Consider the following 71696-nt stretch of genomic DNA (forward strand, 5'->3'; position numbering starts at 1 on the left):
CCTTATTAGCTTAACATTATTATTTTTATTTTGTTGAAATAGCAAATGTTATTCTCGTCGGAAAATGTTAGGTGCATTAACCGCGGAAAGGAACGAAGAAAACACAACAACAGCCCCGCATATAGACGGAAAGCCACACCCAAACACCCAAAAGCTGCACCCCAAATGATGAAGCAAAACTATACATGCCAAACAGTCACACGCATAGCTCTGCTTCACCACCAGAACACCAAAACAGAAAAAAACCAAGCGCTGCAGCAGCATACAAAGCACTCAGCAGCTGAAAAAACTCCTCCCACAGCATGGCAGAACTCAGAACCACAGGTCCACAAACGGCAACAGTTAGCCGCCACCTCTACTGTTCCCAGTGGCGTATCCAGGACCCTGGCTCAGGGGGTGCAAAAAAATTTGTGAATAAAACTTTGCAAATTCAATTAGTTTTGCATTGTCAAAGCTACTTTTCTTTTATTTTACTTACTATCTATTTTGTTTAAAAATAAATAAATTTGAATTATAATTAAATGTTTTTTTTGAAAATATGGTATCTGACCTAAAGACGGACTAATCCGAAGAATCAATCCCACCATCCACTAAAAAAAAAAATACATCAGTATATAATATACTATAACACACAATGAGTATACATAAAAAAAACCTGGCCAATGCATATATGGATGGCCTATGCTCTATAGTGCTAGTCCATCAAATAATAACTATCTTACAACTTTTTAATTTAATTATCCAAAAGAATGTTTATAAGTTATATACCGTTAGAAAAAAGAGAGTTATATATTAGTAAAAAAAAATAAACATCTCTTAGCCCAAAGCAACATAAACAAGCAAGAAGCTGGTTGGCCCAAACCCATAATAAAATACAACCCTAATTATTTAAAGAAAATAACCGCCACCCTTCATCTTCTCTGTTTCTTTCATGTCTTCTATTCCGCCCCTTCCACTTCTTCTTCCAACGTGTGAACTGCCAGTGCCAATCAAACTTTACTTTCTTTTCTTCATATTTTTATTTCTTTATGAGAGAAGTAGCGAATGGGTGCAAAATGAAAATTTCAGGATGTGCAAAGTGCAATAACTAGAAGGTTATCCGGGTAAATCTTGAAAGTTCAGGGTGTGCAGGTGCACACCCTCACTTGCATGTAGATCCGCCCCTGACTGTTCCACACCAAAACAGAAGACTGCCACTGGCGCACCAAACACAACCTGCAACAGCAGCCTGCTGCCTAAACACCAGCCACTTAATTACTGACCAAATCCCTTCCGAGACAAAAAAATTGGGTCCCAACACCACCCGTAATAAAGACACACCGGAATAGTCATCTTGTCCAACACCCAATGCCAAGCTAGAACCTTAACCTCCTCCACAACCTCCTCGACCTCTTTAGAGGTCCCTTTAAAGATTTTATCGTTCCTAGCTTTCCACAAAACCCATATCGTCGTAAACCAAATCAACCTCAAGCCTCTCAACATATTTTTATTACCGCCCCTCCCCCTCCAACACTCCCAATGAACAAAAAGATTGGCAATCCAACCAAGTCGTCAACAGGGACCACACAGAGCTCGCAAAATGGCAATGCAAGAAAAGATGGTTAGTAGTTTCTGCCACTTCATTACACAACACACAATTAATCGACTCCTCCGGATGAAGAACATTCCGCAAAGCAAGGTTAACCTTTGTTGGGACTCGGTTAAGCAACATCTTCCAAGCAAACGCCACAACTTTCGACGGAGCCGGGCACTTCCATAAATTATGAAACACCCTTTTCTCATCCACTCCCCACAACTCCTCCGTATCAATTAAGCTCAATAACCTCTCATAAGCCGACTTAACAGAGAAAACTCCAGTCTCTTCTAGCTTGCACTTCCACACATCATCAATAAGCGACCAAGTCATACCTTCCAAATCCTCCCTAAGACTCAAAATCAATTATTCCTCCCAAACAAAAGGCCGCCGCCTCCAATTAAACACCCATTCCCTCCCTTCCTCACCAACCACTCCCACCTCCCCCACCATAGCCTCTCTTTGATTTGAAATCAAATAAAGTATAAGATATTTAAGCCTAAAACACCTTTCTCCCTTCCACTTTACATTCCAAAAACTTGTTGTCATACCATTACCAACTCTACGCAACACCGCCTCATTAAAACAACCTACCACTCCAAAATCCCCTATCTTCACCAGATCCTTCCACCATAAAGATGCAAATCTTGGCCAAGAAGAATGCTCCCCTTCTAACAATCTCCCCACACTCGCCCCATACTTCTCCTCCACTACCTCCTTCCAACGAGGGACTATCAATTTCTGTTATTTTCTCATGTTCATTATCACTCCAAAAGTAAAATGAATTTAATCTATTTTTATATCCTAGTCTCTTATAACTTATGTTTCGAGTGTAATAAGTGAGAGTCCTTCTTGGTAGTTCAATATCCATATATCTATCTATCTATATTTACTTGTCCTATCACAACATATATAAGAATGGAACCATTGAAAAATATGTAAAAATCTCTTTTTTTGAATGAATATGTGGAGACTTCACGGAAAATATTGACAAACCTACATCCTTGAGCCCAACATTTATAGGCAACGTCGTGATGTCGTCAACCAAATCAAGGTAAGAGTATCTATCATCATCAATATTCAAAATTGGTATACTCACTTCTCCATCAAAGTGTACCAACAAATGTGCACATCTTGGGTTTGGTTTATCACATTCATTATTCAACATTTTTTATCAGAATGAAACATTGTGTAAAAAGAAAAAAAAATAGTAAATAAGAGGCATCAACTAGTCATGACAAGAGAAGTGACAACAAAAGAACACACTATATGAGTATTGCATTGATTTATGAATAAATGCATCATATGATAGAGTTGGTCAAATAATCGAATTAAAGACTCAGAATTACTCACGGCAACTTTATAATTAAGGAGGAAGAGTCAAGAGAGTATTTAACAAAACTTGCATGAGAAGTTAGGGGAATGGGTAATGCCATTGCCATTGCCATTGCCAATGCCGATGATATCCTTCTCCAATTTGCTATTTCGCAATCCCAATCTCAATCCTTACCTTACCACATTCACACGTCAAAAACACTCTCTTCCCATTCCCTTCACCACCTTCCTCCATCACCTCAAATCTCCACCCAATCTTCTCCAAACCAAAAAACTCCACGCTCTTCTCCTCATCCATGGTTTCTTCCACCCATCTTCTCCACACACTCCTCTTTCCTCACACCTCGTCAATGCTTACGTCAACTTCGGTTCCCACCATTACGCTTTTCTCTCCTTCAATCAACTCCCCCACAAATCCAACCTTGCTTGGAACGCAATTCTCAGAGCTCTTATTGCTTCTAACCACTTTACTCTTTCCATTCAGTTTTATCACTCCATGCTTAGACATGGTTTTACCCCAGATAACTACACATACCCACTTGTGCTAAAAGCTTGTTCTTCTTTGCATTCTCTTGAAATTGGAAGATGGGTTTATCATAATATTCTGATTAATGAGGAAAAGGCTAATCTTTTTGTTCAGTGTGCTTTGATTGATATGTTTGTGAAATGTGGGAATTTGGAAGATGCGCGTAAGGTGTTTGATGAAATGAATGTTAGAGATTTGGCGACTTGGACTGCGTTGATTTGTGGGAATATGTGGAATGGTGAGTGGGATGAAGCGGTTTCGTTGTTTAGGAAGATGAGATTGGAAGGTTTGAAGGCTGATTCGGTTATTGTGGCGTCTGTGTTGCCAGTTTGTGGGAGATTAATGGAGGGTTTGAAATTGGGAATGGCAATGCAAGGTTGTGCGTTGAGGAGTGGTTTTGACGGGGATTTGTATGTTTCAAATGCTATCATTGATATGTATTGTAAATGTGGTTATCTAGATGAGGCTCGTCGTGTATTTAGTTATATGATTTGTAGGGATATTGTTTCTTGGAGTACTTTGATTGCTGGCTACTCACAAAATGGCATGTATAAAGAGAGTTTTGAACTGTATGTTAGAATGGTGAATATGGGTTTAACAACTAATGAGATTGTTGTTACTAGTGTTCTTCCTGCTTTGGGAAAACTCAAGTTATTGAAACGAGGGAAGGAGATGCATAACTTCATTCTCAAACAAGGACTTTTATCAGATGTAGTTGTAGGAAGCGCATTGATCGATATGTATGCTAATTGTGGATCAATCAGGGAAGCGGAGTCAATGTTTAGGAACATGTTAGATAAGGATATCATGGTATGGAATTCACTAATTGTTGGGTATAATCTAGTTGGTGATTTTCAGTCAGCATTTTTTGCCTTTAGAGAAATTTGGATAGCAGAAAATAGGCCGAATCATATAACTTTAGTGAGTGTTCTTCCTATATGCACTCAAATAGGAGCTCTTAGACAAGGAAAGGAAATCCATTGTTATGCAACCAGAAGTGGTCTGGGATTAAATGTTTCTGTTGGCAATTCTCTAATAGATATGTACAGCAAATGTGGATTTCTAGAACTCGGAGTGAAGGTCTTTAATCAGATGATGGTAAAGAATACCATAACATATAATACTATGATATCTGCTTGTGGTGCTCATGGCCTAGGAGAAAAGGGTGTCGAATTTTACGAGCAAATGAAGGAAGCAGGAATAAAACCAAATAAAGTCACTTTTATTTCGCTGTTATCCGCGTGTAGTCATGCAGGTCTTGTCGACAGAGGTTGGCTGTTGTATAATTCAATGATTAATGAATATGGTATTAAGCCAGATATGGAGCACTACTCGTGTATGGTGGATCTCATTGGAAGAACAGGAGATCTTGATGGTGCATACAAGTTCATCACAAGCATGCCCGTGACACCAGATGCCAATGTTTTGGGAAGTTTACTTGGTGCATGCCGACTTCACAACAAAGTGGAACTAGCTGATCAGCTCATTGCAGAGCATATTTTCCAATTAAATACTAAGGATTCAGGCCACTATGTTCTTCTATCAAATTTATATGCCTCTGGGAAACGATGGGAAGACATGTCAAAAGTGAGAAGTTTGATAAAGGATAAAGGGTTGGAGAAAAAACCAGGAAGTAGCTGGATTCAGGTGGGCCACAGCATTTTTGTCTTCCATGCTACGAGTACCTTTCATTCAGAACTTGCTAGGATTGAAGAAACTCTGGATAGCTTATTCTTGGTGATGAAAAATGAAGATTATATGCAGGCTAATCTGGGATTTTGTTCCCATGTTAATGACCCAATTTTAACTTAAAATGAAATCCTTGAATATTACCATTGATATATAATATAAACTTCAGTGATTCAAGTTAAAGCTGCCAAAAGGGCAATACATTGTTGAAGTGCTCCCTTCAGGGTTCAGTGATTCATAAAAATGTTGAAGAAAATAAAATAGAAGCTGATCATATTCGACAAAAATTCTGCATTAGATCATTATGATGTAAGCATATACATCCACTTATTTACCTGACCAAAGCCGGTCAAAAGTTAAAATTGAACTGTGATAAGAAGCTGCTATGAATGTTTACTAAAGTTTCTGCTCAACATATCACTACAATGTCGTAACCCCACACATCTATATCACTACCGTACCTTTTCCCTACTGATCTTTGGGAACAAACCAATATTCATTAAGACTGGAAAAATGGCAGTTCAGAATGTTTGAGTAATGAGTAAGCATGGCTACCGATGTGTGATCCTATTTAGAATCATGTCCCAATGTTCATTCTCCAATGTCTGCCTAATCAATCCGTCCACCAAACTCAATGTTGGGAAGTTTTTTAGTTTGTTCCCTGCAAAACATAATCATTTGAATAAGGCACGTAAAGCACAAGGGATATAGCATTATCATTATCCATGAAAGAATATGTTAACTGTCTGGCCCATATGAATTTCACACTTAACCAATAATCGAACTAATTATTAAACTCTAACTAATTTTGTATTTCACACTTAACCAATAATCGAACTAATTATTAAACTACCAACTATCATTATTCTTAATAGCTTCCTCAAACTCAAGGTATGATTGTGCAACGATAATGTTAATATGAATAATATTTTTTATGAGTATATGAATATGAAAAATAATATCTCTCGCAGTGTACAAAAGAATATGAGCATGCTCTTACAAGAATTACAATGAATTTAATTACAAAGAGTTGAGTACAATAATTGAGGCAATGAAGAAATAGCTATAGCACAACATAAATGATCAAAGACCAGATGTAAATGGCACAGTAGTGCTAGCCAACCATGTTGGTCCAGCAAGGAGTCCAGCAACCGTAAACTTTGATGCTTCATTTGGGTTTGTTGTCACATGATAACCAGGCCATTTTACTCTATTTGCTGTTGATGAACCAGGTCCATAATTCTCATACTCTCCATAATACAATGTGTCTTGAGCAAAATCAGTGTCACCCCATGGAGACCAACCTAGGGGGCTCACTAAAGTGTCCATAAAAGTTTTCATCACCATGACTCTTGAGTATTGTTGCCATGGCCTGCCCAAGAAGGTTTTGTACTTATCAACAATAGGCTTTAGATCTGATGCAGCCCTAATTTGACAATTGTGGAATGAAATTCCAGTGTTTTGGAATGGGTCACCACGACCTTGGGCAGTGATCATGTTAGCTTGGCCATCCAAAGGCTTTCTTGCAAAAATGTTACAATTTTGGAATACCACTGCAGCGTTGCCAAAGATGAAGTCTACGGTGCCATAGATGAAGCATTGTCGGTAGAATTGACGTTGTGCATGAGCCATCAGAGTGTCTTGATAGCCCGATATAGCACACCGGTAGAAGACAGAGAGATCTGAGGCTGATCGGAGCGCCACAGCTTGACCTTTGTGAGGACCAGCAGTATTTTGGAAGGTTATGTCACGTGCAATGAAATGAAGTCCATCAATGCCTGGATTTAAAAGATTCAAGAGAAATATGTAACTATTAGAAACTATAAATCACAATCGTTGTTGGACAATGACACATGTTGGATACACAAATACACCTTCAATCTAAAGCGTCCTTACTATATAAGTTGCAAGAAAGCCATTAGACGACTATGAATATCATATATACCTCTGATATATAAGAGCACCATTTCCGTGGCAAATAATTTTAAACACTGATTTAATTAGGGCTTTAAAATTAAGTTTCAAAAGCTCATTTAATGATTGTAGATTTTCACTCAATTTTTTTCCGCGCATCTTTCATGTTCAATAGTAGGTGCATGAAATTTACTTGTACACAAAGACACCTAGAAAAAACTAAATCAGTGAAGAAAATTTGGAGATTGAAAAAACATTAAATTCATCACTATTCCATCTCCGCCTACTAGAGTCGCCAACTTTCGTTATTAGTTCAACTTTTTCTAGTAGTGACTCTTATAACAAGAACATAAAACAGGAAATGAAATATAACTCACCTGCTGTTGCAGAGCTATAAGTGGTATAACCACCTTGAACACTTCTAGAACTTGTTATTATGGTATTTTGCATTCCGTCACCAATCAGCATAATGTTGTCATTGTGAACAGCAACCTCAATGTTCTCTTTATAAACACCTTTCTTAACATGTATCACAAACCTTGTCTTATATTTTCTCTTAGCAGCAGCGTTTAAAGCAGCTTGCACAGTCTTGTACTGTCCAGAACCATCTTTTGCCACCACAAGATTGAACTTTACTGAAGACTTAGATTGCAAAAGCTTCCTTTCATGCATTGAAAACCAATTTGGAAATGACCCTTCTTCTGTTTCTGCAAGTGACAGAACCAGAAGCTTATATTAGCATGACCATATAAGTTATAACTATACATATTTATATGGTATGATGACATCAATATTATCATTAACTAATAATTTGGAGAATACAAAATTTTATCATTATATACCTAAAAAATTGAAGATATATACTTCAACATCTACAAAGTATATATAATTGCTCCCGTGTCTTCCTATTTTACAACTTTTTTTTCCTCTTCATGTTCAACCCTATTAACATTCGATAATTTATTTTTATGTATGTGACCAAATAAACATTCGATAATTTATCTTTCACACCCGCATTTCATTCCTTATAAATAAAGTTATTCAATAATTTTTAGCGGAGACAATACTTAATATTTTAAAGAGAAAAATATAAAAGAATTGTTATTACCTTTGTTATGTTTCAAGAAATGCATATTGATGGCTAAGATGTTCCTTATCATCTCAATAACATTGGTTTGCATAATGAAATTGAAATCTTGAGCATTGAGTTCTAAAGCTCCACTTTTACATGTTTCGATATTTGTGAGAGAAGTTGTGAGCCATGTTTGTACATCATTTGGTGAACAATTTTTGCTTGCATTATTTAAGCCTTCAAGTGTACGGTTGAGATGAAAAATTGTGATTTCAAATAGCTTCAAACAATCACCATGAACCGTTTTATGCACGGATGAGTTTTGTTGTTGTTGAGAATTTTCTTGTGCTTCTTTTTGCATGGTAAGAGCTTCTTTTAAGGCTAATTGAACAAGCATTTCCCTGAATTCAACTCTATGTTTGATTTTGAAATGATTGTTCATTTGTGTTGTGTATTGTTTGCATGGCTTAGGATGTGGTGTTAAATTGCACCACCAATCTATGTTGCTTGAGGAAGGTCCTTTTCTTGATGAGGCTATTGAGAAAATTGAAGATAAGAAAAAGAGCATGAACAATGTTTTTCCAATGATTGCCATATTTCAATTGTAGAATAATTGAAGAGTTTGTGTTACATATAACAAATGTGTGTATAGATGATGCTTTTGTTGACTTGTTTTTGATTTTGACTTATGAGAATTAAGCTGTATGTGCATATATATACATAATTTTTTGTAGGTAGAATGTAATGGTAGAAACGTGTGGAATGAATTGAAAGTGATGATGAAGAATGACACAGATACAAACTATGGATTCAATTACAAGTGATAATTAATTAAATAGGAATAAAATCTTATCTAGTAGGAAAAAATGGTTTTACTTAATAATTCAGAAAGTTGGAGCCTAATTACTTGTTATTGCAAGAAAAACAAGTGTCCTAATGTAGCTTCACATAGAAACATTCTTAAGCTTACTTTTTAATGCATTAAGTGGGGCTATGACTATATATAAATAAATTAATGTTTTGATGAGAATGCCGAGTTTGCTTTAGTTTTGTGCTTGATTCACATGCATGCATAATGTGGCTTGGTTATGTCATACTTTGTACACAGTACACATTGTGTGGCTGTTTATAAGTTATTAAACAAATGTTGAAAATTAAGGGTACTTGGTAATTCTTATTTTTAATACATGGTTACAGAATTGACTTTTTCCTAAATTTTAATATAGTATTTCAATTTTTGTATTTTAATTCCTGTTCTTAGTCTCCTGTGTGATGTTGAAACTTTATTTTCTGCCGAATTTGTTACTTTTTCCTTTCTGCCTACAATGAAAATTACAGTTAGTAATCAACTATAGTTCAAGTGGTAAAGAATTGGGACTCCTTAAGCACATGGTTAGAGGTTTGATCCATGGCTCCTGCCTATGAAAAAAATATATAGTTGGAAGAAAAGAACTCACCTTGTGTTCTTCAGAGATTCCCCAATAGAGATTAACAAAACCGTTAAACACGAAGGTGGAAACTTCGTACCAATAACATGGTAATTTAAAAAAAGAAAATTACACTTAGGAACTTCGTGTGTTTATCACTAAGTGCATTCTCCATGCAAACTATGCATATTGAATTGGAAATTCTCTCTGTCTATGGTAAGGTTATTTCCAAATCTGTTAGTTTGTGTAGATGGGAGAATTCAAAATTCAAGGGAATTTGAAATTCCACGAATTCTCTAATTTTAAAAAGGTTTAATAGCAGTTTTGGCCCTCTAAGTATCACGAACTTGCGATTTCGATCCTCTAAAAAAAACAATAACAACCCAGCCTCCTAAATCTTGCCCATTTTGCAGTTTTGGCCCCCAAACCAATTTTACACGGGTCAATGCATACATGGCACCTACTGGACGACAAATGGAAAGGAAAAAACTGTTATTGACCCAATTTTTCTCTACTGTATATTCTTTTTTTTTTTTTTAGGAATTCTCTACTGTATATTCAGATAGTCATTGTGATATATTCGATTGAGAAATGATATTTGTACAACTATTTTATAACAATTTTTATAACAACTTTCTCTCTCGTACTCACATTATATTTTTACTTTCTTTTTCTCTCGCTTTGGTTTTCGTGCCAATGCATACATTTCTTTGTAAAAATATGATTGTCCATTAGATTGTCAAATAAATAGATGTTCAAATAACACAACTCTATTTGATCAGTGGACTTAGAGTTTGGATTACTCAACTGGGCAGAAGCTTGTATAGAAGGATGTCCAAACTATAGGAATGAAAGGTGCATGAAAAATAGAATTTTGCTCTCCACCAAGCACATTTTGCTCGCGTCATTACTTCCAAATATACCCTTGCGTTAGTTAAGTCACGCAGCGTGACTTAACTAACGCACGTTGTAAGCAATGCGTGACTTAAGTCACGCACCACTGGCCTATGCGCGAGTTAACTCACGCACGTTGGTCGGTGGTCTGTCCTCAAGAACACACGTTTTTTGGACGGTGGTCAGGTTTTCAACCTTCAATCCACACGTTTTTAACAAACTTTACACGTTTTTTTTACCACATTTATGGTAGTTACAACCTAGGCTCCCATTTCTACCTATAAATACCCCTCCATACTTCCCTAATTCCTCACACCATATTACTTTCTCCCCCTCCTCACTCTCTCCCTCTGTTTCTCTTCTTTCTTTTTTTTCTTTTCAATATTCTCTTTGGGGTAAAAAGTGATCAATTTTCGTCGGGGTAAAATAGTGAGTAGCGGACTTGGGGAAGTGATTGACCCGTGGGATAATTTTAAACCTGCTTTTTTAACCGCAGAAACTTTTTACCGTGGGTAAAAAGAACTTCTTGTGGTAAAAAAAAACCAGATTTAAATTTAGCCCAATGGTTGATGATGTATTTTCCCCAAGAAGGCTGCTCACTATTTTACCCCATGGAGATTGATTACTTTTTACCCCAAGGAGAAAATAAGTAGATATAGTGAATAAGTTCAAACTTATTGTATGAATTATTGTAATGTATGAATTATTAATAAAATGAGATATTATTTATGCCTCAATTTTGTTCCTTTATTTTATATTTGCTTTTAGTTTCTAATGTTGTATTTACCTTTATTTATATTTGTATTTATTTAAAGAATAATATCGAATCAATAATTTAGAATAAAGTTAAGAAAATAATTTAGATTAATGTAAACAAAATAATTTCAAAATAAAGTTAATAAAATAATTTAGAATAAAGTTAAGAAAATAATTTAGATTAATATAAACAAAATAATTTTGAATAAAGTTAATAACATAATTTGAAAATAGTAAATAAATTTAAAAAAAAAGTAGCCTTGCGCCACTTAACTTGCGCCACGTAACTTAACATGCGCATTAATTTACACTTGCGCAAGTTAACTAGCGCAGGGGCATTTTGGGTATGGCTGCAGGGTACGAGCAAAATGTGCTGGGTGGAGAGCAAAATTCTGAAAAATAGGCATGTGACTGAGACTTTGTTAGGGAAATCAAACATATCATTGATGCCATGCAAAGGAGAAGCAAAATAACTGATTGATAAATCAAAAATAGATTGGGAAGCAAAAAACAGATGTCTCCCATAGTTTAAAGCAATTGACATCCAAGTATTAATTAAACATTAATGACCATTTTACATCAAGAAATTCGAACTCTTGAAATTATAATGCTAAACTATTACCATGAAACTAGCACGTGAAGTGTAATTGACATGCAAGTATGAGAGAGGATAGAAATTAGAAGTAGAAGAGGCCACTTTTACTTGAGCCTAAATATGATGTGATGAGGGAAGAGGTGATCACTAAAAGCTGAGTTTTTTGGGAAATTAATAATATCCCATGTGACTCTCCTCACTGCTCAGATACATGGTAATAAGTCCTCGTGACCTTAACTCAGTTGGTATGGACAATGCATAAAATATGCAAGGTCTGGGGTTCGAATCCCGGCCACCACAAAAAAAAAAAAGATACATGGTAATAATGGTATGTTAAAACTTGGGTATTGTCGCAGTGCCCACAAAATTCTTGTGACCCTAGTTGTCACTTATATATGATGGAATTGGAAGTTAGATACCAACTTATGAGGTTGTCAAATGAAAGAGAACATTCATTCCACAAATATTTCCTGACTTGGTTGCTCTCCTGAAAAACTTTCTGTTTTTTTTTTTTTTTCGTTTTTTACTTCATTTGGGAAAACAGAGTTATTAATTATTACGTCAAGAATATGGAGTTTGTGAGGAAAAAAACCTACCAGAAGATTGGTTCTGATGGGTGAGGGAGGCCTCGTTGAGCCACGCCCCTACTTCTTGTATTGATTTTAGGCTTTTAAGCCACTCCCTTTTTGTATTTTTATTTAAACCATTTTTCACTTTTAATTTCGGTAGTTTAGCATAAACGCAATGTTCTTGAATTCAACCGCATGCAATCCTAATTTGTATAGTTGCATGAGCTGTTTGTGAATACCTTGTTCAGCACACAAACTTAATTATTTTTCTAAAAAGAATCTGCTGCAAAAAATAAATGAATTTAGCTAAAATTTGAATTTAAATTAATATTTTCATTAACACCGTTCGTGTTTAGATAGATTTATAGTTTAAAGACCACTACCTTATTTATCAAAAATAAAAACTAAATGAGTACTACAAGTCTACAATATTTTAAACCCCAAGCTCACATTCAACTGCTCTGCCTAAAGAGAAAAAACTCACACATACTGCCATTGCTTCACTACTAATCACCTTACTGTCAATTAATTCCAACAAAAAATAATCAAATTTAGTTTAAAACATTACCTAAAGAAAAGATTAAAGTGGGATTGAGTTTGACAAACGCCAAAGCAAGACATACTAACAGTGGGTCTGTGCATCTCTAACATAATAACAGTAAACAATTCCATAGGACGTTCTTAACATGACACCAGTTTAAAAAAAATTGGCAATTTCCCTTCGAACAAATGAGATGTTTCTAATCTTTCCCCTGCAAATAACGAATAATAAATCCAGGATTGGAGACTGGAACTCGGCCAAATCAATACAAAAGTGCCTTTGTAAGTAGCTTCACTTAAAAAGGGGTTGGGGGATAATATTAAGTACGTGGAAAACTCTAATGGTACCAGTGCCAAGAATATGGAGAAAATCAATGGGCGCTTACTTATAAGCAAAGTTTGTAACTTGTAAGGAATCATCAGAAATCACGTCCATTTAGATACCCTCTTTCAAACACATCGTTATAACTTGCTTCAGTTGTAGTAGTTTTCCTCTTGCCATCTGCAGTCAATGAGGATAAAATCAGTTCTACGCGATACACAATGCTATGTGTCTTCATTTACAATGATAGTTAACAATATATAAAAAAAAAAAAAAAAAGGGGAACTGAAATGGGAAACACATACTCCCTCCGTCCCGGAATAACTGACACATTTTCTAAAAAAAAGTGTCCCAAAATAACTGACCCATTTCAATTTTCAATACAACTTTCATCATTCCCAATACAATATAACACTAAATAATACTACTTTTATCATTCCCAATACAATATATTCCACTTTCCCCTTTATTTATACATTTTTCTTAATATGTGTGAAAAACAAAATTGTGTCAATTAAATTGGGACGGAGGTAGTAAGGAACAACTGGCTGGACCAGTAATATCAAATTCAAAGTTCAGTAAATGATGCAAAGGAAACACATGAAGAGGCAGCTAACAGAAAAGTTAGATTTGACTTTTCTAAAAGGGTGTCTTACTTTGAAAGGAATAGTAAAGAATCTCAGGTGTTGATGGGGATAAAGTCAACCCTATAAGTACATAATAAATAGCAACATTTTCTTCTTAAAATGAATTGTTTACTCAATAAATGTCAAATCTAGAAAGCATGACACAAATTTTATGATGTCTTTGTTAAGCTTAACAAGTTCAGTCTAAATAACTGGATTAGCATTTTTTTTTCTGGCTTCTGTCACTGAAGTCGGCCTTCAGTGGTCTTGCAGTCAATGAATCAAGTATAATTTAACACAATAGTGTGGTATAATACTACAATACATCAGCACACTAGTAATCCTAGAATTGAGCCATTGGTTGATGACTAACCATTAATTTATTCAGATAAACACATAAAAAAAAAAAAAAAAAAAAAAAGACATTGAAAACCCAGTGCTGGTGTACATAGTTACTACATCTAACAAATACTTGCCTGCTGTGTGGATGTAATTTTCTTTTGAGCATCATTGAGTTGGACATCCACTGATTCTTCAACTTGTGATATAAGCTTTTTATGTGCTACTCCTACAATACATAGGATATATTCAAAACTAGATCACAACCTAGATAATACTTGCCAATAATGCAAATGGTAATTTTGCTGCCCTTAACCAGAGATTAGATGCAAGAAATCTACCAAATACCAATCCCTTATTGAGTTAAAGCTGAAGTGGTTGCTGATCAAAATATTACAACGAAAACTGATAATTAACAGAAGTGATACAGAAGATGACATAAATGAATGTCAACTGTGTCAGGGACTCTAGAGATTAGAATATAAATCTTTATTTACACATAAAAACGGGAAGGGAAAAAAATCGCACTGCTCCCACTCTTGCTCCCTCCAGCCCACTCCGGCTGGCCCTCAAAGTCTCACCTTATATCTTACATACAGTAATATGATACCATCTCTGATAGTCATAAACATATATAACCTAATACAGCTTAACGGGGACTCGGGGAGCAGACAGTGATTTAGCCCCTCAAAAACTCAGTTGATTCTTAGTTCATGCAAATAACAATGTTTCATAGCAGACTAATGACTGACTGATTCTGTCCCACAACCTGTAGCACGAGATGAGACGGCAATGACTATAAACAGAAGCTACCAATGGACTGTGGGTATCCACCTAAAGTGAGCTTACATCCTTAAACCACTTGAGCCACAATACAATACAGAGCTAACAAACAAAAATTTCTGCGGGTCATTCAAGTTTCGTCTTAACTACTAATTTATAACAGGATTCAGAAAGATTTAAAGCAAGTATTCTAACAGTTTTAGTATACGCTTTCGCTCGAACATCTGAGTTGATATTTTGAAGATATATGCAAAAGACTTTTTTTTTTTTTGAAAATAAAACTTCTTTTAGTAAGATTTTAATTATAAGTTAATTTTAAATACAAAATAGAGTAACACAGATGCACCGAGTTTTCATACTTTGCTTTTCAAGGGCTCCTTTTATCTCTATCTGATCTGCCTCGAGATCTTCTACAGTGCTTCTGCAGTCCTGTAGGTGTAGATTAACCTCTTCCTTGAATCTATCGTAGATTAATCTCAGCTGTTTCTGCTGGTCTACATTTTTGTTAAGAGGAATAGAAGGTGAGAAAAGTAAGAAAGAGAAGATGAAGAAAACATCTATGAAAGTCATGCACAAACATATTCTTATGACAAATGCTATTAAGAAAGGAAAACATGACGAAAATATTGGATATGGAATTCTGAAGCAATATACATATATATAGATAGATAGATAGACAATGCAGTAAGTTGTAGAAATGCAAAGTGAGAAATCAAATGCGGAGATATTTTCAGTACTACAATTCTTAGATGTGAGAGATTCTTCCCTATGCTTTCGGACCTGATATTGTTAAACATTTATGATAAAATATCATATTAACATGAAACTTGGTATTTCTGCAAATACAGATGTGAAATATTTGAATTTGTCTTGGACCTACAACTTACAAGCACTTGTATTTTCATTAACTTCTCAATTGTGATCAGCAAATTAGCCCGAACTATACAGTTTAAATATAAACAAGATAAATTTTGAATCAATTAATTTTTTATTCTAATATCTTATAATAAAACCAAAACAAATTAAGTGAACCAAAACAGGTGCCAAAAGAACAATAATGCTGAATTCTTCAAAATAGTCAGCCACCCTTCATCCTAATATATTCTAAGAATTTAACTTTGAAGTATTAAATGAAATTGTTAAAGCATATAATATCTTGAGAACTTTAAAAGCATTTACTTTTCTCCTTTATAAGGAGAACTATTCAGAGTCATTATGAGGTTTCAGAACTTTCCAAAGAATATTAAGTGCAAAATCATTCATAAAGATATCCTCTTAGACAGAAGGTTTTGGAAATAGAATTTAAAAGGGAGATATGAAAAGGAGAAAGTTGTACAAAATTACCATATTAGTTAAATAAAAACACAAATATATTTAAGCAAAGAGTGAAGTAGAAAATTTGCTACCTTCAAATCTTGTTTCTATCCGTTTTCTCTTTGATTTATTGAGATTTGTAAGCTTTCCTCTGAAACATTTTTTTTCAGAAACACATGAATGTTTGAGTCTGTTCAAAAACACATGTAAGTTTAAGAATTCATTATTCTAATATACGTACAAGTCTGTTTCAATCTGGGAATGAACATCCTGCAGCTGGAAATGTATGTCTTCAGCAACAGACTTCAAAATTTCTGAGGATTTCTGACTAGTCATCAAATTCAGTTTGTTCTTAAGTTTGGCCAATTCCAAAGCGAACAGTTCAACAGCCCTAACAATCGGCAAAAATCATACAATTAAAAAAAGATTGTTGAAACATCAGTATAGTATTTTGTACTTTTTCTTACACATAACTAAGTTCATCGTAGAAAAAGATAAAACACCTGACAAATCCATCTTGAGTCTGTTCAGAAGCTTCGTCCATCGAATCGCTTTCTTCTATCTCTGATCATTTGTACAATTAAATTGAAGTTTGAAGATTAAATACATCAGGATAGCATATTTACATATTAAATATCAAGTACAAAGAGTAAATTTTACCTTTTGAAGACACTGAAGCTGCGCTTGTATCATTAAATTTTATGCCTTTATGTTTGCACAGCCTTTTGACAGGTTTAAGTGTAAAACTTTTCCTCTCAGCAGTATGCTTTTCTCCAGAACCTACACATGAACAGAAGATGGTTCTGTCATGAAAAGTCAAATAGTATATATAAAGGAGGAAAAAAGACAACATCTGATAGCCCTGATATTGCAACTAAAGTTAAACCAGAAAATGCATTAAAAGCTAACAGAGGAATTTTAGAAGAGCATGTGTCAATCAGATAACAATTATATATGATGAATTTTAGTTGTCTGCCAACAAGTATCAGTGTCTTTTCATTCATCACGGCTTACAACCGCATCTACTGGAGGGAGCTACACAACTAACACTCCATACGAATGGATTTTTTTCCCTGGGTTTCAATTTGCAAGATGATCCTTTGAAAATAATAACTGAACAGGTGCAAGAACCTAGAAACTGTGAACCTGGCAGGTAACTTTAACACCTTATAAGCACCAGTAAATAGTGATGACAGAGCACACCTTAATCTCAAATCACAGGTTATGAAGGATGAGATGCATGCTAAATCTGATAAAGACCTATGTGGCATGTAACAAAATAATATAATTAGCCAAGTAATTATTTCCAATCATGCATTGCACAAAGAACCAACCATCCCTATCCGCATCATCAGAATGATTTGAGAATGAGCGAGACATGTTAGAAAGCCTATTTTTTGGAACTTTTACTAAGAAAACATATTTACTAGGAAATGAATATTTCAGAATTTTGAAGAACATACAAGATTGGCTTGGCATGGAAACAGAAGAAAACAAGAGACGAAACATCGGCATATATGTTCATACTTCCTGAGGCTAATGTGTTTGGTTTAGTTTTAAGAAGAAATCAGTTATATTAAAACCGCCTGATAAAAAATAAGTACAAGAAGTTCTGTGAGATGCATCAACTGCAAATTTTATTAAGAGTCTACAAGATAATTCATATTATTTGATGCAAGCCAAACCTTGACGACGTCCTTGGATGTTCCTCTCCTCATATGATGAATCTGATGATCCATCCTGCTCTTCTGTCTCTTTCTCCAGAGATTTTTCTTTTCTATGAATAGAATACTTTTGTTCCTTCATATGCTGAAGTATATTAAGTAAAGCAAAATACAAAAACACGGCATCTTTAGTTCAAAGACAAAAGACACAAAAGTATCAACTTGAAACACTAGAATAATAAGGATACATGAGACTTGTCTTGTTCCCTTGTTGTGAAGTTTGGCTCCGAAGCCATAAAAGTGCTTAAATTAGGCATGGTCCTCATAGAAAATCTTGGTCTTTCGGTTGATGCTGGACTATTGACATCATTTGCCTTTTGGTGTGTCTTTGGTGTTGGGCTAGGAGAGCTCAAAGTAGGTGTCTTAAATTGAAATGTAGGACTTTGAAATTCATCTTGCGACTTGGCATCATTTTGTGTAGCAGAAATAGTTCTACACTCTTGGTTTCTGTTTTCTGATACCTCATGTTCTACACGCTGATCTGTATTGTTTGCTGTTTGTGTTGGGTATAATTCTTTTTTGTGGTCTTTTTTCTGTGTCTTGGGGCTTTTTGTATGATAATCAGCTAAGAAACCACTAAATCCTCCCATTTTATTCCCAAGTGAAAATGAGGCCCCTGCATACAGTGGTGGATCAGTCTTTGAGGTGTCTTGATGAAGTTTATTTGTGGTATCACTTTCGGTGAAGCAGAGCTTATGTCCCCCTATTTTGGAACTCTTTTCCTGACTCTTTTTCTTTAAAGACACTGAAGAACCATCATTTGGAAAAGCATCTCGGCCGCCAATCCCTTTTTCTTCAAAAGACAATATACTTTTTTCTTGATGCTTCTCTGCCTCTCTGGAAATTATGGTACTTTTATCCTTTCCCTGTTGCTTCTGGGAAGACGCTTTCTTTCTGGTCCTAGAACGAGTGACTGGCCTTTTACGAGTATGGTCAGGACTTTCTGAATCAGTTTCTATAGTATCTGAATTCTGTTTGCTCTTAACAAAATCATTTCCCTTCTGGTTCAAGTGTGGCTTGAGCGGTGAACTTTCCTTGTCCTTCTTACAATTGTGAGAGCCTGAATCCTGAGTCTTAGGGGAAGAAGTGGTCCCCAATATTTGGCATAGCTTCATCCTCAAATTTTCTGTACTGTTTTCTGTTCTAGGTGTCTTGTCTTCTGCCTTTGTTTTATCAGTCTCAAAGACTTTTGGTGTAGTGGTAAATGTAAATTCCTCTACCCTTTCTTCAGCACTCCCATCCTTCTTTCCCTTCTTTCTAGAGCTTCTGCTAGTATCGCCATCAAACTTCTTGTAATTATTAGAAGGCAGTTTCGAAGTTTGATATGAAAAAAACTGAACCCCAGCTCCACACCCTTTTCCATGAGGCTCATCCTTCTTCCCCCCAGAAGAGACCAGTAAACTAGCGGTTTTGTTGGCTTGATGATTTGCCTCTGTAGTAGGCGATTTAGACATCCAAGAACCCTCCACCGCTTTTGGACCTCCAATTTGCTTCTCTTTAGCGGAAATTGTTGTCCCTCCTACAGCCTTGCTTTCTCCTGTGTTGATATTTCCCATCTTAGAGGTTACCCTTTCTGTATTTGGCACGACAGGTCCGTCCCCTTTCTTAGGTCCGCTTCTTGAGCTGGCTTTCGATTCTGCCATAACTCCTATGGAAATTTTCCTTGACTGGCTAGACGGATGAATGCTTCCCATACTCCGACAGTCATTCATATGCTCCTGAAAATATAGTTCAAATCCATGAATATCTTAATATAATTTTTCACTTAAAAATAGAAACACTGCAACTAAAATCCTAATTAATCCTAGCCTTTAATGTTCAAAAAAATGACACTAAAAAACTATACACAGCCTTTGTTTCTAACACTTACATACAACTATTATGAATGCTCAGGGTGCATTTGCAACAGAATAAACCAGAAATCATCAAAACAATGTTTAAATGAGAAATTAACAGCAATGAATAAACCTAATCAAACAAAGTACTAGTACCAATTTCCAGACTATCATAAGTAAAATATGCAAAAGCCACAGCGACCAAACTAAACCACAGTTCATAAAAGTCGCAAAATCGAGGTTTCTACTTACTTCGTGCAGAATTTTCCGCGCTTCAGTATCCATTGTTGGTTTACAGCCAGCGATTTCAGTTAAGCAAGAGCACCATTAACTGACCTGATAATGTAACAACCAAATTTTAGTAAGTAATTTCAGTGTAAAACACAATAAACCCACAGATCAAGCTTAAATCAAAATTGTGGGAGAAACTCATCGCTCATGAATCAAAGGAACAAATCCACCGTTTGAAAGCAAGATGTGAATAACAACCTCGGAACTTAAGGTAATAAAAATCATGCAAAATCATTTGAAGGGAATAACAAAAAACGAAGAAAAAAATTAAGCTGAATCACACTCGAAACAAACTACGAAATTGAAGTAAATAATTGAACACATGAAAAAGAAACCCTAGAAAAAAGAGGAAATGAAGAATTCAGAAACTGAAGAGAATAATCGGAACTAAAATTAAACCTAATCTCAGCTCAACAAATTGAAGTTTGATCTGAACTCAAAAATGAAAAAAATGAAAATCGTGTTGAGAGAAGAGTTACGAAGTTAGATCGATGTTACCTTGCTCTGATATTCGTGAAGTGAAGTGTGAGAGAGATTTGAAATTTTCGGTGGAATGAGAAATTGAATGGAGTGGTGAATTTGATTTTATGTATGAAAAAGCGTGTGTGTATTTCGTGAGCTATGTATGATTCGAAGCTGTGAAAATAAAGAGGCGGGAACAGAGCAAAACAGACTTCGAGTTATATTGTTAGCGTGATGCGTATTGCGCCTCGCTTTTCGTGTGCGTGGACGATTATGTCCCTGTACTTACTTACATTCAAGTTTATATGTTATTTATTTTTTTGGGATAAATTGAAGTTTTGTGTTCACAAAACAAAATTCACAAGATAGTTAGCTTGTCTTTTAGAATGAAAGATTACAAGTCATCGAAAGGAAGGTTATAGTAAAACGAGTAAGCGGAATGGACACCATCCTTAACCGTAAAGTCAGCACATGTATGTATTATGCTCCCTTAGAATGTTAACTAAAGTGTCAACTTCGTGGTGCAAGGCACCTGAGATTTATAGGAGTATAGAGCCATGCACATGCAAACTTGACATCCTCAAAAGGTAGTTTTCAACGTGCCACAATTCGGGTCATAGATGTATTAGAGCCTACAAGTTGGTAAAAAATAATTAACCTATCATGCAATATTTGAGTCTATCTCACCACAACATGAATTTGCCAAGGTTGTTCTTTGAAAATACTATTATTTCTTCAGCATCAAGCATGCCATAAACATGCAAGAAATAAGAGCGATGGAGTACAACATGTCGTCTGCTTGACCCAACATGTCGCATCTGTTAGGGAGAAACAATTCCTTTGTCCTCCCATTTCCCAAGTCAAGTCAAACTTTAATAAGGGGTGAGTAATGGGTGCAACCTGGTGTAGCTGTCATGTTGCAACAGTGCCGAAGGGAATCTGTTGGAAGAGTGGTGTGTGAACAAAGCCAGATAAAATGTTGTATCTCTGCCGAAACTCTGAGCCATCAAATCCATCTCATATCACGATTAGGATTCCAAAATATTTGATATTAGAGAAGCAAAATGTAAATTTTATTTTAAAACAACTAATTTTGATTTCAAGTTGGAAAATTCTTGTTTGTTGCTTATTACAATGTAAACGATTTTGGTATTCGATAATTTAGAAATTATTTTTTTAGAGATTTTTATTAAAAAAAAAAGTCATAAGTTATTTTGTGTTTGTCAGTCAAGTGTATATTTAAGAAAATAACATACAACGTAAATTATCAAACTAACTCAATTTAATTTAGAACAGATGCATCTAAGTGTAGTTTAAGTTTAACATTTGTATTGGGTTAGTCATTACGCTTTTTAGTTTTAAATTGGTCATTTGAGTCGTACAATGTTTGCATTGTTGCCATTTTCGGTATAACTTCATTAAAATGATGCTTATGTGGTTATTAATAGTGACGTGACATGTGCACATCATCATTTTCATTTCATATTCATCCTTCAACTCAAATTTTCATCTTATTCGTCACATATTTGAAGAATAAAAAAAACACGTTTTTCTCAAATCCAAACCCTTTTCTCTCAAAAACCCTTTTCAACCCACAAATTAAATTCAACAAGTCAATCTTTAACCAAAATTTTCATTTAATTCACTTCAACAATGCTTCCATAGAAGGACTGTGTGTGGTTCGTTAATTCATTTGATTAAATCCATGAACATTCTCAACGATTCAAGCTTTAAACCATTTCATATCCATTTTCCTACAACCCCAAAACTATATACCCATCAAATTGTAACACAAACCCTTCTTATGTTTTCTCTCAAAACATTATAGCCTCGCATTCAATACGACCTTTCTTCTATTTCTAATGATGTTGAAGAAATTGATGTAAGTTTTCAATGTGATAGTTTTGCAGAAGTGGATAAACAAAAATCCAAACTTTTGGGTGAAATGTTTTGTTGAATATATCGGAGAATTGTGTTGATCAATATAGAAAACATATCGAGTTTTTGGGCATTGAGTATGCTCCCGTATTTATTATAAAATGAAGATTATGAAAACGATTATGAGAGAAAATGGATGAGATTTGAGAAAATAGAGTTTTTTTTTAAAAAAATGACGAGATGAAGATGGGATGGAGATATGAGTTTAAGTATGAATATGGGATGAAGATGATGATTTGGACATGCCACGTCACCACCAAACAGTCACATAAGCAATCTTTAACGGAATTAGACACAAAAGGGTAACAATGCAAACTTTGTGCGATTTAAAGGACCGTTTTAAAAGGTTAAAAAAAAAAAAACTCAAAAGGCTAACGCAGTACAAACGTTAAATTTAAAGGATCATGTGATACATTTGGTCTTTAATTTATTGACACGTAAGAAAAACATGAATAATTTTGTCAAAATAAATCAATATAGCTAGATTTCCTATATACTCATAAACAAGCAAAATCTTGTCTTATTTGAATTATCCTCATTTTTATATTTCTACCCCGAAACTAGGAAGCTTTGAATTATCCGTCCCATCAAGAGATACGGAAGAGCAAGAGATCACTCTTGTGCACAGGAATAACAAAACTTTTTTTTTCTCTATTTAAAAACATAACATTTTCATTTAAAAACTTAACTTTAATTTGAATTTAATAATAACGAGAAATAACTAATTTTAAAGTTAACAAAGTCTTGCACAATTAATTAAGGGTAACTGTTTTTTAATTGCAGCTGCAACATGTCCATAAAATCATTTAATCTAGAAAAAGCCTTATGACGGGCATCACCAATGTTCAAGTTATGGGTGACTGATGCCTTAAGCTAGGAGCAACACTGAGGAGCAAGGATGAAGTTCGCAAAGTTATCACCATTCACCTCAACTTTAACATGAGGATTAGGAGTGGGAGGCCCTTGCTCCGAAAGAGCCACGACAAAAGGAGCAATCAAATGGTTAGAACTGGTAACATTGTAAGGAAGTGACAGTTGATTAAGATTTTCATTTCCTAAATTGAGGTGAATTCTCATTATTGCCAATATCCTTCCACTGTAGCCGCCAATTTTTGTATTTTTTTTTTTTAATTAGATGTCCATAGATGAGTGAAGCTTCTTGAGTTATGCCCATTTTATGGTCACATACGATATAATGGCAATCTACAAGCTATTTTGACAGATTTTCAATCGATAAAGATAGGCAGCCAATTGGAGATCTGCCAAAATAGCTTGCAAATTGACATTATAATATATGTAATGGTAAAAAAAAACATATGACACCGGAAAACCCACTCACCCATAGGCATGTAATAAACAAAATACAAAAAGTAATGGTTACCATTTGTTATTTTATTTGTATTTCTCACTGCCTAAAAATATAAGAGTTGCTCGAAAACAATTAAGTTGCCACCAAAATTTATTAAACTAGGAAAAACCTTTTAAAAATAAAAAAAAGTCATTTAAACCAAATTTTAGGTTCGGGTGGGCGAGTATATGTAAGGAAGATATAAGCATCCTACGACACTCGTTTAAAAAACAATTACCTCTACTTAATTGTGCAAGATTTTGTTAACTTTAAAAGTATTTAGTGCTTAGTATTATTCGAAGCAAATTAAAACACAAATTAAAATAAAAATGTCGTGTTTTCAGACACACACACAGTTTCTATTATTGTGCTTGACAAGAGTGGTTTCTTGTTCTTACATGTCTCCCGTCCCAATGCGACAAAGAATTCAAAACTACACAGTTCTTCGAAATAATTTTTTTCCGGTTGCATTATGACGAAAGAACGACATCGTTGATTTGATGGATGTGAAAGATATTGAATGTGGAAAGTTTTTCATGATGAGTTTGCTCTGTTGCTTATTTTATTACAAATGCATGCGATGATCACATTAAAAAGGATTTACCATAGTTATTGATTTTGAGATTTCTGCGATGATCAAACCAAAAGAGGATTTGGCGTAGTCATCGGCTTTGGTATTTTAGCGCTGACCAAACAAAAAGAGGATTTGGTATAACTAGCAATTTCGAGATTTTGTGATGACCAAACTAAAGGAATATTTGAGGCAATCATTGATTTTGAGGTTTTTTCGATAACCAATCTAAAAATGGATTTAATACAACTATCAATTTTGAGATTTATCAAATTAAAAATCATTTTTGTTTGTTCTGAATGAGCCGGTTACACCTGATAATCAAACAGGATCCAAAGTGAGTATCACTATTAACTAAATTTTAAATTAAGGAATTTAAAAAACAAAGTGAGCTCACAATAGTCAAATAAAAATTAGATTTCACGTAACTAAAGCTTGCAACCTATTTTATTTTAGAAGTTAATTGATGTTTGCAATACTGAAATAGAAAGTTGATTTTATATTTTGTTAGTTATAAGCAAAGGTAAAAAAAAAAAAAAAAATCATTATGAACGTGAGTTCATCCCACATGATTCAACACTTACACAAAAAGGATTTGGATCTTCTCCTTGTTCTTCTCATCATGTCTCCTAAAGCAAGAAAATAAAATGAAAACCAATAAAGCAATAATAAAACAAATAAGTAACAGCAGAGTAACTAAAATATTGGAAAAGCATCATACACGTATATATTACCCCATTTCTTCAATTAGGTCTCCATGATTTTTCCTTTCTCGTTCTTAGTTCTTACACTCCTTCTTCCTCTTCTTCCATAATTCTTATCTCTCTCAAGCCCTACTTTCAATCTTTATTGTTTTTTCTTTTACAGTGACTGAAATTATGGTTAAGGGTATTGATTTCAATGCATAGGTTGGTATGTTTGATTTAGGGTTATGGAGCTGGGGATGTACATTGGTATGAGAATAGTAGTGTGATTTGTTTTCTGTTCTTTGAAAAATGGGGTGTTTATTTCTTTCTTTGTATATTCTTTATTTATACTCTTTCGGTTCTGTTCCCTTCTCTTTCTCTCAATTTTCTTCGTTCATTTTTTGTTTTGGTTCGCTCTCTTCTCCGCCTCTATGTTATGGATCTTCTATTTATGCTCTAACATTCGAGTTAATCTTTAAAAATATGATAAATTGTAAAGTGGTGAGATTGTGACATAAGACCAACAACAATTGCAGAAAATTGCAGTGATCATCAGCTGTGTTGGAGTAGCGCCAAAATTGTAAGGTATTTATTGCATCAAAGTGGAAACATGGAAAAAACAATTGAGAAAGTAGAGTTGGGATCTGTGAAGCCTGGATACGAGATACGATACGGATACGATACTGCACTGATACGCCGATACGGAAAAATTTCAAAAATCAAGATACGATACGGCTGTGATACGTTAATAAAATAAAATAAAATTATATAATTAAATGTGCAATATAATTATAACCATTTTTTAGTATGATTTTCTTTTATTTATGTATTTTTCCGTTATTTTAAACTTTGTGTAACATGCCTCGTGCTTTAGTTTATTCATTTTGCCTTCTTAATTTTTTTTTAAAAAATCTTAAGATATTTAAAAACATTCTAATTTCGAATGATTCATTTCATCTTAAAAAAATCATACTAAAATACATCATCCGGTCACATTTATAAGCAAAAAATGACTTTTTAGATACATTGAATAATGAATGTATCCGACCACATTTATAGATTTGATACACTAGTTATTGGATGTACCTAAAAAATTATTTTTTTATTATAAATGTGACCGGATGGAGTATTGTGATTTGATTGAATTTATATGGCAAAATTTTTTACACAGTTAATATATAAAATTTAAAAATAATATCAATAGTACTCCCCTCTGGTCACTATTATAAGCAAAAGTTCATTTTTTAGATTCATTCAATAAATGATGTATGTAGTCTATATATACTACTCCCTCCGTCCCTATATGTAACCACCCATTTGATTTTATTTGTCCCTAAATGTAAACTCCTTTTCAAATTACTAGATGCATTTATTGTTTTTTTCCTAAACATGCCCCTAATTAATACTACTAACTTATCTTGAAATATGTAAAGTCAAATTTACTACACATACAAACAAAGGATAATTTGGTAACATTAACACACAAAATAGACACATTAATTACACTAATAACTTTTCTTAAGAAATGTGAAAAAGGCAAAGGGGGTTTACATATAGGGACGAAGGGAGTACATCATTTATTAAATGAACCTAAAAAGTCAACTTTTGCTTATACTCCCTCCGTCCCTATATCTAAACACCCATTTGATTTTATTTTTGTCCATAAATGTAAACCCCTTTTCAAATTACTAGATGCATTTATTATTTTTTTTCCTAAACATACCCCTAATTAATACTTGAAATATGAAAAGTCAAATTTAATTCACATACAAACAAAGAACAATTTCGTAATATTAACACATAAAACAGACACATTAATTACACTCACAACTTTTCTTAAGAAATGTGAAAAAAGTAATGGGTGCCTACAACAAGGGACGGAGTGAGTAATAGTAACAGGAGGGAGTACATATGAAAAATACACCCTCCGGTCACTAATATAAGCAAAAATCTATATTTTAGATTCATTCATTTAATGATGCACATAGTCTTTATTATAGACCATATACATCATTTAATGAATGAACCTAAATCGTAGATTTTTGCCGTGACGAGAGGGTATAGTAAAAAGTGGGTTGGTCCATTGGAATATGTAAGAGCCAATTGCAAGTGGCAAGCAAACACAGACATTGGACAACATATCCGGTTAAGTTTCAGTAACAGTATTATTAATTAGTTCAATTGAAGATAACGAATTGAATCCGTTATTCATTTCTACACCCCCTCCTTCTTTCTCCACCTTCACCCGCCATGGTTATACTCACCTTCTTCCCACCCTCTCAAACCCTTTTCCGCCCTCATCTCCATTCCCCTCTCCCCTCCTCCAATTCAAAATCAAAATTCATTCGCAATCGCAGTCACCATAACCCCATTCTCCGTCTCCGTTGCTCCATTGCGGAGGAATCCACCGCATCTCCGACTAAAACCACCTCAAAATCAAATTCCGGAGAGTCCTCATCCGTCGACTGTGTGGTTGTTGGTGGTGGCATCAGTGGACTATGTATTGCTCAGGCTCTTTCTACAAAGCATGCTGATGGTGTCCCCAATGTTGTTGTTACGGAGGCGAAAGATCGAGTTGGTGGGAATATTATTACCGTGGAGAGAGATGGGTTTCTTTGGGAAGAAGGTCCTAATAGTTTTCAACCTTCTGATCCTATGCTCACCATGGTGGTATGTTGTAATCAATGTCATTTCCTCTTTAAAGCTTCATTCGTAATGTGGCGCATGCAATTGGTTGAAATTGAAATTGAAATTGAAATTTGGTTTTGACTGTCTTAGCTTTGTAAACGTATCAAAATAGAAAAGGAAAAAATATGTCATTTTTTTTAGTAAATTTGGTCCTCGAATGTGTATTTAGGCTCTGTCAAAATAGCGGATAATTGATTAATTAGCTTCTGGCGGATAGTAGATAAGCTAGCCGATAGCGGATAAACTAGTTGTTTGAATTTGTAGTGTTTGGTAAAATTAACGCTACGGCCAAACTAACCGATAAATATGAAAAGACATAAAAAAGATATGTTGAGAGAAAAATTGATAAACTATAAGCTTTAAGCTACTTGAAGTGGCTTATCAAAAAACGCAATAAGCTAGTAAAAAAAACTAGAATCTTGTGAAAAAATTGGTTACCAAACAGGTCTAATTTGGCCATACGAGCTTATAAGCTATAAGCCATCTGCTATAAGCTCAAAATGTTGTCTTATCAAACAGACACTTAGTTGTTTTGTTTGGTTTTTGGAACAGATGCTTAGTTGTTTTGTTTGGTTTTTGGATGTGTTGTTACTATTAATCAGCTTGGTTCTTGAAAATACTAAACAGAAGACACAATCAGCTAGAGATGTTTTTGTAATTTTGGAACATTTGGAGAATATATTGACACCACCTCACACATGTTGGTAATATGGTTTTGGTTGTTTTATTTGTGCAGGTGGACAGTGGTTTGAAGGACGATCTTGTTTTGGGTGATCCTGATGCACCTAGATTTGTGTTGTGGAATGGGAAATTGAGGCCGGTGCCGGGAAAGCCAACTGATTTGCCTTTCTTTGACTTAATGAGTATTGGTGGCAAGATCAGGGCTGGCTTTGGAGCACTTGGAATTCGCCCTCCTCCTCCAGTGTGTTTTCTTTTGATCCCTTTCTTTTGTTTAATTTTCTTACTATGTTAAATGAAATATATGGAACTGGCAGGATAAATAATGCAGGTGTTCTTAATTGAATTTTCTCATATGATATAATATTGACGAAGGTGACAGGGTCATGAGGAATCGGTTGAAGAGTTCGTGCGTCGAAATCTTGGGGCCGAGGTTTTTGAACGCCTGATAGAGCCTTTTTGTTCAGGTCAGAGCCACCAACTTTTTCATTGTCCTGCTTTTCACTCTCAGTTGTTATTCTTTTCAACCTTTCAGCCAACTACCTACTTTTATGTTCTGGCGGAGATTTTTATATAATATAGGAGTTTGGACCCTATAATATTCAGTTCTTGGCGAATGAAATGGAATCCATCATGATAACTGCTTTTTGGCCTAATAGAATAAAAAGTTTCTTAGACTCCCCAAAGAATATTTCAAATCCATCCCCCAACCCGTCTCTTAAAAACTGAAATTTAAAATTTGCATAGATTAAGACTTTGGGAAACTTTTCTAAAAAAAAAAAATATGGCAATATTTCTATGTTCATGCGGAATTTGTAACATAAGTGGCTACACTTTTTAGGGCTGTTCAGTATCTTTCTGCATATTGTGTTAGTTTAGGGCGTAATTACAATTTTGGTCTCTCTAGCTTGAGCTATGTGTGATTTTGGTTTCTCTAGTTGTTTTTCGATCGATTTTAGTCACTCATGTTTTTAATTTTTTCAATCAAGTCCTTGCGCTCCTTTTCATTTGTTTAAAACTCACAACTTCTCATAATATTAAATTGTTTTAGACAGTCTTTCACTTACAATTCTCCAAAAAATATCCAACTTAATTTAAAACAAAAAATCCCAAATCTTCTCTTGAAATCCTAATCTCGCATTCTACAAAATTCGTCAAATTTATCAAAAAAAAATTACTATTAAACTTTTGATTTTATTTCATATCTCAAATCCATCGTTGAGCGCCGGATATTTTGATATGAAATGAGACTTTAGAGGATTTATGCGAATGACAATTGATGATAAGACCATATTTGATTAATATTTAAAATAGAGGGACTAAAATCCCTTGAAAAAAACTACAGAGACCGAAGTCACACATAACTCAAACTATAGGGCTAAAAGTGTAATTAAGCCTTAATTTGATAAATGCACCATTTTTCCTTTCTTCCAATTTTTCCTCTTATAAATGATGACAAGCACTTACTCCAAGAAGCGACAAGCTTACTTCATCTTCCTTTTCTTTAATATTACTTCATCTTCCTTTTCTTTAATATTCGCATTAAGGTATTGAAAATCCTGCTTAGCTGATTTTTGTCATATACAGGTGTCTATGCCGGCGATCCTTCAAAATTAAGTATGAAAGCAGCTTTTGGGAAAGTGTGGAGGCTCGAACAAAATGGTGGTAGCATTATTGGTGGAGCCTTCAAAGCAATACAGGAGAGAAATAAAGCTTCAAAACCACCCCGTGATCCGTAAAAATACATTTACTCTGAGTTTTTGGATATTTTGCCATAGTTGATGGGTTAGTTTACTGATTGCAACAATTATGTAGGCGTCTGCCAAAGCCAAAGGGTCAAACTGTTGGATCATTCCGGAAGGGACTTACCATGTTGCCAAACGCAATTTCTGCTAGGTATTCTTTGTTGTGTTATACCATTGTTCTAGTTGTTTCACCAGTATTCACGTTGGTGATGTTCCTAGTGAATCGTGTTCCTGTAACCTGTTGGCAGGTTAGGTAACAAGGTGAAGTTATCTTGGAAGCTTTTAAGTATTAGTAAACTGGATAGTGGAGAGTACAGTTTGACGTATGAAACCCCAGAAGGAGTTGTTTCTTTGCAAAGCAAGACTGTTATCATGACCATTCCTTCCCATGTTGCTAGTCCATTGCTGCAACCACTGTCTGTAAGTTTTTCTAAAAAGTGGATTATATCAGTGTTCTATGTGATGACAGTTTTATTAGTTGAATATTTGGACCTGGGTCATTTGTCTTATTGAATTTGTGTTTTTGTAAGTATACACGTCTTGGTACCTTACTGCAGGTCTTTAGTTTTCTTTGCTTGCGCGTCTTTTGCCTCTTTGATTGTTTGAGTGTTTATTGTGCGTGCAGTGTGCACACGCATTTGCATTTGCTTTTCTCTCCATGATTTCACATTTCCCTATTTATCATCCTCTGATTTTTATAGAAAAATCATTTCTTTTCTGTTCAACATATGGATAATTTTAATTTACTCTGCAGAAGAGTTTTTGTTTTTCCAAAAACTTACTACTACGGATAATTTTGTTTGGGTTTTGTTTAGTGATTAGCAGGTTCTAGGGTAGACCATAGACAGTTTTCAGAATCAAAGACAAAAATTTGGCCTACTGCAAGAGCTTATGGCTGTTAAAATATTTGGATGCCTATAAGTCTGAAGAAACCAGTATTATTATATCAATCACAGTTCCTTGTTTTTTTTAATTGGCAATAACAGATTAACAGTTCCTTGTTTATTTGTGCCTGACTGTGAAATTATTGTTAATTGAGAAATTTAGAAAACCTTGTAATATTTTAGAGTTATGTAGTTGTAGTGCAGTGGTACACTAGTAGTGATATGCGAGATAAGCCTGTATGCAAAAAACCCGTAATGTTTCCAGCCATTCCTTAGATCCTACATAGCAGAAGCTATATAGAACTAGGTTCCTTAAATATCGGTTGTTTACTTCAAAGCCAGGGTTTCAGGATCAGGACATCACATCCCTTGTGAGATAGGCTTTGGCTTGAGACTAATAATAACAAAAAATGCTTGTCAACAAATAAGTTATTTCTGAATGGCCAATTTCTGGCATGATAGTCGCCATCATATAAGTTGAGGCATTTATGCCTGACTACATTTCAATATCTCTTGCAGCCTGCTGCTGCAGATGCACTTTCAAAGTTTTATTATCCTCCAGTTGCGGCAGTTTCCATTTCCTATCCAAAAGAAGCCATTAGATCAGAATGCTTGATAGATGGTGAGTTGAAGGGATTTGGTCAATTGCATCCACGGAGCCAAGGAGTGCAAACATTAGGTAAATATTTGAATTTATTATGCAAAAGTGGAAGCTCACTCCACTTTAAGTTGCCACACGATTTTTTAATAATTACCATCCAAGTATAAATTATGAACTGTAAAATGTGTTGTGTAGTTTTGGAAGGTATGGTAATGATAACATATTTGTGGGTTTGACAGGAACTATATACAGCTCATCCCTTTTCCCTAACCGAGCACCACCTGGAAGGGTTCTACTCTTGAATTACATTGGAGGGGCTACCAATTCTGGGATTTTATCAAAGGTAGGACATTTATATTCAACATGAACATGTAAGATAGATGCAATTGTTTGAGCTGTTATGGTGTCAAATAAGGCGAAAGTGAAAGAGGTTCTTTTCCTTCTTCGTTGTTGTTGGAAACTCCAGGGATAGTAAAGAACGACTAATGATTTTCATCAGAACTCTGGTCCAGACGTCCAGTGACCTTGTTTCAAGTGTTTAAACTTCTCTTCGCATATAATAAAATTTTAGATTTAGTTTCTGAAGAGAATCTTTGAAATCTTGGTCAAAGGAGTACTCTTCCATAGAAGAGTACTACAGGCCGCTGTACTGCTTCATCATGTCTTGATGATTGGTGGTTCTGGGTTTTAGGCATCCTCTCTGTTATTTGATCATATACCTGTTACATATTTTACATACTTGCATCAGTTATTTTGTTAAAATGAAACGAGTTTCATTTCTCTATCATTTTCATTCTTTTCGAGTTCTTCCTAAAGCCTTTTGTTTAATTGCAGACGGAGGGTGAACTTGTTGAAGCAGTTGATCGAGATTTGAGAAAAATCCTTATAAATCCAAATGCTCAGGATCCAATTGTTTTGGGGGTTAGAGTGTGGCCTCAAGCTATTCCACAGTTCTTAGTTGGACATCTTGATCTTCTAGATGCTGCTAAAGTTTCTCTTAAAAATACCGGATTTGAGGGGCTGTTCCTTGGGGGCAACTATGTGTCTGGTGTTGCCTTGGGAAGGTGTGTTGAGGGAGCCTACGAGATAGCAGCTGAAGTAAATGATTTTCTCTCGCAGAGAGTGTACAAGTAGCGGTGTGCTCCATTTCATTGTAATGACAAAGTTTATCAGATTTATTGTGTTAGGTTCTGGGTGGCTTCTGTTACGGGTAATTTTTCATCCACTTGCTCATGCATTTAGCAAGGTAGCTATCACTTTGCAACCCCCCATTTTGTAGATTTTGACCTGATATATGTAAATCCATACAATGTTTTGAAATAATTGCATTGAAATAATTGTAGAATTTTTGTCTTCAAATATGCATATTCTGTTTGGATAGATTTTTTTTTGTAGCTGGTTCATTTTCTGGCTGATGGTTTCCCTTTGTTTGAATCAAGTCAAAATTGATTTCTGGCCCTACGGTTTGTGACAGTGAGCAAAGAAGAATTTCTACATGGCAACTGTGGGTTGGATTTTTGCTATAAATAATAATAATAACCCCTCCGTCTTTTTATTACAAGACTCCATGGCAAGGGGAAAAAATATTAACACAACAATTAACATACTAGATTTTAAAAAAAATGGACATACTAACATTTATCATTCAAATAATAATAATAAGGGTAATGCTGGGGGCATTGGTTAAGGAGCAATAAATTGATAGATTCCATTTATTTACCTTAATTAAAGTGAGAAATAATAAGTCAACTAATTAAAATTAATAAAAGCTGTATTCAATACTCTCTCAAAGTGCTATTTTGTTTTGAAGAGGATCTAATTACATATTTAATGATTTTGTATTTGATATTTTATTTGGATATGTTTTATCTTTGAAATTGCCAATTTATTTTGGACTTTAATTTTTTTTTTTGTGGTGGCCGAGGTTCGAACCCTGGACCTTGCATATTTTATGCATTGTTCATACCAATTGAGTTAAGCTCACGAGGACGGACTTTAAAATATCTTTTCTTAGTGTAATTATTTCTGCAACTTTTAATTAAAAAAAAGGCTTAAATATGGTTTTGGTCCCTGCAAAATAGGTCAGTTTTGGTTTTAGTCCCTGCAAATTTTTTTTATAGTTTTTGGTCCCTGCAAAAATAGGTCAGGTTTGGTTTTAGTCCCTGCAAATTTTTTTATAGCTTTTGGTCCCTGCAAAAATAGACCAGTTTTGGTTTTAGTCCCTGCAAATTTTTTTTATAGTTTTTGGTCCCTGCAAAACTATGCTAGTTTTGCTTTTAGTCCCTGCAAATCTTTTATAATTTTTTTTATAGTATTAAAAAATTCTTGAAAATTGAAAAATTAATAAAAAAATAAAAAAAATTCTGGAAAAATTAAAAATTATTAAAAAATTCTGGAAAATCGAAAAAATTAATAAAAAAAATTTTAAAAATTAAAAAATTCTGGAAAAATGAAAAATCAATAAAAAATATTAAAAAATTCTGGAAAATTGAAAAAATAATAAAAATGAAAAAATTGAAAAAAACGGAAAAAATTAAAAAAATCTGGAAAAATTAATAAAAATAAAAAATGATTAAAAAAATAAAATAATCTAATAAAATGAAAAATAATGAAAAAATTCTGGAAAATAAAAAATATTCTGATTAGTATATATGTCGAAATTTCGAAATTCTGGAAAAAAATGTATTTTTCGAAATTTCGAAATTTTGATTAGTATATATGTCGAGCTTAGGTTTTTTCAGTGTATTTTTTCCCTTATTCCCGGTTTATAAATACACAAAAGTTCCCGCTTTATAAATACACAAAAATTCCCGGAAAAAATACTAATGAAAATTTCGAAATTTCGAAAAATACATAAAAAACCTAAGCTCGGTTTATAAATACACATATTTTTTCCCTTATTTTCGGTTTATAAATACACAAAAATTCCCGGAAATTTTTTGAGAAATACTAATGAAAATTTCAAAAACTTCGAAAATTTTTCATTAAAATTTCATTTTTCCAGAATTTCATTTTTATTTTCGAAAATTTAAAATTTCATTTTCCGGAATTTTAATTTTTTTAGAAAATTTCTGAAATTTAATTTTTTTTTTCAGAATTTTTTAATCTTTTTTATTTTTTCCTGATTTTTTCCGTTTTTTTCATTTTTCAATTTTCCAGAATTTTTTAATATTTTTTCCAATTTTTTATTGTTTTTTCAGATTTTTTTTATTGATTTTTCATTTTTCCAGAATTTTTTAATATTTTTTTCAATTTTTTATCAATTTTTAATTTTTCCAGAATTTTTTTAATTTTTTTATTAATTTTTCAATTTTCCAGAATTTTTTTAATTTTTTTATTAATTTTTCAATTTTCCAGGATTTTTTAATTTTTTAAAAAAAAAACTATAAAAAAAATTATAAAAGATTTGCAGGGACTAAAACCAAAACTGGCCTATTTTTTGCAGGGACCAAAAGCTATAAAATTTTTTTGCAGGGACTAAAACCAAAACTGACCTATTTTTGCAGGGACCAAAAGCTATAAATTTTTTTTGCAGGGACTAAAACCAAAACTGGCCTATTTTGCAGGGACCAAAACCATATTTAAGCCTAAAAAAAATGAAAGAAAACAATATGCTTTGAGGAAAATTCACGGGATGAAAAAAAAAAAAGAATGGTGCAAAATAAAATCACGGGAAAAAAAAATATTGTTGTAAGGAAAATTTACAAGAAGAAATCATAGGATATTATGTTTCTAACTCACATGGATATAAATTAGTCAACTCTCAAAATTACTCCCTCCGTCTTAAAATATAAGCAAAAATTGGTCAACAAAAATTAATGCATTTGGTTTAAAATTAGTACCAAATACATCAACTTATGTTGACTCATTTTTGCTTATATTTTAGAACGAAGGGAGTATATAATAGTTGTGCCTTTATGAGAGTATTGAATACAACTTCTGTTAATTTTAATTAGTTGGTTTATTATTTCTCATATTAATTGAGATAAAATAAATGGAACTGATTAATTTATTGCTCCTTAACCAGTGCCCCGAAGACACCGGTTAGCAGCACCCTAATAATAATCACAATAATCACTCCTTTTACTGTAAGACTCCCTTACCAATTTCACTTATTAATTAAGAAAAGTAGTTATAACGTTAAATTTGTTAAAATATGTTAACCTTACAATTATTGATACCATAAGTGAGAATACGTGTTGTGTCCCTCTTAATGGTAAGCTTGAATACTCTATCCGTATCGAGTTATAAAACCTCTTTAGAACATTTATTTGTCCTTTGTTGCGAATTCGATGAGAAAACACACCAATAACAAACTTGATGTGTGGAGCAAGGGATAATTAAGCAACCAATATCAAAGTGAATTGCAATTAAACAAGCAAAAGTAGAAAAACAGCGAGAGAAAAGCAGAGAGAACACAAAAGAATCTGTTTACCCAGTTCGGTCCAAATTGACCTAGTCTGGGGGAGAGAGCAGCCCTCCGTTCCACTATATGATGAGTAACGTTACAAAAGAGATTTCAATGGGTTACAAGAATAAGTCTCCCGCCTAATTCTACCCAAATCCCAGCCTCTTCCCGTAACCAAGAGACTCAATCCTAATAGTGTTTCCCAAGGTGAATCAACCTTCAAACCCTAGTTTGTTGCCAAGAGACAAACTCTATACAAACCCTAGTTTGATTTCTAAACCCTTGTTTCAGCCCCCTCTATCTCTCTCAAAATAGTCTGATACAAGGCCTATATTTATAGTAAAAGAAACTCCCATAAAATTGTAACAAATCTGGCCCAAAAATACGTTTCTGAAAAATAACAGCACGCGAAATCGGCCACCGATTTTCCAAATCGGCCACCGATTTTTCCCGAACAGAAAGCCTCCCAAAAGGCAGCCAAAATCGGCCACCGATTTTCCAAATCGGCCACCGATTTGTACTTTCAGCAAACATCAATTTTGGCCTCCAAACTCCAATTTTGAGTCACTTTCACAACAATCTCCACCTTGACTCCAAATTAGTGATGATGCCCATTTAACATCAACACCTTGCTGCTCTTTCCCTTGCTTCCCACTACACCAAGTAGCTCCACAAGTTTACACCTTAATCTCTTCAATCATCGGAATGCCTTCCGCCCCTTTGAAGATCCTTGTGTCCAAACTACTCAAGGAATTTTAGGTAGTTCCACAAGTACACACCTTAACCTCTTCAGCCATCGGAATGTCTTCCGCCTTCTCGAAGATCCTTGAATCCAAACTACACTAGGAATTTCAGGTAGTTCTACAAGACTACACCATACCTCTTCAATACGAGACATCTCCCGCTTCCTTGAAGATCACCTTGCATCCAATCACCCTTGGACTTTTAGGGTAATTCCACAAGCCGTGCTATACATTCTTCAACCTCCGGAATGCCTTCCGTCTTCATGAAGAAAATCCTTGCTCACCACTAGAGCATAGCACCCAAGGTCCTCCATAGTCGTACCACTCCCGGTGTGTTCAACTCCACCTAAAGCTGAGCTTCCAACCTCTCAACTAGCAAATGAGTACATCCCACTATGTCTTCCTTGAACCTCCACCTCAACCGGTAGATCATGAGTATTCTTACCACCGCCTCTCCAGGCTGATGTTGAGTGTTTAACGTCTCTCCAGACGATCACCGCTCTACCAGGCATCACCCCCAAGGTGAGAAACATCACCTTCATCCTCTAAACAGCACACCATCAAAGCACCTGCATCCTCATAACCCTCAGAGACAATTTGTACGGAATTACCAATCTCCGGACAATCCTTCTTGAAGTGACCCATCTTGTTACACTTAAAGCATTTAAACTTTGTCTTGTTACTACTCTTTCCCCGGTTACCTCTACCTCCACCATTCCCTCTTGAAACACTTAGGCCTTCCCCGTTTTCATCAACTCTCAAGTCCTTCGACTTAGTCAACTCCTTGGTTCTCAAAGCCGCTTGAACTTCTTCCAAGGTAACAGTGCCTTCTTTTCCATAGAGCATGGTATCTTTAAACGATTCAAAAGATCTAGGTAGAGCACACAACAAGAGTATAGCTTTATCTTCATCCTCAAGATTCACCTCAATATTCTCCAAGTCATCAAGGATTTTGTTGAACTCCGTAAGTTGCTCCATGATGGCCTTTGACTCCACCATCTTGAATGAGTAGAGTTGTTGCTTTAGGAATTGCCGATGAGCCAAAGACTTTGTCATATACAAAGATTCCAACTTTGCCCACATCGATGCCGCGGTTGGTTCCTTTGCTACTTCTCTCAAAACTTTATCTCCGAGGCACAAGACAATGGCACTCCTGGCCTTGTCCACCATCTCGGTCTTCTCCGCTCGTGACATGGTGACCGATAACGAACCTTCACCCTTCAAAGCTTTCTCACACTTTTGCTGTATCAACACCGCTTCCATCTTTACCTTCCATAACCCAAAATCGTTATCTCCGGTAAACTTCTCAATATCCCACTTCGAACCCATGGTACTTGATTATCCTTTGACCTTTGCCCCACGGTGGGCGCCAATTGTTGCGAATTCGATGAGAAAACACACCAATAACAAACTTGATGTGTGGAGCAAGGGATAATTAAGCAACCAATATCAAAGTGAATTGCAATTAAACAAGCAAAAGTAGAAAAACAGCGAGAGAAAAGCAGAGAGAACACAAAAGAATCTGTTTACCCAGTTCGGTCCAAATTGACCTAGTCTGGGGGAGAGAGCAGCCCTCCGTTCCACTATATGATGAGTAACGTTACAAAAGAGATTTCAATGGGTTACAAGAATAAGTCTCCCGCCTAATTCTACCCAAATCCCAGCCTCTTCCCGTAACCAAGAGACTCAATCCTAATAGTGTTTCCCAAGGTGAATCAACCTTCAAACCCTAGTTTGTTGCCAAGAGACAAACTCTATACAAACCCTAGTTTGATTTCTAAACCCTTGTTTCAGCCCCCTCTATCTCTCTCAAAATAGTCTGATACAAGGCCTATATTTATAGTAAAAGAAACTCCCATAAAATTGTAACAAATCTGGCCCAAAAATACGTTTCTGAAAAATAACAGCACGCGAAATCGGCCACCGATTTTCCAAATCGGCCACCGATTTTTCCCGAACAGAAAGCCTCCCAAAACGCAGCCAAAATCGGCCACCGATTTTCCAAATCGGCCACCGATTTGTACTTTCAGCAAACATCAATTTTGGCCTCCAAACTCCAATTTTGAGTCACTTTCACAACATCCTTAAATATAAAATCCTCAGCATATTTATAGATACATTAATTTTTGTTCCTTTTTTTTTTCTTTTTCTTTTTTCAAGTAGTCTAGTGGCTTGAGCTCACACATTTTGTTCCTTCTTTCTAATACCTTTTTAATACTATCTTAGAATATAAAAAATCAATATTAAATTCATCTATATTTTATACACAAGGGTAGTTAAGAAATGGCCACATACTCCCTTTGGTCCTATACACATAAGAAAGTTGGGTCGACAAAAGTTTATGTAATTGGTTCGGTTTGGACCGGATATATCAACTTTTGTTGATCAAAATTTTTCTTATATATAAGACCGGATATAGTATACACATTAATTACACTACTAACTTTTTTTAATATATGGAAAAGTATCAAAATGTCATATAAATAAAGACAAGAGGTCCCTGTGAGCACAACTCAGTCGACAGGGACATGCATTGTTATATGCAGGGACCGAGGTTCGAACATCGGATACCCCACTTATTCATCTTGAAAAGAGTAAATTCTAGCCACTACGTTGCTTGACAAAAAGAAAAAGACAAAAGAGACTAGGGATATTATGTAAAGAAATCACAATTTATGCAGGATTTTTGTTGTTATAAGATGTACCTAGAGTTTTAAAAATCATTTTATAGATAGGGATAAATAAATTTCAAAAGTCTTATAAGGACAAAGACCGGGATCCTCTGTACTTCCTCTATTTCAAAATGAGTGTCGTTTTAGCAAAAAAAATTGTTTCAAAATGAATGTCAATTTCAATTTTCAATGCAATAATAACTTTTTTTTTTCAATTGTACCCTTCAATTAATACTTACATTACTTCCAAAGTACACCCTCCGGTCACTAATACAAGCAAAAATCCACTTTTTAGATACATTCAATTAATGATGTATGTGACATAAAATAAAGACCACATACATCATTAATTGAATGTATCTAAAAAGTGAATTTTTGCTTATATTAGTGACCGGAGGATGTATTATTTTTTCTTTAACGAAGAACAAACTAATACTAGTTGATTAAGATAATTTGGTAAAATAACATCTCTTTTTTCTTTTAATTAATGCATTTCTTAATATGCGTGTAAGAACCTTAAACGACGTCCTCGTGAGGTTAGCTCAGTTGGTATGGACAATGCATAATATATGCAAGGTCTGAAGTTCAAACCCCGGCCACCACAAAAAAAAAGAACCTTAAACGACATTTAAAAGAACCTTAAACGACATTTATTTTGAAAAGAACCTTAAACGACATTTATTTTGAAATGGAGAGAGTAATAAAATCCGCACAATTGTTGTTTTCAATCTCGACCGTCAATTTAGTGATACAACAACTTTGATTATGTAGTGTAGATCTTGACAATTTCACACAATTTAGGATTTTGACCATTCAATTCAACTTGGACGGTCTAGACCAATTGCTCCGTCACACAAGAATTATTACTCAAAGTAATATAGACATTTAGAAACCAAATACATTATGTATTCAATGAATCTAAAAAGTACATTTTTGCTTATAAATGTGACCGGAGGGAGTACTACTTGGACTACTATTATTCCTGGTGGGGACATCCTTAGTACATGGGAGGTTTCAAAACAACTACTAGAAAGTTTGACCAATGAATATAACCATGGATTTCAAAAGAAATGTGCAATGATAACGGTTAAACCAAGTAATGAAAAACAAGGCGTTAGAAAAGGAAAGATAAAGAAATTGGTAGATTTGGTCTTCACATTTCTAGACACATGAGTGAGACTATTTAAGAAAAAGCGGATTTGTGTTACACTGCTTTTTCTAAGGTTCAACACAAAGACTGCATGGGGGAGACCACATGACACTTTGATGGCTACTTCAAACAACTTACTGTTACAATGGTGGGGAACATTTTACCTTTTTACAAACTTTTTTACCTCGTTTGAATCTTTTCTCAAACATTCCTCTTTAAATACCACTTGCCGTATCTTTTTAGATGATCCAATTAAACTTGTTGTAGTACTAATGAGCATGATAATATCAATTGCAATATGTGACACAACAAGAGTGAAGACCTTTCAAAAAAAAAAAAAAGAGTGAAGAAAATTGCTTTAGTTTAGATACGTGAGAGAGTGATATATTATTGAAATGGTATTGAGATGGATCATTAGTTTATCTTGAGTGGGGTTATATTGGGAAAAACCCAAACCCAAGTCCCACATCGGATAGATAAGACTCTTGATAAGAGTTTATATAAAGGAGGCAATCCTCACCTTACAAGCCGGTTTTGTAAGGATGAGTTAGGCCTCATATTTCAACATGGTATCAGAGCTTGTCAAATTCAAGGGCCACCTACTGATTCACGCACCAAGCCCAAAGAGTGTTGGGCGTGACGGGGGTGTATTGGGAAAAACCCAAACCCAAGTCCCACATCGGATAGATAAGACTCTTGATAAGAGTTTATAAAAAGGAGGCAATCCTCACCTTACAAGCCGGTTTTGTAAGGATGAGTTAGGCCTCATATTTCAACAATTTGAACATAAAAATGATTATGTAGAGAGTAAACAACTTATTAAATGCTTTTAATTTTAATTTGATAAGAGTTTATAAAAAGGAGGCAATCCTCACCTTACAAGCCGGTTTTGTAAGGATGAGTTAGGCCTCATATTTCAACAATTTGAACATAAAAATGATTATGTAGAGAGTAAACAACTTATTAAATGCTTTTAATTTTAATGAAAATAATTTGTGATTATGTAGAGAGTAAACAACTTATTAAATGCTTTTAATTTTAATGAAAATAATTTGTTTAAATATACATTTCTTTCGAACTATTAGCTTCTCATGCGATCAAATGAATATGCTAAAAAATAATGATAAAATAATATTAATCTAATAAATATGCGAAACAAAGGACTGATAAACATGCATTTATTTTAATTTTAATGAAAATAATTTGTTTAAATATACATTTCTTTCGAACTATTAGCTTCTCATGCGATCAAATGAATATGCTAAAAAATAATGATAAAATAATATTAATCTAATAAATATGCGAAACAAAGGACTGATAAACATGCATTTATATAATGTTCTAAAAAAAACATGCATTTATTAAAAATAGCGTTTCTTTGTACAATAAAGTAAACGTAAGTAGTGTCCATTAAAAATAGTGTGTTTCTAAACATGTGTTGTATTAAATGAAACTTTTTTCAATTATTCTCCTTTATATGTTGGTATCAAATCGAGTTGATTGCCTGTCCCCAAGACCCTTTCTCATCATTTTATAACTAAGAAGGAAAAGAAAAGACATTAATACTTTAATAGATTCACCCTTGTCACGTAGTTCACGAAATTTGACCATAATATTTTGTTCTTTATCATCGTCAAATTTCTGGAGATATATTACTCTTTTTTTAATTTTTTAATAAATGGAGATATATTACTCTAAAAACTATTATAATGTCATGCATAACTTAAGTAGTAAAAACAAAATAAAACGACAAGAAAAAGAGAAATAAATATACACAACAACCTTTCACAAATGAAAGAAAGAAGTGGTGTGTTTTGTCTGGTATAGTTAATTCTTGAAAAGGAGTGAAAGAACATATGTAGAAATTCTGTTCCCATATTTTCTACCCACTTCATGGCATTCATGGAGTACCCATCAACATGTTTTCTTTGGTACGTAGCAATATTTTTAGCCTCATTTCTACCGATGCCCTTGTACATTTGGTCTCGGCAACCAAGGTCCCTCACGAGCAATACCATGATTATATTTTGGTACTACATTGAACATTGATTAGATAGATTTTACTACCTTTGTATATTGTATGGTTTGAGATATCAATATATGTTCTCTTGTCAATATGAATTATGCCCTTGAATTGACTCATTATATATTACGGGTCACACACTCTGTCTAACTATTGTCGATCACTTTTTTTTGACAACAACCAGTGTTTCTCTTGTATTCCCCCATCTCACAATAACGTCATATTTGATAATTTTACACACGTATTAAAAAAATAGAAAGAAAATGAAATTTTTTATTAATCATTGATGTATATTTTCATTATCAAATACGACGGTTAACTATTTTTTTTCTTAATCATCGGCGTATATTTTCATTATCATCAATGTACAATATAAAATAATAAGTTACGATATTTTTTAAGGATAACTTATGATATTCTGAGTGGTGCACATAATATTAATTAAACGATACAATTTAAAAAAAATCGGTTAAAACTACATTAAAAGTTGATACCAACACCAACACTTCTTTTAGAAGGGAACGTGATAGTTATTATAAAAGAAATAATGGAATAATCACAATATTCTATGTTTTTCACTTGAGGTCTGTCTGGTACACATACTATGATAGAAACATGATACGATAAGAAATTGGATAAGAATATGATATAATAGTGATAATATAGAGATATATCATATCATATGTTTGATGCACATATGATAATAAACTTAATAGTATTATTTTAATTGACAAACTTTTTTTTTTTTGACAAAATTTTAATTGACAAACTAATTATACAGTTTTTTCTCAATCACACATACCCAAACTAAAACAAATTAAACAACGAGTAAAACAAGTTATGGAATTGAAGCAATGTATTGCCTTTCGAAAAGGGTTTTGTTCTGAAAATTGGAAGGAACAAACTAGACTCAATTACACGAATGAAGAAGGAACAAAAAAAATTGAGAACACAAGCAAAAGGTTTTGTTCTGGAAAAATTAGGAACACAAATTGGGTTTAGACGAAGCATGCACAAACTGTATTTTGAACCTCAAAAAAACGAATTTATTTAGGCTTTGTTTGCGAGTTTGGAGGGGAGGGGAAGGGAAGACTTTGAGGGGTGGAAAATATGAGGGAAAATGGAGAAATCTTTCGAAAAATTTAAAAGAGTAGTTTTTTAGAGAATTATAAATTAATGCATATGATTACTATATTTTTAATTTTAAAAATAATATAACAACATAGATTAAATTTAAAGAATTCATATAACCCCTCCAAAACCCCCCAAAACTCTCCTCCAATACAATTTTTTAGTTCCTTCAAATGAGGAGGGTTTAATATTATGAAGAAAAATTAACCCCCCAAAACCCTCCCCTCCCATTTTCCTCTATTACTTTCACTTGCTCATTCCTTTTTTCCCAAGCCTTCCCCTCCCTTTCCCTCCAAACTCGCAAACAAAGCCTTAAAATATTGGTAATAATTGCCATTTTTTTTTTTATTCCGGAGACTCTTTGGGAGAGAGGAAAAATGAAGGCACGATGCGAGAGAAGAAGAAGGAGGGCGCAATTGGAGAGAGGAAGAAGGATTTCATTGGAGTTTCAGAGAATATGGAGAATAGTGATGGTGTTTTGTTTTTGGAGGTTTGTTTTTTCCTATTAGATTGTTAACCCACCAAAAACCAAAGGATAAAAATAACAAAGATGAGTATGATAGAGTTAGAAATATGTTTAAGAAATATGTTTAATTTATCTTATCATATTGGTGCATTAAATAGGACGTCCCGGTCTCAAATACTATAACAATTTGTTTTTTAAATATTAAATATAAGCAAAAGTCTACTTAACTACTATGTTTTTTTTTGACAAAACTTAACTACTACGTTTTTTTGCTTGTTCAAAAAAAAAATATTGATTCATTTTCTAAATTCATTAATAATTGCAATATTCTACACTTCGCAAGAAGGGTATAATCGGAAATGATGTCTTTTTTTTTCTTCTCAATTAATGCACTTAACCCATTTTCTTGAAGAATGTTTTTTTTTCTTCTCTCAAACAAGACCAAAGGAAATGTTAAAGTTAAACTTATGATTTCATATAACATCTTGAACCCTTGATTTTAATATTTGAAGCATGTATCAATTTTTTTCTTCCTTCTTATCTGAGGAATGATGGAAAAAGTCAGATAGTTAATTTATAAGATCAATATTTATAATTGTATAATAGACATTGTTAACAAAATTATTAAAAAACGATACAAGTTGTTAACAAACTTAGTACTACAATCAAATAAATTAACCACCCTGATTTTGATTTCTGATTAAAACAATTATTGGTCGGGTTGTTTTTATCTCCTAATTAAACTCCATATTAACATGATGATATTCTCTTGAGAAGATATGTTTAGATAAAAAAAAGTGTAGCGACTTTAATGACAACTTTTTTTTATTGATCAAAAATAATAAAAAGAGAAAGAAAGATAATATTTTCTTAAGTGAGTATGAGAGAGATACTATAATGTGAGTATGAAAGAGAGAAAGTTGTTCAAAAATTGTCACAGAATAGATGTTTAAGTATGATTTCTCCTAAAAAGATAACCATATTTTTTTTTTTGGCCAAATACCTCCCTGGGTCCTTTAAGTTTCACGTTTGTAACAGATAGGTCCTTTAAGTTTTTTAGGTAACAGATAGGTCCTTTAAGTTTCTAAGGTTTCAGATAGGTCCTTTAAGTTTCGAGTTTGTTTCAGATAGGTCCTTCATATCAACTCCGTTAAGGACCTATCTGAAACTTTAGAAACTTAAAGGACCTATCTGTTACCTAAAAAACTTAAAGGACCTATCTGTTACAAACATGAAACTTAAAGGAACCAGTGAGGTATTTGGCCTTTTTTTTTTATAAATTTAATTTCTTAAATTTTCTTAAGTAAAAAAAAAAAACACTCATTGGCAATAGTACACTTTATTTATTGACACCTATAATTGTCGGCTACCATGATAACATTTTTGGTCTACAAATTGCATAGGAGCAAGAAAAAAGAGTATGATGGGTGGCGCTAGCTGCTGCTCAAAAAGTCCTCTTCAATTCTTTCTTTCTTTCTTTCTTATTTAAACCTTAAGGTGGCGGCTTATTCTTCTTACTACTACAATATTCTTTCTATACCAAATTCTACAATTCCACAATGGGAAAAGGTTCCACTTCTTCTTCCTCCTCTTCCAACAGTAGAAGAAGGAAACATAATTCCTCTAATGTTTCATCCTCTATCACACATCAAAATCCTGATCAACAACATCTTTTTCCTGATCTTAACCTTGGATTGAGCATTTCCACCACTCAACAATATGTTGATTATTCCACCTCAAGGTATGTTAAAGAAAAACATGAACCTTAAACTACTATGTTTGTGTCATCACTTTATTAAATATTGTGTTATTTGTCATATTAGGGGACATTGGCAACCAATTCAGCAACAAGGCGGTGAAGTAAATGATTGCAGTGATTACAACAGTGCCTTCTTTGTGAAGGTTTACATGGAAGGCATTCCAATTGGGAGAAAGCTCAATTTGCTAGCTCATAATGGCTATCATGAGTTGGTTAATACACTTGAACAAATGTTTGACACAACCATTCTATGTAATTACCACTCCCCCTCATATATGCATTTTTACTTCTTTTTTTTTGGTAAAATGAGTAATATGGATTAATAATGTGACTTTGTTATTTTGCCAGGGGGGACTGAAATGGATGGAGTGCAATCAGAGAGATGTCATGTGTTAACTTATGAAGATGCAGAAGGAGACTTGATTATGGTTGGGGATGTCCCTTGGGAGTAAGTTTACTTAATAACTTTTTCACAGTTCAGCCCATTTCAATTCTAAGTGAATTTGGCATAATTTTGGTATGTTAGGGTGTGTTTGGGAAGAGGGTTTAGGAGGGGAAGGGAGGGGAGGGCTCACTTTTATTTTTTAAATTATGAACAACGTAAAATGTCTTTTTAAGATAAATTAAGTGTTTTTGAAGTATTATATGATCATTTATCATGTTGTTAATTCAATTTTTTAAAAATCATTGTATAATGTCTTTAAATTAAAAAGGAAATGTAAGTCCTCCCCTCCCTTCCCCTCCTAAATCCTCTTCCCAAACACACCCTTAGTGTGATTTTGACACAAGTTACATTCGGAAACTTAAACAAAATCAGCGTTGCCAAACCGAAAATCACAGTTACCATAAATTTACCAAACTCATCGTCAATTCAAACATGTTATAAAACATTACATTATCTTCCAATTTTGTAAATTAATTGATTTGGTACAATTTTTTTGGCCATGTAGGATGTTCTTATCATCTGTGAAGAGGTTGAAGATCACAAGGGTTGATGCATTCGGGCTTTAATCAAAATGCATATATATTTGATGAAGATCAAGCTTAGTCAAATGTAGTGAGACTCAATTTTAGTGATAAGAGATAATCAAAGTGATGATACTCTTTAGATTATGTTTGAGGACTAGCAAAGGGTGAGATAGTGAAAGAGAACAAAATCAAAATGAAGGGTTAACTAATTAATTGTGATCCTTCATTTGAATATTTAAATTTTTGCAAAGTCCTTTAAGATTAGGTCCATTTTAAATTAGAGAAGTGAACAAAGAAGTGTTTTGAAGGGTTATATGAGAAATTTAGTCAATTTTTTTTATCCTTTTATGAAACTCTTGAATAAATTTATATAGACACCATAAATACTTTTTGTCCACGCCTCTTACTTTACTTTATTTCAAGTTTCTAGAAGTCAACTTTTGGCTTCTATGTTGCCGACATAATCTCGCTATTGTTAAGATCTTGTTCCTCTCTGCACATTTCCACAAGGAAAATCAACAAACAAAAGGATAATTGCACAAAAATATACGAAGACACAGGAAACAAAGGTTGAAAATTAGAGCAGGTCATGTGCCAGGAATGAGGAGCAAAAAGGGGACAAATATAAGTAGAAAGAATGTCGATAAAAGTAAAGTAAATCAATGTCACGAAATTAATTTTTTTTTTTATTTGACAAATAATTGTGTCGCGTAAAAATGTGGTTTTAAACTTGATCTATAGCAGGTGTGTATGGAAGAACACTTTGTGTAAGAGATTAGTCTGTTAAATCCATCGTCGTATCTAAAAGGAATAATATCAAACTTTTGATTAAAATACCTTGAAGAATAAAAAATAGATTAAATAAATAAATGATCCTCCTAAATATACATATTTAAAGATCTTGAGTTTAAACCTAAACAATGATTAAATTTTGGGTCATGTTAACCAGTGTCCCGGGGCACTGGTTAAGGAAGCAAATATAATAATATTTGCATTGATAGTTGTGTAATCAATGCATTAAAAACTTAAAAAGTATTTTTTTTGACTTATAATTTCTTCTTTTAGCATTCTTAACCAGTGCCCCGGAGCACCGGTTAACATTTTCCTTAAATATTTAATCTACAGTCTAACTTAAATCATTTGTCATTAAAAAAACGGTGACTCATCCTGACTTCAAACCTATGTACTACCAAACAAGCACCAAATTCATAATGAAACCTCTCTATTGTCATGTTAAAAGAAGCATCAGATTTTTCTTCTTTTGTACTAAGAAGCATTTGTTTGGAAGAAAATTGTCATTTTAGTTCTAAACGTATGAGACAATGTCACTATAACATTATCAAAATATCATTGAATATATTTTTTGTTAACAATTTGATGGATCAACCTCTCAAATTTTTCCGATAGATCAAACTGACTAGTGGATTTTAATGACCAAATTAACTAACCAAGAATCCGCTTTAAGACCATATTGATTAATAAAGAAACATTCGATTTGATGATGTTTTCATAATTTTGGTTAGTTCATAGATTACACTGATATCGTCTAACACATACAAATATTAAAATGACTATCTACTCGGTGACTTGAGTTAAATAGCATTTCGCAATCCTTGACGCTTAGCTAGATTTTGTCCAATTATTATTTTATCCAAAGAATCTAGGAAGCAAATTTTGATTTGGAATGGTCCAACAAATAGGTGTATACTACTTTAACTTTGCATGTTATAGACTACTTAAATCTTGGGCAAAATTAAGGATGACTATTTTCTCTTTAATTTTTTTTTTTTTTTGGGTAGATTCTTTAATCTTTTTTTTTTTAAATTGATCATTTATGTTACATTTTGTTTGTGTTGTTAATCTTTTTTAACAAATTTTTTATTTTTATTTTTATAAAAAAATAGTACACATACAATTTTAATATTGAAATACAATGGTGATACATTGACACCCCTAAATGGCATACACCACTTTAACCTCCACGTAAATATGTGACACATGGTTTAGACCCCACACACACTCAACAACACTGCGTCTCTTCCCTATCTCTTCCGTCTCTCTCCTCTCATCTCTTCCCTTTATTCCTTCACCCTCATTGGCCTCCACCACTGACCTCACCCTTAAATCTCCCCACCCCATCGCCCCCTCTTATTCGACCACCATGTCTCGTCTTCGGTCACACCACCATCACCCATCCTCCTTTTCACTACCTCTACCTCCGTTCACCCCACCATCAGATTTACTCAACTCCGTCCATCCTCGTCACCCCACCTCATATTCTCTGAGCACGACCCTCCCATCCAACTTTTTTTTGTCACCGTTCTGCTTGAGATCCGGTGTGGTGGTGGTGGTTTAGATCCGGCGTGTTTTGTCGGAGATCTCATCGGCTATGGCGTCTTCGGATCTAGATCCGATCTTTGGCAACAGTGGTTGTAGATGAGAGAGTGGAGAGAAGGGGAAGAATATGAAAGAGAGAAGAAGGGTCGTGGAGAGAGAAGAGATGACTGTTTTTTTTTGGATGAATAAAATATAAAAAATTAAAAACAAATGCCACTTAGGTGGTATGGGAGGTAAAGCTGTCAATTGGGCTGGCCCAACCCAGCTCGCCTCGATCTGATGGGCCAACTCCTCTAAATGGGGGAAGAGAGGGTCGAACCACTTGATTTATGGACTACGAAAATTGAGCCCAGTCTAATTAGTAGTGGCTTCATGGCCTGATGGACCATCCCGACCCGTATTTTGAAATGTATTATTTTATTTATTTTTATATAAAAAAAAGATGCATATCACTTTTTTTTTTTAATAGAAGCATATCACATAAATTGTTATACGTCAAATAAATCCATGTGTTCGTAAACTGAGTTAAATGATATATAAAACATCTATTAGATCAACATCCATAAGTGATAAATAGCACCAAAACATCAATGCAACAATATAGTGTATTTATCACAACTCACAAAATGCAACCTTAAATACGATAAAATTCAGTCTTATATAATAAAATAATTCAATCTTACATAACAAAACTATTTCATGACTATATTATTTTTAGTATTCTTAAAGGGGCGGCCTGCAAGCTCAGCGACACAGTCTTGAGTGGCCCATGTAATATACATGTCCGATGGATTGGTCCAAAAAGATAGGTTCGTTTTTTGTGCCTTTTTAACGGCCCGACTTACAAAAAATAGAGGGTCGATAGACCGGGCCGACATGCCTAACCTATTTGACAGCTCTGGGAGTTACGAAAATAAAAGGTGTCTATGAAGAATCACTCGTTGAAATAATTTACATAAATATATCCCATTCCTTTTTGTCAAAATGTATATCACATTCCTATTTTTTTTCTCCCTTCGCTTCAAACAAAATGTTACATGAATGACCAATTTAGTTTTTTATTTTCCTTAAAAGAGAAATACAAAAATAATGGTTAAACTTAAAGACCTTGAAGGTGAGAAAAACACAAGAAGGGGGGGTTGAATTGTGTTTTGAAAAATTCTTCGTTTCTCCTAAAAACTGAACACACTGATCAGAAGCTAAGTGAGACAGCTTCTGAAGTGATAATCAGAATCTAAATGCAACGGAATAAAACAGAGAGAGAGAAGAAGAACGACACAAAGCAATTATACTGGTTTCTTCCACAATCCGGAAGTAGTCCAGTCCCCCTTGCACTTCCAAGGAGATTTCACTAAGAGTAATATCTGATTACAATTGCTCAAGCACACAAGCAAGAGACTTCCTTTGCTCAAGCACACAAGCTAGAGACTTCCTTTGCTCAAGAACACAATCAAGAGACTTCCTGCTCAAGCACAACTGCAAGAGACTTCCTAACTAAACAAAATTACACAGAAAATTGTTTAAGGTTGAACACTTGATATACAATCAGAGGTGCTCACAATACAAATCAGATACAGACTCAATGGACTTAAGAATTTCTAAGATATGACTTTGAGACACAGAAATTCTAAGTGAATGCAGAACAATTTCAGCAGAGGTTTGGCACTTGTAAAAATGTTGAGAGTCTGTCGTTCAGCATTAACGTTCTTGCATTGCCAAAACTCTAAGTCTTCACTCCTTTATATAGAGGTGTGAAAGAGACGTTGTGAAATTGCCAACACACCAAAGAGTCGTTGTTTGAAGCTTGATCTTTCACCAATGATCTTTTGCCTGATTTGGTTGTTGTCCTATGAAGAACCAATTTGAAATCCATTCCTTATCCAAAGGAACATCTATGCAGGCGAAGCCGTATTCTGGAGCTGTTTTCTTGTCTTGAAGCGTGGACACAAAACAGAGTAGTGGAGAAGGTGGTTGTACAGTTCGTACAATAGTACAATGTCAACGCTTTCGTCCAAATTGCAGCACATGCCTTCAAACACCTTTGAAATGACCGTTGCAATGTTCCACTAATTTTCTGCTATGTTTTCGAATCCAATAGACAACTTTTGCAATGTAGATTCTTCAATCTTTGAATCTTTTGCAAATTCAGTTGATCTTCAGCTTCTGGTGAAATGACTTCTGATGAGGCAGCTTCTGATGATGCAGCTTCTGCAGCTTCTGATGGTGCAGCTTCTTCAGCTTCTGATGATGCAGCTTCTGATGATGCAACTTCTGATAATGTGGCTTCTGGACCTCTTGTCTTCAGGAGCACTATTCTTCAGGAGCACTGTTTCTTCAGGAGCGCTTTTACTATCTTCAGGAGCAGCTTGACTTCAGGAGCGCTTTCCACTTTCAGGAGCGTATTGCCTTCAGAATCGTCTAAGCTTCATTTTCTTTTGCTCTTTATTTGCTCATTCAGAACCAATTAATGATGTAACTTTTTAACTGTGGTCCTGTACACTTGAACAAATATTAGCTAGTCCAATTTACAATTTTTAATACCTTGTTATCATCAAAACTCTTTGAAGTTCATTGTTAAACACATTTTGTTCCAACAGACCTTACCTAAATTTTAATTGCCACTTTCTATTAGCAAAGAAAAAGAAGATATTCTAACTCATTCATCAAAGTTTTGATATTCTGTCCCTTCAAAGTTCAAATAAATCACACTCACGACATCATCTTTACATTTGCAATCACAACATTACAGTATGCTATTTTACCAACAAAAATCATTTTGTTTCTAAGTAACGGAAGACATACCAAATGATATACCCTTGGACATACGTGTCATGATATATAAAGTGACTAATGGCATTGTAAAATAAACACCATCAAATCCCATCTAAACATATACCAAGGACCACACATTGTACAAAAAAAGAAAAGGTATAAACAAATGATTATAATTCTCATTGTGATCAAATCAGAAAACACATCATGTTTCACAGTTCGAATCAATTACCCCCTCTTTGAAATGAATTAAAGCTTCCCTCACTAGTAATTTTTGCATCATTAACCTCCATATAAACACCAGCACCTGGGATGGTATAAACTGCACTTTTCCATAGCCCATGGTATTCCTTTGATAATTTTGTAGAATGATTAACATACTCTATTAAGCTCAACAACAATGAGTAACCCCTCTCACATTGAATCCTTTCAAGTGTAGGGATCCAATCCCATGAATGTTGCCCCTCCATCTATTTAAAAATTAAACTGTTTTCGACCAAAAAAGCATTAATTTAAACTGCAAAATTTTTATAAACAACTAGGAAGCAGTAATTTTAAAAATTCAAATATTTAAAATAAGGAAAATGCTAACAAGTGCCCTTAGGGCATTGTTTAAGCATCTAAGAGTAGTAACTTTTACATTGAAAATTGTGTAGTTATGACTTTTGTATTTGTTTGACTTGTAATTTCAAGACAAAATTTCTCTTTATAGGTTCCTTAAATAATGCCCTTAGGGCACTTGTTAGCAAGACCCTTAAAATAATTATTTTAATAAGATTTAAAAAGCTATTATTAGATATTTATATATGAAAAAAATAGAATAATATCAGACAAAAAAATTCACACTGCTTTTTTTTTTTAAAATAAAATTCACACTACTGTTATTATTCTTACTAACAAAAAGACAGGCCCTCACATGTTCGTCTTTCCGCTTTTTTTATTGAACCAACGCTTGTAAATTTGAACGGTATTTTATATGAAATTTTGATTTTGATTAAAATTATAAGTAGAAATATTTGTGACTTTCAAATTATAACAAACTCACAAAACCATGTTTATCTTTTTCAATAACAACAGTAATTTAACATGTTTATCTTTATCTTTTTTAATACCACCAACAATATAACATTACTATAGGAAATTTTTTTTAAGGGTATAATTGGAATTATAAAAAATTCAGCCCAAAATTTCTATCCCCTTCATATATAATATTGATAATATTGTTCTATTGTACTGAGATATTTCCTATTTTAATGGTATTTAATCTATACTATATATAAAGAAAATCGTATGTTTCGACTTTTTTGGGATGACTTTTTTGTTATTCCAATCATACCCTTAAACATATCTTCCTATAATAAAGTTATTTTGGGATCAAGATTCCCTGCTGTAATTGAAGCACACGGTAGCACGTTGTTCTCGATCTTGACCGTTGATCTGCGATCTAAGGACTCTGATTACATAGTATCAATTTCAGTATTTTTATATCGCAACCATTATCTTCATATCGTACAGTCCAAAACAGTTAATGCATGACGCGGTAACTGCCTGGAATCCAAACCCGTAATTATATTGTTAGTGTTATTAAAAAAGATAAGATTTTTTATTATATCTGTTATATTATTGTTGTCAATATGAAAAGATAAACATGGTTTGTTGAGTTTGTTACATTTGAAAGTCAGAAATATCTATACTTAAAATTTTAATCTATATAAAAAAAATTATATAAAATATTGTTTGTAATTTACATTTTCTAATTTACACACAAAATTCGATAAAATATCATTGATAATATACACGTGTTAACGCAATAAAAAAATCGGAAAGACGGGCACGTGAGTGCCCGTCTTTTCGCTAGTTTTTATAATTAAAATTTAAAAAATATTATTAAAGGATAAAATAGAAAATAAAATAGTTTAAATGGAGGGTAAAATAGGTAATGAAAAAGGCATCTCAAACTTATGTATTTTAAGCACATTTTCTTTATATATAATATAGATAAAGATTATAGTAAAACGTCCCGTGAGCATAGCTCAATTGGTAGGACAATGCATTATTATATCCAGGGGCTGGGGTTCGAACCCCGGACACCCCACTTATTCACCTTATAAGGTGATTTCTAGCCACTAGGCTACCTGACCGAAAAAAAAGATTATAGTAAAACTAATATATACTAATTAATATTTTTATTTTTGAAAAATACTAATTAATATTTTTATTTTTGAAAAAAATAAAAATACATAAACAAATTAATATTTTTATTTTAGAAAGTGATTAATTAGTAAAAATAATTTTAAAATAAGTGTAATTTTTTTATATTGTGATAGAAAATAGCGCACTTCATCCATCTCAAAATAACAATAGATGATAAATGAAAGAAATATATTTATGATTTTATTAAATTATCCTTATTAATCATTGTATTTTTAAGAGTAATAGTCATTTTAGTCCCTTAAATGTGCAACGGCAGCCACTGTAGTTCTTTAATGTATCAAAATTCTAAAATAGTCCCCGATTGTACACGCTCTTAGTCAAAGTAGTCCATGATGTTGAAATATTCCTTCAATGTTGACAATAACTCTTTTCATATAGGGATTGATATGACAATATGTAAGTACTTATAGAGATTGATATGATAGTAAGTAAGTATATTGAGGGATTAATATGACAGTATTAATGAAATATTTTAACATAATAGAGTATTTTGATTAAAGAAGTGCACGATCAAAGACTATTTTGAAATTTCGATACATTAAAGGACTATTGTGACTATTCGTTGCACATTCAGGGACCAAAATGACTTAATATTACCGTAAATGCAAAGTGAAAGTAATAACTTAAATATTATCCACATAATATTAATTAGAAGGTACAGGTGAAAAATAATAAATTAAGACTATATAAAAAAATTGAAAGTGACACTTCAATATATTCTTTTTACAAATGCGACTGTAATTATGGAACAAAGGGAGAAATTTTATTTGTTTTGGTTAGAATGTGTGGTTGTTTTTGTTCAGTGAAAGTTTGGTTCTGGTCCGAAAGAGATGAAATATGAACAAATTGAAAATTTAACTTCATGCTCTACATTTGTACATCTACACTTAAAACACATAAACTGCCCTAAACACCCTTCATTCTAATAAATTTAAAACTAGAACTTTTATCCGTGCTACCGCCCGGGTCATAAAAAATAGAGAAGTTAATATATTGTGATATGATCCATTACATAGATAATAAAAGAATTAAGAACATACAATCGGTGTTCACACATTTTGGAAAATCTCCTTATACACTACATTTGAAGTGATGTTAATACAGTCCTCATTGTCATTTGTTAATAATATTTTTAGGACATTATAAATGTAGTAGACAAAAGCAAAATTTTATAGTACAATCCCAACTTATAATTTTAATGTCATAATTTTAAATAGAACTATAAAATCAGATTGTGCAATTGATTCAAAATATTTTTAGCGACATATAGCAACAATCCATAATTTTTTAACGAAAGAGATTTTGGCAAAAACACCACACAAATTATAAATTACTGAAACAAAGCAAATGTATTTTGATTCCTATCAGTTTTGTATGTAAGTTTAAAATATCTGTCATGATTCTATATTTATGTCATTTATATTGTGCACTTAGTTTTAATGATAATTTTCCTTGTAAATTATCATATGTCAACTATCCCACTGTAAATCATCTTACCACTGCTTGTTATAGTAATATGTTTAACTCCTAAAACAACTAACAAAATTATGGCCGAATAAATTAGATTGATGGTAAGTTGAATAACTTATACATAAACTATATAAGAATAGAAGAACAAAAAAATCCATAACAATTAGATATCAGAAACAAAACGTAGTAAAATTTGTTGTTTGTTAAAATATTTGAGGGATGTAACAAAACGTAAAAATAACAAAACCAAAAAAAATTAGGGTTAGTATTAGGAGGAAAAATATTAGGTTTAGTTGTCGCAGACTTAACAAAATTAATAAATAAGGATAAGAATATATTTGAGGGATGTAACAAAACGTAAAAATAACAAAACCTAAAAAAATTAGGGTTAGTAGTAGGAGGGAAAATATTAGGTTTAGTTGCTGCAGATTTAACAAAATTAATAAATAAGGATATAAGGATATATTTGAGGGATGTAACAAAACATAAAAATAACAAAATCTAAAAAAATTAGGGTTAGTATTAGGAGGGAAAATATTAGGTTTAGTTACTGCAGACTTAACAAAATTAATAAATAAGGATGTCCGGCCTAAAAACCTACTAATTTGGGAGGATCCTACTACAGGTTGATGTGATCCTGTAGGAATGTTCATACGGGAAGTTTTGTTTTTGGAAATATTAGGTCTAAATTTTTTAAAAAAAATCACCTCTAGTTAATTCCTTCAAATAAATATTGTATTTTGAATTCCATTTAATTAAAAAAATTAACATTAATTAAATGGGTTGAAGTAAAAAAAAAATATTGTATAAATGTTGAAATAGTCCGGTATAAAGGATATGCTTCAACTTTGCAATCAAATAAACAAAACCAATAGAAAAACTGGAATCTAGTTAATTGGTTAGTTAGAATCTAGTTAATTTAAGTTTTATCTTTTCAGTATGAATATTCATACTCATCTTTCTGTTTTTTTTTAAGTTCAAAAAATTAGAAAAAATTTACATTTGTTTCTTTCTGAATATTTTATATATATTCAGCTAGTTTCAACTTTATCTTTTAAATTTCCATTTAAAATTGTTTAAACTGAATCCTAGTTAATTTAAGTTTTATCTTTATTAAACTGAAGTTGTATTTTATCTTTTAAAATTTTTGATCCATTAGTTAGTTACTACTATCATAGTTCACGTAAAATTAGTAACAATATTGTTGATATATGGCTTTACAAGAACTCACGTGAAACACGATCTTGGTAACATCATGACTTCATCGTTGGTTACTAATAAAAGGTTGAACAAAGGAACATTATGGTCAGAAGAAGAAGATGAAATATTAAAAGCATATGTTGAAAAACATGGAACCGGAAATTGGAAGGAGGTATCAAAGAACACGGGACTTGCACACTGTGGAAGAAGTTGCCGTTTTAGATGGTATAATACTCTACGACCTGATGTAAAAAAGGGTCCGTTTAGTAAAGAAGAAGAAGAAAAATTCTTTGAGTTATGTTCTAAGTTTGGTGAGTTCAAATGGTCTAAGATGGCTCTCGAGGTATATTTTTGTTCATGCTTTACTTCTTTTATTTGAAATATTTATCTGTCCTTCTACAACTGCAGCCATATTCATTAGATCACATGTTGTGCAATTTAATTAAATACTATACTATAATATAATATAATATATTTACCACTTGTGTCATTAATTTTAATTTGTATTCATTCTTTTTGTTACAGATGCCTGGAAGAACCGATAATGACATCAAGAACTTTTGGAATGCAAGAAAAAGAAAACATGAAAGACATGGCTTGTCACCCTTCCCTGACAACATAATGGAACTGGTTGATGGTTTGAAGAGTAGTAATGGAAAAAGAATAAGGAATTCACAAGAAAACAAATTTAAGATACCAGAAGTTAAATTTGTAAATCAAATTCTGCATACAAACTTGTCTGATCTCCCAAATAAGCAGTTTTCAAAGTTGATTGATGATTCAAATATGTTCTTCAATAATGTGGGAAGTACTTCTACAAGCAATCATACTACTTCAACTTTGATTGATAGGTGAGTAGATTATGCAATGCCATTCTCTTTTATATACATCTATTTGTTACGCTGATATTAATAAGAATTTTCCGTAAAAATTTATATGTTAAATTTACAATTACTTTCATCGATTTCAGGGAAGAAGGGAAGAAGCCTTTGGAGAACGATGAAAAAGGGAAGAAGCCTTTGGAGAACGATGTTGAAGCAAACCTACATGACGACATAATGAATCCGGAATTTTGGAATGACGCGTTCAACACATTAGTCAATGAGGTTTACAATGACTTGCATGACAAGCTTCCATATGATTTTAATAATGATGCCTTAGACACTTGCATGACAATGCAATCGTATCTGCCTCCACTCCCACCACCTATGGAGACTCAACATCAGATGTCAGAGATAAATAACTGGAAGAAGGCAATTGCTTTGGAGGAAGGTGTTGATGAAAGCCAGGTCATTTGGTTTGAGGAACCCTTATACGGATATTTGGTTTGACTATGAGTTATCCAGATCTTTTGTTTGACACAATGATGCCATTAGACACCTGCATGGCATTAATTCTACCACAAAATGTATCATGAATGTTTTGTCTAAACAACCTTATTTGATATATCAATTCAATGTATTATACTGTCAGCATATGTTTCAGAGATTCTATACGAGTATCTTTTTTGTTGAGTAATTTTTTTGGTCCTCTTATACATTTGTTTCAGCTGGTTTTAGTTAACATACATTCTAAAGTCATTTCAATGCTTCTGATTTAAGAATGTTCCACATATATGAATGTGTACATAATTGAGTTCAACAAATGTTATAATTTTCAAGTTTTATTTAACTAGGACTAGGATAGGATGATGAATATAAAACAAATACTGATAACTAAATGCAACCATTCAAACTCAACTTCATCAACAACTAATGAATTGAATCATATGTTATTTACATAATGTCTGGTGTTTAATTCATGTGTGTATTTATTGAAATCAATGGAAAGCAATTTGGTAGCATCAGCCAAAGCAGAGAGTTATGCACATGCAAACTAATTGTCTTAAATGACTGAATTAAAAGTATTTGGTATTATAGAGCTCAGGCAAGGGTTAGATTGTTGCATGTAAAAATATTGGTCCAACATAGATATAAAAGTTTGTGTCACAAACAATCCAAGCTGTGTAAGTACTTTTTTTAGCAGTTTAACCGTGGATACTTATTTTATCTATCAAACATATATCAACACATTATTTTAGTTGTGTTCACTTGCTTTGGAGGTCCTTAATTTACTTTTAAAAAAATTAAATAGATCTCTTAAAAAAAGCGGCTTCAACCAAATAACGAATTATTCGGAGAATCGGATGGTTAACATAAAAATACTTTAAATGATTAAGACATTTGTTGAACAATAAAATTTGGTGAAATTTATTTTCCTCGAGCCTCTCATGCTATTTATGTTATCCAGTTTTACCTAAGGTCTAGAACTCAAAATCAAAAATATGATGTGGGTTCTACACTCCCAACAATGCAAATATACCAAATGTCTCAGACTCTTCCCTCATTCCTTCATTTTCATCGGTTAATGCTCCCGTACATTCATGTTATTGTGTTGATGCCTCACAAACCTCAATCATCCTTAAGGTCTGTTTGATTCAAATGAGGGGAGGAATTTCAATGGATGCTTAATATATTTTTTAATTAAATATATTTTTTATTCACAAAGAGGATGTGCTTAATATCTCATGACACTAATATAGTTCAGGAATTTATTTCTATAACAAGCAAGGTGCTTAAAATTATATGGACAAATTGTCCATGCAACAGCGACCCTACACCTTCATCCAGGTTACAAGGTGCTTAAATATAACCAAATTAATCGGTAAGGTTCAAGGGGAAGAAAAAAAAACTTTGACATACTGTTTTAATTTTGATTCAAAATAAATTTCTATACTATTTTTATTTTTCAAAGAACAAGAACATTGATTTGATTAACATAGTAATGTAACACAACAATGAAACTTTGACATATAACCTTCATCCATATTAACACAATAAGTAAAATTGTGATGTTAGGATTCTAAGATAAATACTCAAGATAGAATGATTTTGTGAATCAATTTCCAAGATAAATACCCTACGCAATAAGTATAATTTTTAGGGTCGTGTTAACCAGTGCCCCCGGGGCACTGGTTAAGGAAGCAAATATAGTAATATTTGCATTGATAGTTGTGTAATTAATGCATTAAAAACTTAAAAAGTATCTTTTTTGACTTAGAATTTCTTCTTTTAGCATCCTTAACCAGTGCCCCGGGGGCACCGGTTAACATTTTCCTAATTTTTAATATTGCTTGATTCCCAACATAAGTTTCATTTAGAGGGGTGTTACGTTGGGATAAGTAGTGACGATGGGTGGTTATGAATATCGTTTTTCAGTGGTCGTTTCGTGAAAGAGTCTGTTTTAGGCGGTGATGTTTATTTTGGTGGGTGTTGTCCTTATGGGTGTTGAAGGTAGGGTTTGGCTAGGTCATGCTGTGTAGGGATGTTTTTTATGGTGTTTATTTTCGGGTGTTCCGCCTATATACGACGCATTTAGTTTGTATTCTCTGAATCACCGATCTTTGTTCGTCTTGAGCAAGGATCAAGTTTTTAAATAAAATTTGATGTTTTTTTTTTGAAGGAAAATAAAATTTGATGTTAAATATATATATATATATATATATATATATATATATATATATATATATATGCGATCATTTTTTTAAAAAATAACGAAAGAGCGAAAAATTAGGAACAAAATTTGCAGCAACTTTTTTGGGTCCAAGAAGTTGTCTAAGAGACGTAAGAACTTTTATATAGTAGATATGTGATCATTTTAGAAAAAATAAATAAAGAAAGAGCAAAAAATTAGGAAGGAAATTTGCAACATCTTTTTGGGCTCCATTTTATATATGCGATCATTGTCTAAAAAAAATAAAGAAAGAGAGAAAATTAGGAAGGAAATTTGCAACTTTTTTGACTCCAAAAAGTTGTCTAAGAGATTAAGAAATTTTACACATAAGATAAAATAAGATACATAAGATAAGATAATAAATTTAGATTCAATTAGTTAAAATAGATATAAAATTACAATATTTATGTTATTTTTTATTTCAAAAGTTTTATTTTATGGAACTTAACAACTTTTATATATGTGATCATTTTTTTTAATAATAAAGATAGAGCAAAGAATTACGAAGAAAATTTTAAAAAACTTTTTCTGGTCCTAGAAGTTGTCTAAGAGACGTAAGAAATTTTATATATAAGATATGTGATCATTTTAAAAAATAAATAAAGAAAGAGCAATAAATTAGGAAGGAAATTCGCAACATCTTTTTGGGCTCCAATTTATATATGCGATCATTTTCTAAAAAAAAAAATAAAGAAAGAGCAAAAAATTAGGAAGGAAATTTGCAACAACTTTTTTGGCTCCAAAAAATTGTATAAGATTAAGAACTTTTATATATAAGATAAGATAAGATAATAAATTTAGATTCAGTTAGTTAAAATAGATATAACATTACAATATTAACGTTATTTTTTTTATTCCAATAGTTTTTTATGGAACTTAACAACTTTTATATATGCGATCTTTTTCCCTGACCTCCCTCTAAAAGACCCTTTTCTCTGACCTCTCACTAGTACTTTTCTTCCGCCACCATCCTCCTGTAACATCCAAACCATACTTTTCCGATGTAGATCTTGCAGAAGGTGGTGCTCACGCAGTTCTATGGCAACATCATTCTTTTACCTTGAGGGTTCGTCACCCAAAGGAGTTCGGGTATGCTCCATTTAGGCTAAGCTCCATTTACTCCATTTAGGGTTTGGATGCAAGACATGTGGCAAAAAAATATTTAACGGTTGAGATTTTAAATTAAAAAACAAATATTTGTTTAGTAAAAATACATAATAATAACAAACAAATTATGCTCCCTTCTTCTCTCATATCACAACAACCTTTTATTGCTTTTTAATTTAAAATCTTAACCGTTAGATATTTTTTTGCCACATGTCTTGCATCCAAACCCTAAATGGAGTAAATGGAGCTTAGCCTAAATGGAGCATACCCGAACTCCACCCAAAGGGTTGTTTGCGGTGTCAGGGTTTATCGTGGTTTCCATCGTTAACAGTTCCACGTAGTTTGCCTCATTTCCATTTCACCAGCGCCGTCGGCAGTTGGTTGTGGTAGGAGGTGCTGTTTCGAATATGGGTTGTTCACGGTTGTTTCTTCTTTGTACACACTCTTAGTCAAAGTAGTCCATGATGCTGAAATAGTCCTTTAATGTTGACAATAACTCTTTTCATATAAGGATTGGTATGACAATAAGTAAGTATTTATAGAGATGGATATGATAGTAAGTAAATATATTGAGGGATTAATATGACAATATTAATGAAATATTTTAACACGAGAGTATTTTGATTAAGGAAGTGTACAATCAATATTTTTGAATTTCGATACATAAAGGACTATTGTGACTATTCGTTGCACATTCAGGGATCAAAATGACTTAATATTACCATAGATGCAAAGTGAAAGTAATAACTTAAATATTTTGCACATAATATTAATTAGAAGGTATAAGTGAAAAATAATAATTTAAGACTATATAAAAAAAAATGAAAGTGACACTTCAATATATTATTTTTACAAATGCGGCTGCAATTAAGGAACAAAGGGAGAAATTTTATTTGTTTTGGTTAGAATGTGCGGTTGTTTTTGTTCGGTTAAAGTTTGGTTCTGGTCCGGAAGAGAAGAAATATGAACAAATTGAAAATTTAACTTCATGCTCTACATTTGTACATCTACCCTTAAAACACATAAACTGCCCTAAACACCCATCATTCTAATAAATTTAAAATGTCCGGCCTAAAAACCTACTAATTTGGGAGGATCAATCCTACTACAAGTTGATGTGATCCGGTAGGAATGTTCATACGGGAAGTTTTGTTTTTGGAAATATTAGGTCTTAAAATTTTAAAAAAAATCACCTCTAGTTAATTCCTTCAAAAAAATATTGTATTTTGAACTCCATTTAATTAAAAAATTTAACATTACTTAAATGGATTGAGGTAAAAAAAAAAATATTGTTCAAATGTTGAAATAGTCCGGTATAAAGGGTTGCAATCAAATAAACAAAATCCAATAGAAAAACTGGAATCTAGTTAATTGGTTAGTTAGAATCCTAGTTAATTTAAAATTTATCTTTTCAGTATGAATATTCATACTCGATCTTTCTGTTTTTTTTTTTAAGTTCAAAAAATTAGAAAAAATTTACATTTGTTTCTTTCTGAATATTTGACATATATTCAGCTAGTTTCAACTTTATCTTTTAAATTTCCATTTAAAATTGTTTAAACTGAATCCTAGTTAATTTAAGTTTTATCTTTATTAAACTGAAGTTGTATTTTATCTTTTAAAATTTTTGATCCATTAGTTAGTTACTACTATCATAGTTCACGTAAAATTAGTAACAATATTGGTGATATGCATTGCAATATAAACGGGATAAGTTATAACTCATATGGCTTATATAAGAACTTATATGGCTTTATAAGAACTCACGTGAAACACGATATTGGTAACATCATGACTTCATCGTTGGTTACTAATAAAAGGTTGAAGAAAGGAACATTATGGTCAGAAGAAGAGGATGAAATATTAAAAGCATATGTTGAAAAACATGGAACCGGAAATTGGAAGGAGGTATCAAAGAACACGGGACTTGCACACTGTGGAAGAAGTTGCCGTTTTAGATGGTATAATACTCTACGACCTGATGTAAAAAAGGGTCCGTTTAGTAAAGAAGAAGAAGAAAAATTCTTTGAGTTATGTTCTAAGTTTGGTGAGTTCAAATGGTCTAAGATGGCTCTCGAGGTATATTTTTGTTCATGCTTTACTTCTTTTATTTGAAATATTTATCTGTCCTTCTACAACTGCAGCCATATTCATTAGATCACATGTTGTGCAATTTAATTAAATACTATACTATAATATAATATAATATATTTACCACTTGTGTCATTAATTTTAATTTGTATTCATTCTTTTTGTTACAGATGCCTGGAAGAACCGATAATGACATCAAGAACTTTTGGAATGCAAGAAAAAGAAAACATGAAAGACATGGCTTGTCACCCTTCCCTGACAACATAATGGAACTGGTTGATGGTTTGAAGAGTAGTAATGGAAAAAGAATAAGGAATTCACAAGAAAACAAATTTAAGATACCAGAAGTTAAATTTGTAAATCAAATTCTGCATACAAACTTGTCTGATCTCCCAAATAAGCAGTTTTCAAAGTTGATTGATGATTCAAATATGTTCTTCAATAATGTGGGAAGTACTTCTACAAGCAATCATACTACTTCAACTTTGATTGATAGGTGAGTAGATTATGCAATGCCATTCTCTTTTATATACATCTATTTGTTACGCTGATATTAATAAGAATTTTCCGTAAAAATTTATATGTTAAATTTACAATTACTTTCATCGATTTCAGGGAAGAAGGGAAGAAGCCTTTGGAGAACGATGAAAAAGGGAAGAAGCCTTTGGAGAACGATGTTGAAGCAAACCTACATGACGACATAATGAATCCGGAATTTTGGAATGACGCGTTCAACACATTAGTCAATGAGGTTTACAATGACTTGCATGACAAGCTTCCATATGATTTTAATAATGATGCCTTAGACACTTGCATGACAATGCAATCGTATCTGCCTCCACTCCCACCACCTATGGAGACTCAACATCAGATGTCAGAGATAAATAACTGGAAGAAGGCAATTGCTTTGGAGGAAGGTGTTGATGAAAGCCAGGTCATTTGGTTTGAGGAACCCTTATACGGATATTTGGTTTGACTATGAGTTATCCAGATCTTTTGTTTGACACAATGATGCCATTAGACACCTGCATGGCATTAATTCTACCACAAAATGTATCATGAATGTTTTGGCTAAACAACCTTATTTGATAGATCAATTCAATGTATTCTACTTTGTGCACTATGTTAGTATTTTTTTTTCCTTCACCTAATTGCTTTTTAAATGTGTCTGAGAGGGAAAAATCACGGCTACCTTCTAACATTATTTTGGAGGTAACTATATTTTTTGAGGGAGTAAATTTTTTACCATATGAGGTGATTTAAGGACTTACTTGTGGAGAAAATGTTAATGGTGGAAAGCTCTAAATCAGTTGAAAAGTCATGTGGTGTTATACTGTCAGCTTCTATATGATCTTTTTTGTTGAGGAGAATCTATTGGTCCTCTTATACATATGTTTCTGAACTCCTTATTCTTCATTTAATTTCCTGTCACCAAAATGATTTTAGAATGTTGCCCCACAAGTATGAATTTGTACATAATTGAGTTCAACAAATGTATAATTTTCATGTTTTATTCAAACTCAACTTCATCAACAACTAATAAATTGAATCATATGTTATTTACATAATATGTCTGGTGTTTAATTCATGTGTGTATTTATTGAAGTCAATGGAAAGCAATTTGGTAGCATCAGCCAAAGCAGAGAGTTATGCACATGCAAATTAATTGTCTTAAATGACTGAATTAACGGTATTTGGTATTATAGAGCTCTTGTCACACACTAACATTCAGGCAAAGGGTTAGATTGTGGCATGTAAAAATATTGGTCCAACATAGATCCATAAAAGTTTGTGTCACAAATATATCAACACATTATTTTAGTTGTGTTCACTTGCTTTGGAGGTCCTTAATTTACTTTTAAAAAAATTAAATAGATCTCTTAAAAAAAGCGGCTTCAACCAAATAACGAATTGTTCGGAGAATCGAATGGTTAACATAAAAATGCTTTAAATGATTAAGACATTTGTTGAAGAATAAAATTTGGTGAAATTTATTTTCCTCGAGCCTCTCATGCTATTTATGTTATCCAATTTTACCTTATTCGGATTCTAGAACTCAAAATCAAAAATATTATGTGGGTTCTACACTCCCAACAATGCAAATACACCAATTGTCTCGGATTCTTCCCTCATTCCTTCATTTTCATCTGCTAATGCTCCCGTACATTCTTGTTATTGTGTTGATGCCTCACAATACTCAATCATCCTTAAGGTCTGTTTGATTCAAATGAGGGGAGGAATTTTAATGGATGCGATGGGAAGTGAGATATTTAAATTAAATATTTGTTTGATTTAAAAGAGGGAAGGAGAGGGATTTAATTAAATATATTTTTTATTCACAAAGAGGATGGGAGGGAAGCAAGGTGCTTAATATCTCATGACATTAATATAGTTCAGGAATTTATCTCTAAAAAATGCAAGGTGATTAAAATTATATGGATAAATTGTCCATGCAACAGCGACCCTACACTTTCATCAAGGTTACAAGGTGCTTAAACATAGCCAATTTAATCTGTAAGGTTCAAAGGGGAAGAAAAAGAAAACTTTGACATACTGTTTTAATTTTGATTCAAAATAAATTTCTATACTATTTTTATTTTTCATAGAACAAGAACATTGATTTGATTAACACAGTAATGTAACACAATAATGAAACTTTGACATATAACCTTCATCCATATTAACACAATAAGTAAAATTGTGATGTTAGGATTCTAAGATAAATACTCAAGATAGAATGATTTTGCGAATCAATTTCCAAGATAAATACCCTACGCAATAAGTATAATTTTTAGGGTTAATATGTCTTTACCCCGTGTAATTTAGGCGAGTTCCGGTTTTCCCTTCTGTAAAAAAGATTCTTTCGATTCCAATCCTGAAATATGAAAATTCTTTCGAAAACCCCCCTGATCCCATCTGCCACACTCCAGGTGCTGACGTGGCATGATGTGGCACGCTCAGTCACCTTTTTCTGATGACGTGGCGCGCTGAATGTATAATTAATTTTATTTTTTATTTTTTTATAGGGTACACGTGGCATTTGTATTTTTTAAATAAAAAAATATTTTTTTTAAAAAATCTAAAAAACGAAAAAAAAATCTTAAAAAATACCGAAAAAAATTTAAAAAATTGGAAAAATTAATAAAAATGATAACAAAAATCTGGAAAATTTTTAAAAAAAATAATATTTTTCTAAAAAAATTCTGGAAAAATTAATAAAAATGAAAACAAAAATCTGGAAAATTTTAAAAATAAAAAATAAAATCTGAGTGGTTGGAAAACAGGGGGTAATTAAAGACATATTAACCCTAATTTTTAATATTGCTTGATTCCGTTGGGATGAGTGGTGACGATGGGTGGTTATGAATATCGTTTTTTAATGGTCGTTTCGTGAAAGAGTCTGTTTTAGGTGGTGATGTTTATTTTGGGGGGTGTTGTCCTTATGGGTGTTGAAGGTAGGGTTTGGCTAGGTGTTGTGTAGCGATGTTTTTTATGGTGTTTATTTTCGGGTGTTCCCCTATATACGACACATTTAGTTTGTATTCTCTGAATCACCGATCTTTGTTCGTCTTGGGCAAGGATTGAGTTTTTAAATAAAATTTGATATTATATATATATATATATATATATATATATATATATATATATATATATATATATATATATATATATATATATGCAATCATTTTTTAAAAAAGTTACGTAAGAGTGAAAAATTAGGAACAAAATTTGCAGCAACTTTTTGGGTCCAAGAAGTTGTCAAAGAGACGTAAGAACTTTTTTTTTTGGTCAAGTAGCATAGTGGCTGGAGCTTACACATTTTAAATGTGGAGAAGTGGGGTGTCCGGGGTTCGAACCCCGGTCCCTACCATCTGAGCTAAGCTCACGGGGACAGAGACGTAAAAACTTTTATATATAAGATATGTGATCATTTTAGAAAAAATAAATAAAGAAAGAGCAAAAAATTAGGAAGGAAATTTGCAACATCTTTTTGGGCTCCAATTTATATATGCGATCATTTTCTGAAAAAATAAAGAAAGAGCAAAAAATTAGGAAGGAAATTTGCAACAACTTTTTTGCCTCCAAAAGTTGTCTAAGAGATTAAGAATTTTTATATATAAGATAAGATAATATAAGATACATAAGATAAGATAATAAATTTAGATTCAAATAGTTAAAATAGATATAAAATTACTATATTAACGTTATTTTTTTTTTCAAAAGTTTTTTTATGGAACTTAACAACTTTTATATATGCGATCATTTTTTAAAAAATAAAGATAGAGCAAAGAATTAGGAAGTAAATTTTAAAAACTTTTTCTGATCCGAGAAGTTGTCTAAGAGACGTAAGAACTTTTATATATAAGATATGCGATCATTTTTTAAAAATAAAGAAAGAAAGAGCAAAAAATCAGGAAGGAAATTTGCAACAACTTTTTTGGCTCCAAAAAGTTGCCTAAGCGACTTAAGAACTTTTATATATAAGATAAGATACTAAATTTAGATTCAGTTAGTTAAAATAGATATAAAATTACCATATTAACGCTATTTTTGACTCAAATAGTTTTTTTTATGGCACTTAACAACTTTTATATATGCGATCTTTTTCTCCGCGTAGTTTGCCTCTTTTCCATTTCACCAGCGCCGCCGGCGGTTGGTTGTTGTAGGAGGTGTTGTTTCGATTATGGGTTGTTCATGGTTGTTTCTTCTTCGGCGTCGCTATGGTGTTTGGGTTGTTACCGTTTAGGTCTTGATGAGGGAGGTGGTGCAGCACCGCCTTTTGGTGGCTCACTTTATTCTCAGGTACGTGGTGGTTTCGCTGTTGTGGAAGTAAAAAAGGGGAAATATCAAGTGAGAATGATATCTTATCTGAGAACAATATAAATTAATGGTATCCCTCGTATAAAAAGGAATGGTCAAAATTTAAACATAAACTAGACCATCGACCCGTGCTTTCGCACGGGTCATATCAATAGTAATAATTGACAATGAAATAAAAAATAATATAAAAGTGCGATGGTAGTTCATTTTATAATGAAACATCTACTCTGCGAATATAACATAATATTGAAATAGCATGAGTCGTTTAACACAAAAAGTTTGACAGTTTGCTAATACCTTTAAAATGAACATATGTCAGAAAAAAATATATTATACAACGAAGTACTACACATTACAAAAAACTTTTTTATAAACCACATTCGACGTAACATTGGTATCGTCACCGTCTTCATAATTTATCAAGATCTTCAAACCATCTCTTGAAGTAAGCCTTGATATTGCAACATACAATTATCCATGTGAAAAAACAGGAGAAGGTAAATAGACACCAACATTTTTTAGTGGCTAACCTTGGCTTTCGTTGATAGTCATTGCAAATGAAACAATTAACGGAAACTGATCTATGAATATCAATGTTGATAGTTTTTTGTTATTTACAAATGATATACTTTATTTATTAATTTTGTTTTTGGTGCATCATATACTTTATTACTTATCCTCATTGAACATGTAACACATTCTTTCGGTCTTTGGAGTGCATTTTATCCTCCAAGCATTTCTTTAGTGTTTAATGAATCATCATATTTTCCTTTCTTTTACTATTATACTTTTAACTTTGGATATTATTTCTCAATTCCTTCCACAGATTTTTCTTTTGATAGTAATGGGGAAATTTTGCTAAAATTCATTCAATGTATCTCAAACTTTTTAATCAAAGGACTAACAATTCTTATGTCTTCCACATCTAGAGTGGTTGTTGCCTGTTATCATGAATTAGTTGTTGCCAAGTTATACTTATGTCAATCGTTTTGTATATTGCATATGAGCATCTTTAAGGATTAACAAAAGTTTATTCTCTAAGCTAATGGTAATTCACTTTCATAATTGATTGATTCGCACAGGACATAAATTATAATGTCATAAAAAATATGAACATAAATTTATTCCTCTCGTATTTTTCTTTAATTGATCCTCACAGACCACAAATCAAACCTGTACAAAAGAAACTAAAATATTGTCAGAACTCTCAATTTAAAATAGCAAATCCTTTCAATGGTCCTTGCAAATGTTCAACAATTTTGCAACCGAACTAATGTTCAACACTTTCAATCTCAAAAGCAACCAAACTTAATTGAAGGAACAACAAATTTCAATAAGCCATTTAGAATATTCATGTGAAAACTCTACACATACAACAATTTTGCCGACTTAATGGCTGAACAATCTGATCCCTCAATTATACTTAAAACATCACGCAATGCAAAACCAAAATTCAATTATGCAAAATAAAAGATTGACTACCCCTTGTTCATTTTGAAACCATCACCAACAACAATATCATTCTATACACCAGTATAGTTGAGTTAGTTCAAGTGGTTCTCAAGAGAACAATCCAATTTGAGCTTCATAAGCAATTCGATTTTTCCTGCAACTTCATTCCCATAACACAATAAATTGAATGTGGTCAAGAAATTGATATACATTTTGCTCAACCATATAATTAATGAACCACCATATCACAACATAAATTAGAATACATAAATAAGAATATATAAGAAGACGTAGATAAGAAGACATAAATAAGAAGACATCTTTTTCATTAAACTACTATTAAACTATAACAAAATAGACATAAGAGCCAAGATATTAATTGGTCAGTGAGCAAACCAATGTAATTGAGTGTCCTCTAATGGTAAAGGTAAGAAAACTCCTAATGCTTACAAAATCAACTGAGTATGGTTTATAGGAGTATAACAAAATCAACTTAGAAAAACTGAAAACAAAAGTGAATATATAAACTAAAGAGAAGAGTAGAAGGAAAAAAAAATAAGCAAATGATTTAATCTACATGACTATGTCTTGTGTAAATCCTGCTACACAAAAAAAAAAAAGTACCTTGATACAAAGCAAGCCATAAGTGACACAACAATCAAATTTCAATAGTGATCTAAATATCCTGCATAGCATAAGCAAACTCAACATCATTGTGTTAGGTTAATATTGTAGTACCCATCAAATAAATAAAATATATTATTTAGGTTAATGGTTTGCATTGTAGTCCCCGTCAAATAAAATATATTCTTTAGCAACATTGAAAGGAAAAAATTGGAAAATTCTGCATTTAAGCTAATTAATATATTTTTAAAAATGGGATAATAGCAATGTTGTAGAAAAATACCTCAATTGGAGGATGTAATAATTCCCTAAAATACTGAGTCAATATGTTAGCAATCCCTAACAAAGAAAACCAAATGAAAATTAGCTCATGAGACTTTTCATGCTAAATGAAACCACATAACAGAAGAGATTGAGGGCTATATAGAGAGGTAAAGAGAAAAAGGCACAAAAAATACACTAAAAAGAAAGTAACGTTGGGTATTTGCAGAATGGAAACAACTTTGGTACCTGCAATGCACATCAACCTAAGAGGTTACAATCAACCATCAGCCATCATCATCATTCATCGACTTACTCCAACCACTCATCAGATCCCTACATTTGAGCACTAAGCAGACTTCATGCTAGTACTATAATAGTAATACCATTTATAACGATGAAGAAGATGTAAAACACGTAACACAATCAATTTTCATCTAGCTAGAGTTGTATTGCATTATACAAAATTATACATCATAAGGAAATAAAGTGATTGTAATCCAGTAAAGTAAGAAAAAACTCACTGTATTCCCAAGCAAGGTTGCTTATATAAGAAAGCTAAAGCTATCATCAAAAAGTGCATTTGATTGCCGTGCATTTTCTGTTTTCTCTATTTCTTTCTTAACAGCCATCCTTCTACCAAAATCAAAGGATTCCATACTCTATATGAGCATCCCTTTTTGGAGATATTGAGCAACCTATCAATATATCAATTCACTCACCTATCACATTTCCAAAAAACAATAAGA

The 71696-nt window shown here is 33.0% G+C and overlaps 7 protein-coding genes and 1 long non-coding RNA gene across 8 annotated transcripts in view; 5 read left to right on the forward strand and 3 right to left on the reverse strand.

The window, feature by feature from the left end:
• Positions 1-2969: 2969 nt before the first annotated feature.
• LOC146957441 (putative pentatricopeptide repeat-containing protein At3g01580) lies at positions 2970-5542 on the forward strand. Its single transcript, XM_085736582.1, has one exon. The coding sequence runs from the start codon at positions 3003-3005 to the stop codon at positions 5244-5246; it is 2244 nt and encodes a 747-aa protein (XP_085592708.1). The 5' UTR covers positions 2970-3002; the 3' UTR covers positions 5247-5542.
• Positions 5543-6022: 480 nt separating this feature from the next.
• Positions 6023-8772, reverse strand: LOC146957442 (pectinesterase-like). The gene is made up of 3 exons (XM_085736586.1): positions 8146-8772; positions 7415-7744; positions 6023-6901 (listed from the first exon to the last, which is right to left on the reverse strand). Exons 1-3 carry the CDS (start codon positions 8702-8704, stop codon positions 6207-6209), a joined length of 1584 nt encoding a protein of 527 aa, XP_085592712.1. The 5' UTR covers positions 8705-8772; the 3' UTR covers positions 6023-6206.
• A 4169-nt stretch (positions 8773-12941) lies between these two features.
• ASY3 (asynaptic protein) lies at positions 12942-20717 on the reverse strand. Its single transcript, XM_085736592.1, has 11 exons — positions 20623-20717; positions 20086-20169; positions 18187-19716; positions 17960-18083; positions 16935-17054; positions 16778-16838; positions 16516-16665; positions 16367-16425; positions 15320-15454; positions 14315-14406; positions 12942-13392 (listed from the first exon to the last, which is right to left on the reverse strand). Exons 2-11 carry the CDS (start codon positions 20116-20118, stop codon positions 13327-13329), a joined length of 2370 nt encoding a protein of 789 aa, XP_085592718.1. The 5' UTR covers positions 20119-20169; positions 20623-20717; the 3' UTR covers positions 12942-13326.
• A 6591-nt stretch (positions 20718-27308) lies between these two features.
• Positions 27309-33084, forward strand: LOC146957444 (Flavin containing amine oxidoreductase family). The gene is made up of 9 exons (XM_085736597.1): positions 27309-27799; positions 28554-28739; positions 28878-28962; positions 30083-30230; positions 30311-30391; positions 30489-30660; positions 31644-31803; positions 31965-32068; positions 32560-33084. Exons 1-9 carry the CDS (start codon positions 27380-27382, stop codon positions 32857-32859), a joined length of 1656 nt encoding a protein of 551 aa, XP_085592723.1. The 5' UTR covers positions 27309-27379; the 3' UTR covers positions 32860-33084.
• A 12659-nt stretch (positions 33085-45743) lies between these two features.
• On the forward strand, positions 45744-47591 carry LOC146957445 (auxin-responsive protein IAA30-like). The gene is made up of 4 exons (XM_085736604.1): positions 45744-46059; positions 46142-46329; positions 46426-46525; positions 47028-47591. Exons 1-4 carry the CDS (start codon positions 45878-45880, stop codon positions 47086-47088), a joined length of 531 nt encoding a protein of 176 aa, XP_085592730.1. The 5' UTR covers positions 45744-45877; the 3' UTR covers positions 47089-47591.
• A 9503-nt stretch (positions 47592-57094) lies between these two features.
• Positions 57095-58557, forward strand: LOC146957446 (transcription factor MYB102-like). Its single transcript, XM_085750528.1, has 3 exons — positions 57095-57382; positions 57565-57890; positions 58010-58557. The coding sequence occupies exons 1-3, from the start codon at positions 57095-57097 to the stop codon at positions 58368-58370; spliced, it is 975 nt and encodes a 324-aa protein (XP_085606654.1). The 3' UTR covers positions 58371-58557.
• Positions 58558-63489: 4932 nt separating this feature from the next.
• Positions 63490-64864, forward strand: LOC146957447 (transcription factor MYB102-like). The gene is made up of 3 exons (XM_085750538.1): positions 63490-63777; positions 63960-64285; positions 64405-64864. Exons 1-3 carry the CDS (start codon positions 63490-63492, stop codon positions 64763-64765), a joined length of 975 nt encoding a protein of 324 aa, XP_085606664.1. The 3' UTR covers positions 64766-64864.
• A 5585-nt stretch (positions 64865-70449) lies between these two features.
• LOC146957448 (uncharacterized) overlaps positions 70450-71696 on the reverse strand; it is a 1273-nt gene continuing 26 nt past the window's right edge. The window contains exons 1-4 of the long non-coding RNA XR_015023167.1: positions 71472-71696; positions 71197-71283; positions 70970-71025; positions 70450-70747 (exon numbers count right to left, since the gene is read on the reverse strand). The exon at positions 71472-71696 is cut by the window's right edge and continues 26 nt beyond it. This is a non-coding gene — a long non-coding RNA (uncharacterized LOC146957448). The remainder of the gene's footprint in view (positions 70748-70969; positions 71026-71196; positions 71284-71471) is intronic.

Source organism: Medicago sativa, chromosome 1, assembly GCF_051527215.1.
Source record: "Medicago sativa cultivar Bolivia chromosome 1, Bolivia_mono, whole genome shotgun sequence".
In the NCBI taxonomy this organism is placed as follows: Eukaryota; Viridiplantae; Streptophyta; class Magnoliopsida; order Fabales; family Fabaceae; genus Medicago; species Medicago sativa.

Coding starts and splice junctions, on each gene's coding strand:
- ASY3 (XM_085736592.1), bottom strand. CDS start 20,118: ATGGATACTGAAGCGCGGAAAATTCTGCACGAA. Junction 17,055..17,959: donor CATCCAAGGACGTCGTCAAG/GTTTGGCTTGCA, acceptor GTTCATGTGTAG/GTTCTGGAGAAAAGCATACT. Junction 15,455..16,366: donor GATAGAAACAAGATTTGAAG/GTAGCAAATTTT, acceptor ACAAAAATGTAG/ACCAGCAGAAACAGCTGAGA.
- LOC146957442 (XM_085736586.1), bottom strand. CDS start 8,704: ATGGCAATCATTGGAAAAACATTGTTCATGCTCTTTTTCTTATCTTCA. Junction 7,745..8,145: donor TTTCTTGAAACATAACAAAG/GTAATAACAATT, acceptor TGTCACTTGCAG/AAACAGAAGAAGGGTCATTT. Junction 6,902..7,414: donor TTATAGCTCTGCAACAGCAG/GTGAGTTATATT, acceptor TTTTAAATCCAG/GCATTGATGGACTTCATTTC.
- LOC146957446 (XM_085750528.1), top strand. CDS start 57,095: ATGACTTCATCGTTGGTTACTAATAAAAGGTTGAACAAAGGAACATTA. Junction 57,383..57,564: donor GGTCTAAGATGGCTCTCGAG/GTATATTTTTGT, acceptor TTTTTGTTACAG/ATGCCTGGAAGAACCGATAA. Junction 57,891..58,009: donor ACTTCAACTTTGATTGATAG/GTGAGTAGATTA, acceptor CATCGATTTCAG/GGAAGAAGGGAAGAAGCCTT.
- LOC146957441 (XM_085736582.1), top strand. CDS start 3,003: ATGCCATTGCCATTGCCATTGCCAATGCCGATGATATCCTTCTCCAAT.
- LOC146957447 (XM_085750538.1), top strand. CDS start 63,490: ATGACTTCATCGTTGGTTACTAATAAAAGGTTGAAGAAAGGAACATTA. Junction 63,778..63,959: donor GGTCTAAGATGGCTCTCGAG/GTATATTTTTGT, acceptor TTTTTGTTACAG/ATGCCTGGAAGAACCGATAA. Junction 64,286..64,404: donor ACTTCAACTTTGATTGATAG/GTGAGTAGATTA, acceptor CATCGATTTCAG/GGAAGAAGGGAAGAAGCCTT.
- LOC146957445 (XM_085736604.1), top strand. CDS start 45,878: ATGGGAAAAGGTTCCACTTCTTCTTCCTCCTCTTCCAACAGTAGAAGA. Junction 46,060..46,141: donor GTTGATTATTCCACCTCAAG/GTATGTTAAAGA, acceptor TTGTCATATTAG/GGGACATTGGCAACCAATTC. Junction 46,526..47,027: donor GTTGGGGATGTCCCTTGGGA/GTAAGTTTACTT, acceptor TTGGCCATGTAG/GATGTTCTTATCATCTGTGA.
- LOC146957444 (XM_085736597.1), top strand. CDS start 27,380: ATGGTTATACTCACCTTCTTCCCACCCTCTCAAACCCTTTTCCGCCCT. Junction 30,661..31,643: donor CATTGCTGCAACCACTGTCT/GTAAGTTTTTCT, acceptor TATCTCTTGCAG/CCTGCTGCTGCAGATGCACT. Junction 31,804..31,964: donor CCAAGGAGTGCAAACATTAG/GTAAATATTTGA, acceptor TGGGTTTGACAG/GAACTATATACAGCTCATCC.